A 71,475-nucleotide genomic window follows, 5' to 3' on the forward strand; every position below is an offset into this window, starting at 1 on the left:
AGACAATTCATCTCACATGTGCTTCACTTATATATTTTGAGCTAGATACTTTTGCTCTATGTGCTTCACTTATATCTTTTAGAGCACAGCGGTGCGTGGCTTGGTATGCTTTGAAAGTAGTCTCAAAAGGGGTAGTTATCCAAAGGGATACGAAAACTTCCACCTTCATGTGCATTGAATAGTTAGAGAAGTTTGATTCATCTCAATTAGTTTTGAGTTGTGGTTATGGTAATATTGAAGTCATACTAGTAAGGTTTTATGGATCTAGAAATAATTGTGTTGAAGTTAGTGATTCCCGTAACATGCACGTATGGTGAACCGCTATGTGATGAAATCTGAGCATGATTAGTCTATTGATTGTCATCCTTTGCGTGGCGGTCGGGATCGCGCGATGGTTTATACCTACCAACCCTTCCCCTAGGAGTATGCGTTGAATGCTTTGTTTCGATTACTAATAAAACTTCTGCAACAAGTATATGAGTTCTTCATGACTAATGTTGAGTCCATGGTTTAGATACACTTTCACCTTCCACCATCACTATCTTCTTAGTGCCGCGCAACTTTCACCTGTGCACTAAACCCACCATTAGCCTCCCTCAAAACAGCCACCATACCTACCTACTATGGCTTTTTCAAAGTCATTCCAAGATATATTCCATGCAACTACCACCATGACATGTGCCACCACGTCTACATTGCCTTTGCATGATCGTAAGATAGCTAGCATGATGATGTCTATGCCATGCTAGATCATTGGCACGGTACACTACCGAAGGCATTCCATATAGAGTCATAGTTGCTCTAAGTTTTGAGTTGAAAGTGTGGTGATCATCATTATTGGAGCATTGTCCCATGTGAGGAAATAAAAGAGGCCAAAGAAGCCCATAAAAAAAAGAGGCCAAAGAGCCCACAAAAAAAGAGAAAAAGAGAGAAGGGCAATGCTACCACTTTTTCCACACTTATGCATATTAAGCACCATGATCTTCATGATTGAGAGTCTCTCGTTTTGTCACCACCATATAGCTAGTGGGAAATTTTCATTATATAACTTGGCTTGTATATTCCAATGATAGGCTTCCTCAAAATTGCCTTAGGTCTTTGTGAGCAAGCAAGTTGGATGCACACCCACTAGTTTTCTTTAAGAGCTTTCACATACTTGTAGCTCTAGTGCATCATTTGTATGGCAATCCCTACTCATTCACATTGATATCTATTGATGAGCATCTCCACAGCTCATTGATATGCCTAGGTAATGTGACTATCTTCTCCTTTTTTGTCTTGCAACCTCCACTACATTCCACACCATCTATAGTGCTATAACCATGGCTCACGCTCATGTATTGCGTGAGAGTTGAAAATGTTTGAGAAAGTAAAGGTGTGAAACAATTACTTAGCCAATACCGGGGTTGTGCATGATTTAAATTCGTTGTGCAATGATGATAGAGCATAGCCAGACTATATGCTTTTGTAGGGATAACTTTCTTTTGGCCTTGTTATTTTGAAAGTTCATGATTACTTTGCTAGTTTGCTTGAATTATTATTGTTTCCACATCAATAGCAAACTATTGTTTTGAATCTAATGGATCTGAACATTCACGTCACATAAGAGGAATTACAAAGGACACCTATGCTAAGTAGCATGAAAGCATCAAAAATTCATTCTTATCACTTCCCTACTCGAGGACGAGCAGGAGTTAAGCTTGGGGATGCTTGATACGTCTCAAACGTATCTATAATTTTTGATGGTTTCACGCTGTTATCTTGCCTTCTTTGTATGTTTTATGTACCTTTTTATATCTTTTTGGGACTAACTTATTAATTCAGTGCCAAGTGTCAGTTCCTGTTTTTTCCGTGTTTTTGACTCTTTTCAGATCTGGTTTTGGAACGGAGTCCAAACAGAAGAAAAACCCCGAAATGATTTTTTTCCCGAACAGAAAAAGTCCAGGGGGCTTTTGGGCCAAGACAGGTGGGCTCCAGGGAGCCCACAAGCCCCCACTCCGCCACCAGGGGGAGGCGGCGGTGGGCAGGCTTGTGGCCTCCCTGGCCGCCCCCTGACCTAGGTCTTTGGCCTATCAATTCCCAAATATTCCGCAAAAAATTGGGGGAGCCTCGAAAATACTTTTCCGCCACCGCAAGCTTCCGTTTCCGTGAGATCTCATCTGGGGACCCTTCCTGGCACCCTGCCGGAGGGGACTTTGGAGTTGGAGGGCTTCTTCATCATCATCATCGCCCCTCCAATGACTCGTGAGTAGTTCACTTCAGACCTACGGGTCCGTAGTTAGTAGCTAGATGGCTTCTTCTCTCTCTTGGATCTTCAATACAAAGTTCTCCATGATCTTCATGGAGATCTATCCGATGTAATCTTCTTTGGCGGTGTGTTTGTCGATATCCGGTGAATTGTGGACTTTTGATCAGATTATCTATGATATATATTTGAGTGTTTGCTGATTTCTTATATGCATTATTTGATATCCTTTTAGGTCTCTCCGAGTCTTGGGTTTTGTTTGGCCAACTAGATTTATGATTCTTTCAATGGGAGAAGTGCTTGATTTTGGGTTCTGCCATGTGGTGACCTTTCCCAGTGACAGTAGGGGCAGCAAGGCACACATCAAGCAGTTGCCATCAAGGGTAAAAAGATGGGGTTTTCATCATTGGTTTGAGATTATCCCTCTACATCATGTCATCTTGCTTAAGGTGTTACTCTGTTCTTACGGACTTAATACACTAGATGCATGCTGGATAGCGGTCGAGTGTGGAGTAATAGTAGTAGATGGAGAAAGTATCGGTCTACTTGTTTCGGACGTGATGCCTATAGGAATAATCATTGCATAGATATCGTCACGACTCTGCACAGTTCTATCAATTGCTCGACAGTAATTTGTTCACCCACCGTCTACTTGCTTTCATGAGAGAAGCCATTAGTAAACACTACGGCCCCCGGGTCTATTCACATCCATCGTTTACAACTCCGCTTTTACTTTGCTTTGTTACTTTGTTGCTTTCAGTTCTCACTTGGCAAACAATCTATAAGGGATTGACAACCCCTTCATAGTGTTGGGTGCAAGCTTTTGTGTTTTGCAGGATCTTGAGATACTCCTCCGCCGGATTGATACCTTGGTTCTCAAACTGAGGGAAATACTTACCTCCGTTGTGCCACATCATCCTCTCCGCTTCGAGGAAACACCAACGCAGAAGGATTCCTGGTGTCGTCAACGTGCCCATTTCTGGCGCCACTCGAATGTGTTTTGTGCAGCAGCATAACGGACATCAGAAGCATTCCTGTGCCATTGCCAGGGATCCCTTTTGAAACATCATTCGCCAACACATGCAAAAGCAGAGTGTGTTTTGCTCTCTGAATATATGCTAAATCTCCTGCTTATCAACGATAACTATGAAAGCAGTGGAACGGGAAGCAGTACCACATCCACATGCACAAATCAAGATTGAAATTAAAGAAATCCAAGTCTCAATATATAAATCTATGTAGCATTCAAGCATGAATGAACTATAAAAAAACCAGAAAACCCTATCTAAAAAACCCACCTCATCGTCGGCAGCACCGCTCGAGGTCATGTCCTCCTGCTTCGGCACCTCCTTAAGATTTGCAGCGGCGACGGCGGTTGCGGTCGTGTCCTCCTGTTTCGGCACAGGCACCTCCTCAAGTTCTGCAGCGGCGGCGACAGCGGTTGCGGTCGTGTCCTCCTGCTGCTTCGGCACCTCAAGCAGATCCGCAATGGCGACGGCGCGACGAGCGCCCTCAATTGGGAGACGAGGCGATGAGGGAGACGGTGCGACGAGGGAGACGAAGTGGGAGACGAGGCGAGGAAGTGGGAGACGAGGGAGACGAGGCGACGAGGGAGACAAGGGAGACAAAGTGGCAGTTCCCTCTTTATACGATGTGACAGTTCCTACAACGTCCCGTCCGCCACGTGTCGTCCGGGACATCTTACAAAAAAAAATGGCATAGAGACCTTCAAAAAAAACAAATGGCCCGCTCGAACCTGGTCGGCACGAACCGGTTCGGTCGGTCTTTGTGTCTCGCTCGAAGCTGGTCGACCGAGCCAGTCTACTCTGCTCGCGCTCTGCCCCCCTCGTCGCCGAAGCTCGTCGGCCGCCACCACCTCCGCCGCGCCATGGTTTACGAGGATGAGAGTAGCAACGACCTATCGAGCCTGGACATCATCTCTTCCTCGGACGACATGATGTACCGGGTAATTTGTAGAGCTAGGGCTAGGTTTATGGTTTCGGTTTCTTCACATTGGGGATTTATCTCTGTTTCTTGGTTTTTCTTTAGATCCCTGCTAGCATCGACGACAAAGACTACATGGGCATCAAGAATTCTGTGCTGGATGTTTGCTTGGAGCATGGGCTGCCGCCTGAGCGTCGCGTAGCATTCGAAGGATTTGAGACAGGGAGAAGATTTTTAGTGTGTGCTCATCCGGTTAGTTCTATCTTCTTTAGTGTTAGACATGCATGAAGTTGCTTCTGTTTTTCTATCTGGCTCAAAAGATTCAGACTGTCGGTGTTTACTACATCACTGTCATTGTTTGTTTAGCTCAAATATTCAGACCGTCAGTGTTTACTACATCACTGTCATTGTTTGTTTAGCTCAAATATTCAGACTGTCATTGTTTATTACAGCACTGTCATTGCTAGTTTAGCTAAAAGATTATGGCTTGTTACAACACTGTCATTGCTTGTTTATTATAGCACTGTCACTGCATGTTTATTACAGAATTCTGGCTTGATATTTTTTGGTTATTTTGTATTGCTAAAGTACTAGTTATTTTGTATTGCAGGCACCTCAAAACTGTGGTTTTCTTGGTTGGGTAGACCAAGAGTGGCCTCCCACAATGCAAAATGCATTGTTAAAACTGTGGGGAATGTTGGAAGACAGCAAGAGTGCTAGGAGGGATGATAATTTGGAGAATTCACTGAAAATTCACCACCTCACAGAGGAGAAAAGAAATCTTGATGCAAACTATGAAAAACTAGTAGAAGATGTGAATCAACTGGTCAACCTTGCAGAAGCTCAAGGCGGGGTCATTAGGACCTAGAAGGAAAATCATTTGAAGGAGAAGGACAAACTTAATGATGAAATTTTGGTGCTCAACCTTCACATTGATGGTCTGAAGAAAAGAATTGAGAATCTGATTAAATGCAGGGATGAGCTGAAGATCCAGATTGCTAATCAGTTGAAGGCATTGGAGAAGAACCAAGAGAAGTTGAAGATGATCAGGGACATTTTGGATGGATGAGCTGATCAGATGAAGATGAAGTCCACTATGCTATGGTTGATGTGTTGTTGTGTTGCTGTGTTGCTCTTTTGTAGCAATGTTGTAATGCAAGATGATCAGAATCTCTATATTATGTATGATTAAGTGACTCCACTATGCTATGTTTGTAACTGTACTATGCTATTGTTGATGTGTTGCTCTTTTGTAGCAATGTTGTAATGCAAGATGAGAAGAATCTCTTAATTATGTATGATTGAGTGACTTTATCTTTGTTCAACCCAAGTATGTTGATAGATTGGTTGATCTTACTTGTTGTATCTTATTTGTTCATAGATTGGTTTAAGTGACTTCTTATTTGCTGCAAATGTCTTTCAAGCCACACAAATGAGCTATCATGTGTGAAGATTCATGGCTTTCAAGCCACATGATCAATCTCATGGCCATATTCATGGCATAGTTTGTTGAAATGGTCTCATGCATATTTTGCATAATGGTGCATGTTGGAATGACAAACAATGTTGATTAAGGAAGTTTTCATCTTCCTTGTATGAAAAATTCATTTTTCATTTTTCAAGTGTCCGAAATGAGTTTTTTTATGAAGGACCTACCATATATTTGTTTCAAAAATGGTCCAAATCATTTTTCTAACATACTAGGCCATATTTAATGTACAGTTGACAAAAAGGTTGGGTGTCAAAAGCTTTGATCCATCTCTCGTGAAAAAGAAAATATATGTCGAATCAGCTGGAAGCGGGTCAAATTTGAACTGCGGCGGCCTTACAATTTGCTCTTTATTTTTTCCAAAAATCATTTCTAGGTACATAAGTATCTATTTAATCATAGAAACACCAAAAGGTTTCGAAGATTCAACCACTAGGTAGGAACCGTCATTGTTGGAATTATGCCCTAGAGGCAATAATAAATATAGTTATTATTATAATTCCTGTATCAAGATAATCGTTTATTATCCATGCTATAATTGTATTGAATGAAGACTCATTTACATGTGTGGATACATAGACAAAACACCGTCCCTAGCAAGCCTCTAGTTGGCTAGCCAGTTGATCAAAGATAGTCAGTGTCTTCTGATTATGAACAAAGTGTTGTTGCTTGATAACTGGATCACGTCATTAGGAGAATCACGTGATGGACTAGACCCAAACTAATACACGTAGCATGTTGATCGTGTCATTTTGTTGCTACTGTTTTCTGCGTGTCAAGTATTTATTCCTATGACCATGAGATCATATAAATCACTGACACCGGAGGAATGCTTTATGTGTATCAAACGTCGCAACGTAACTGGGTGACTATAAAGATGCTCTACAGGTATCTCCGAAGGTGTTAGTTGAGTTAGTATGGATCAAGACTGGGATTTGTCACTCCGTGTGACGGACAGGTATCTCGGGGCCCACTCGGTAATACAACATCACACACAAGCCTTGCAAGCAATGTGACTTAGTGTAAGTTGCGGGATCTTGTATTACGGAACGAGTAAAGAGACTTGCCGGTAAACGAGATTGAAATAGGTATGCGGATACTGACGATCGAATCTCGGGCAAGTAACATACCGAAGGACAAAGGGAATGACATACGGGATTATATGAATCCTTGGCACTGAGGTACGATAAGATCTTCGTAGAATATGTAGGATCCAATATGGGCATCCAGGTCCCGCTATTGGATATTGACCGAGGAGTCTCTCGGGTCATGTCTACATAGTTCTCGAACCCGCAGGGTCTGCACACTTAAGGTTCGACGTTGTTTTATGCGTATTTGAGTTATATGGTTGGTTACCGAATGTTGTTCGGAGTCCCGGATGAGATCACGGGCGTCACGAGGGTTTCCGGAATGGTCCGGAAACGAAGATTGATATATAGGATGACCTCATTTGATTACCGGAAGGTTTTCGGAGTTACCGGGAATGTACCGGGAATGACGAATGGGTTCCGGGAGTTCACCGGGGGGGCAACCCACCCTGGGGAAGCCCATAGGCCTTGAGGGTGGCACACCAGCCCTTAGTGGGCTGGTGGGACAGCCCAAGAGGGCCCTATGCGCCTAGAGAAGAAAATCACGGAGAAAAGAAAAAAAAAGAGGAGGTGGGAAGGGAAGGAAGGACTCCCTCCCACCAAACCAAGTCCAACTCGGTTTGGGGGGGGACCTTCCCCCTTGGACTCGGCCGACCCCCTTGGGGCTCCTTGAGCCCCAAGGCAAGGTCCCCTCCCTCCCACCTATATATACGGAGGTTTTAGGGCTGATTTGAGACGACTTTTCCACGGCAGCCCGACCACATACCTCCACGGTTTTTCCTCTAGATCGCGTTTGTGCGGAGCTCGGGCGGAGCCCTGCTGAGACAAGGTCATCACCAACCTCCGGAGCGCCGTCACGCTGCCGGAGAACTCTTCTACCTCTCCGTCTCTCTTGCTAGATCAAGAAGGCCGAGATCATCGTCGAGCTGTACGTGTGCTGAACGCGGAGGTGCCGTCCGTTCGGTACTAGATCGTGGGACTGATCGCGGGATTGTTCGCGGGGCGGATCGAGGGACGTGAGGACGTTCCACTACATCAACCGCGTTCACTAACGCTTCTGCTGTACAGTCTACAAGGGTACGTAGATCACTCAACCCCTCTCGTAGATGGACATCACCATGATAGGTCTTCGTGCGCGTAGGAAATTTTTTGTTTCCCATGCGACGTTCCCCAACAGTCATGCCCGTCGTTTCGACCGCATTTTGAAACGGCCATGAAAAATTCAAAAAAAATCAAAAAATGGGAAACCTTTGCATTATGTCATCATATGTGATAAAGATACCATGTAAAATAATAAACTTGTAATACGACAATTATTTTTAAAAAGTGTTCACACAAATGAGCTATCATGTGTGAAGATTCATGGCTTTCAAGCCACATGATCAATCTCATGGCCATATTCATGGCATAGTTTGTTTAAATGGTCTCATATTTTGCATAATGGTGCATGTTGGAGTGACAAACAATGTTGATGACGGAAGTTTTCATCTTCCTTGTATGAAAAATTCATTTTTCATTTTTCAAGTGCCCGAAATGAGTTTTTTTGTGAAGGACCTACCATATATTTGTTTCAAAATTAGTCCAAATCATTTTTCTAACATACTAGGCCATATTTAATGTACAATTGACAAAATGGTTGGGTGTCAAAAACTTTTATCCATCTCTCGTGAAAAAGACAAATCTATGTCGAATCAGCTAGAAGCGGGTCAAATTTGAACTTCGGTTGCCTTATAGTTTGCTCTTTATTTTTTCCAAAAATCATTTCTAGGTACACAAGTATCTATTTAATCATAGAAACACCAAAATGTTTCCAAGATTCAACCACTAGGTAGGAACGGTCATGCCCACCGACCGCATTTTGAAACGGCCATGAAAAATTCAAAAAAAAACCAAAAAAATGGGAAACCTTCGTGTCGCATCATCACATGTGACCTGCCAACTAGAAAAGATATATAAATTTGAGTACCAATGTCTTCTTGAACTATTCGGTATGATTTTAACAATTATTTCTACAATGTTTATAAAAAAGAAAAAGAAAAAGTCTGCCTCCAAACACCGAAAAACTAGTGAAAATTTTCCCTCCCACGCCACCAAAGTTTCCCTCCCACCCCACCAAAATTTCCCTCCACTCCCTCTCCCGATACCACGCGGACCCACCACTCCCTCTCCCACTACCACGTGGGACCCACCACTCCCTGTCCCACTCCCCTCTCCATTCCACTCCCCACTACCCACGCGGGATCCATTCCACTCCCCACTCCGCCGCCCCTCCCCTGCTCCGTGCCGCCCCGCCCCCCTCCCGTGCTCCGCGCCGCCCCTCCGCCCCTCTCCCCGACGACGACTACATCGACGACGTTGACAGCTACATCTACATCGACGACGACTACATCGATGACGTCGACGGCTACATCTACATCGACGACGACGGCTACATCTACATCGACGTCGACGACTACGGCTACATCGACGACGACATCGGGTACATCTACATAATCAACAGTCGACGACGATAGGTACCTCTCCCCTCGACCCATCTCCCATTGATAGATCCCCCTCATGTGTTCTTCTAGGGTTTGATAGATCCCCCTCATGTGTTCTTCTAGGGTTCATGGGGCTGGATCAATTGGGATGGTTCGGTACATTCATGGGGTTAGGGTTAGGGTTCATGGTGTTAGGGTTAGATTCATGGGGTTAGGCTTGTAGTTGTCATGGGGCTGGATCAATGGGGTTGGATCATGGGGTCCTGCATTTGTGATGGGTAACAAATGGGGGTACATCCCCCACCTGGTCGATCTAGGGTTAGGATTCAGTCAATCTAGGAGCTCCTGGAGGTTCTTGTTCATGTTCATGGGATTTATTCCTAGTGGTTCTTCTATCCCCCTCTGGTTAATTAGAGTTTCCATCAGCAATACTTGCTTGTATCAGTAGCACTTGGAGAAGAAACTACTAGGGTTGGTATCAACAGTACTTGCTTGCTTGCTCCTCTTCAATTTTCTCCCTTGCTTGCTTGTTTCTATCAGTAGCACTATGCTTGTTTCTATCAGTAGCACTTATTTTTCTTGCTTGCTTGTATTAGTAGCACTTATGCACTTTGCTTGCTTGCTTGCTTGTATTAGTAGCACTTATGCACTTTGCTTGCTTGCTTGCACACTGCTTGCTTCTTTATTCACCAAATGTTGGGAAACCAGTTGCTATGAATGCATATGTTTGCCTCCATTAGGGATACAGTTGAGTAATTACTTTGCTATAGATGATTGCAGGTACATGGATAAATTTGCAAGTTAAAACATAAAGGTAATTGCTGTAAATAGTTAATGCATTGCTTCACATATATAGTTTTCTTCAACTATCAGTTTAGTACATTACTACCTCCTGTTTCACATGTTTTAATACTGATGCATTGCTACACTTGTATGTGCATGCTAGTCCAAGTGCTTCAATTTAGTTGCTTGCTTCAACTGTTAGTTTAGTACTGATGCATTAACTGTATGTGCATTGCTACACGTGTATGTGCATGTTGGTCCAAGTGTTTTACATGTATTAGTACTGATGCATTAACTACATCACTATATTGTTGATCCAACAAGTTTGCTAGCTTCACATGTATTACATGTATGTGCATGCTCGTCTAAATGCTTTCCTTTATTGATATAAGTGCATCATTTTACTTTATCCCTGTTGTATCTGATTGTTGTTTATTCTATTTTGCAAGCACCACCTCAAGATCATCCATGTCAAGGATGACAAGGTCAAACCCGAGGCCAACCAGTGGTATGCAAGTTCCTCCTTGTGGTTATACTGTCAGATTTATAAAATGTGTCTTAATATGCTAAGTGAAATGTAATATGCTAAGTAAAATATCTTGGAGGCTGGTGATGTAAAGTACTGTCAGATTTTATTATGCAAATGTATTTCTGTAATCTGAATTAGCTGGCTTAGCTGTGCCTGTGTGTTGTTACTCTTCCTTAGTTGAATAAGTAGGATTAAATGATAATAAAATATCATAAGATATGTTTGGTTGTCTGTCCATGCATTCCAACAATTAACCTAATAATTATGTTTACTTTGCCTTGCAAAGATGAGCATCCTCTCACCGAGTACAAGAAGGTTAGGGCTAGAAATATGATGAGGAACAATCGGATATTCCAGTCCCTTGGCATTGATGAGTGTCAATGATTAGGAAAACAAATGATGTACAAGAAGGTACAACTAATGGGGTTCAAGAAGGTAGTGGAGTTATCAGTGATGACCCAGAGTACAATCCTAAGGAGGATGAAGTTGTAGTGCACAAGACTGTTAAGGTGCAAACTCTATCTTGCTTGGAGGGTTCGGGTTCTTGTATGCTCTGTGTTTCCTTGTGCTCACATATTTATCTTGTGATCTAATTTTTTCTGTGCTATTTATACAAGGCATTGAAGACAGTCAGCAAGAAGAGGAAGAGCTCAGAAGCATCTGCTGCAATGCCTCCAGGAAGGGTGATGGCCCCACCTCCAAGACAAACAAAGAGGATCCTGGAACCTGATGAACCTGATAGAGTCACAAGGCAGAAAGCAACTATGGTGGCTGCGACGGACCATCAGGAAAGTCCGCTGGGCATGGACTTTGAGAGCTCGGTGGAAATGCTTGATGAGTTTTTGTGAAGCTGTGCACCTGTGAAGTTGTCAATTATTTAAGTGATTGGTCATTCTGGTGATGAAACAATGTCTTGCTCTATTTGAACCTATGAACCTGATGAAGTATTTTGTGAAGTTGTCAATTATTTAAGTTTTGTTTGGAACATTTTGTTTGGGCACTAAAGTTAGTTTGGACAGCAAAAAGGCCGAGGCCCAAACAAGAAATAGACTAAGAAGGCTTGGGCCTAAAAAAGAGTAGGCCAAGGCCCAAATTAGAATTTGTCTAAAAAGGCTTGGGCCTAAAAAAAAGAGTAGGCCAAGGCCCAAACAAGAACTGGACTAAAAAGAGTAGGCCAAGGCCCAAAAGAAAAGTGGACTAATAAAAAACCTGCTTAGTAAAAGATTCTATCCCAGAAAATAAAAGACCAAATTATTGGGCCCGGCCCATGTAGACGACCGGAATGGACCGGGCTGAATCTTATTTACGACCTTTTCATTTGGTTATAATTCTGTCGCGTCAGCCTACCACGGTGGCTCTGACGTGGTGCGGGAAGATTGCAAGTGACCAAACCATTTGGTCGTTAAACCTACGACCTTCTGTTTGGTCATAAAATCCTACGACCAATCCAGAAAAAAGGTCGTTATAGTTCATTAAAGACCCTAACTTTAGACCTTTTGTTTTTTGTCATAAAAAGGTCACAAATGGAAATCAATGACCATTCAGTGACCAATATTGAAGGTCGTTAGTTGACATATTTCTTGTAGTGAAAAGACCTTCCAATGGCGCCAGAAATAAGCGTGTCGACGGCACCAGGAATCCTTCTGCTACGGCTACGCCTTAAGGGACTTCCTAGGCAAATATGCAAAGGATTTCCCCCGTGGCCTTGGAGCCTTGCGTTGGTGTTACCTCGAAGCGGAAAGGGTGATGTAGCGCAGCGGTGGTAAGTATTTCCCTCAATTTGAGAACCAAGGTATCAATCCAGTGAAGGAGTATCACAAGAGCCTGCACAAACACAAAAAGCTTGCTCCCAATGCTATGAACGGGTTGTCAATCCCTTATAGATTGTTCGCCAAGTGAGAACTGAAAGCAACAAAGTAACAAAGCAAAGTAAAAGCGAAAGTGGAAACGATAGGTGTGAATAGACGGTGGGTGAAAGCAAGTAGGCGGTGGGTGAAAAAATTACTGTCAAGCAATTGATAGAACCGCGCAAAGTCGTGACGTCATCTATGGAAATGATTATATCTATAGGCATCACGTCCAAACCAAGTAGACCGATACTTTCTGCATCTACTACTATTACTCCACACGTCGACCGCTATCCAGCATGCATCTAGTGTATTAAGTCCAAAAGAACAGAGTAACGCCTTAAGCAAGATGACATGATGTAGATGGACAATCTCATATCTACGACAGAGCCCACCTTATTACCCTTGATGGCAACTACACGATGTGTGCCTTGCTGCCCCTACTGTCACTGGGGAAGATCACCACACGGTAAGAACCCAAAACCAAGCACTTCTCCCATTGCAAGAATCATAGATCTAGTTGGCCAAACAAAACCCAAGACTCGGAGAGACTTACAAGGATATCAAATCATGCATATAAGAAATCAACAAAGACTCAAATATATATCATAGATAATCTGATCACAAATCCACAATTCATCGGATCTCGACAAACACACCGCCAAAGAAGATTACATCGGATAGATCTCCATGAAGATCATGGAGAACTTTGTATTGAAGATCCAAGAGAGAGAAGAAGCCATCTAGCTACTAACTACGGACCCGTAGGTCTGAAGTGAACTACTCACGAGTCATTGGAGGGGTGATGATGTTGATGTAGAAGCCCTCCAACTCCAAAGTCCCCTCCGGCAGGGCACCGGGAAGGGTCTCCAGATGAGATCTCGCGGAAACGGAAGCTTGCGGCGGCGGAAAAGTATTTTCGTGGATCCCTTGATTTTTTTTTCTGATTTTTGGGGAATATATAGGCGCAAGATCTAGGTCAGGGGAGCGCCAGGGAGGCCACAAGCCTGCCCACCGCCGCCTCCCCTCTCGTGGCGGAGTGGGAGCTTATGGGCTCCCTGTAGCCCTCCTGGCTTGGCCCACAAGCCCCTTGATCTTCTTCCGTTCGGGAAAAAATCATTTCGGGGATTTTATTCCGTTTGGACTCCGTTCCAAAATCAGATCTGAAAAGAGCCAAAAACACAGAAAAAACAGGAACTGGCACTTGGCATTGAATTAATAAGTTAGTCCCAAAAAAGATATAAAAGGTACATAAAACATCCAAAGATGACAAGATAACAGCATGAAACCATCAAAAATTATAGATACGTTTGAGACGTATCAGTATGCTGACTACGCAAACTATATCGTAGCCAAATACATACCACCCAATTTCACCTACCAGCAAAAGAAGAAATTCTTCTTTGATTTGGGATGAACCTCACCTTTATAAGGAAGGAGTAGATGGTGTTATTAGACGTTGTGTGCCTGAACATGAACAGGGACAGATCCTGCAGAAGTGTCATTCCAAGGCCTACGGAGGACACCATGCTAGAGACAGGACTACTCATAAGGTATTGCAATCAGGTTTCTATTGGCCCACTCTTTTCAAGGATGGCCGTAAGTTTGTCTTGTCTTGTGATGAATGTCAAAGAATAGGGAACATTAGCAAACGTCAGGAAATGCCTATGAACTATTCACTGGTCATTGAACCATTTGATGTCTGAGGCTCTGATTATATGGGACCTTTCCCGAGTTCCAATGGGTACACTCATATCTTAGTTGCTGTGGATTATGTCAGTAAGTGGGTAGAGGCTATCCCCACTAAAAATGTTGATCACCACACCTCTATTAAGATGCTTAAAGAAGTCATTTTCCCAAGATTTGGAGCCCCTAGATATCTGATGACTGATGGCGGTTCACACTTCATTCATGGTGTTTTCCGCAAGATGCTCGCTAAGTACGATGTCAACCATAGAGTTGCATCTCCTTATCATCCTCAGTCTAGTGGTCAAGTGGAGTTGAGTAATAGGGAGATCAAATTGATCTTACAAAACACCGTCAATAGATCTCGAAAGAATTGGTCTAGCAAACTTGACGATGCACTATGGGCTTATAGGACTGCTTATAAGAATCCCATGGGCATGTCGCCGTATAAAATGGTTTACGGTAAGGCCTATCATTTACCTCTTGAGCTAGAACACAAAGCTTATTGGGCAATCAAAGAGCTCAACTTTTATTTCAAACTTGCCGGTGAGAAGTGGTTGTTTGATATCAGCTCATTAGATGAATGGAGGGCCCAGGCATATGAGAATGCCAAGTTGTTAAAGGAAAAGGTTAAGAGATGGCACGACAAAAGAATACAAAAACAAGAGTTCAATGTAGGTGATTATGTCCTACTATACAATTCTCGTTTAAGATTCTTCGCAGGCAAGCTTCTCTCTAAATGGGAAGGTCCCTACGTTGTCGAGGAAGTATATCGTTCTGGTGCCATCAAAATCAATAACACGGAAGGCAATTTTCCTAGAGTGGTAAACGGGCAAAGAATCAAGCATTACATCTCTGGTACTCCCATAAATGTTGAGACCAATATCATCAATATCATAACTCGAGAGGAGTACATAAGGGATGTTAATCAGCCTGTTTCAGACCCTGAAAACCAAGAGGTATCTGTTTCGGTAAGTAATTGGACTCCGAAACTTTTCCAATAGGAAATTTTCTCCGTTTTGGAATTTATGGAAAATTAGAAAAATAAAAAGCAACCCGGAGAGCGCACGAGGCAGCCACAAGCTTGGTTGTCGCGGCCTCCCCCTGGCCGCGGCAACAGGGCTTGTGGGCAGCTCGTGTGCCTCCCGGACTCCGTTTTCTTGCGGAGCACTCCTTCTGGTCCAGAAAAAATCATTATATTTACGCCCGAGGGTTTTGATCTCCGTATCGCGCAGTTTTCCTCTGTTTTCATTTCGAGCCTGTTTCTGCTGCAGATCTAGATCGTCATGACTTCCCCAAAAGTTCCTAAGGACAAGATCTTCGAGAAGGTCATCAATCCTTACCTCACGGAAGTGTTGCAGCACCCCCAATCTATCAAGATGAGTGAGGGGATGTTGCACATCCGTGATGTTGAGGGGCCTAAGAAGACCGGAAGCGTGGAGACGAGGCTCGAAGCAATGGAGCAACAAGTCTTCAAGTGCCAAGGGATGGTGGAGCGTGGACTCAACGCCAACCACATGATGATCACAGAGTTCACCAGTAATCACAAGATGGATGCCATTGATATTGGAAAGCACCACTCCATGCTCTATGATAGGGTTGATCAACTCCAGGGCCAGATCTATGACCTGCAGAACCAAAACTGTGAGTATGAGTACAGATTTAAATCAATGCGGTTGGCTGCAGACTTGAGGATTCCGACGACTCGTTCATCCTGCCATGATGGAGCACCTATGCCTTGGAAGACGGAGGATCAGACTACTCCAACAACACCACAACCATCACCACCAAAGGAAGACAACTAAGCATTGGTATGGGCAATCCCCTTGGCTTTTTCCAAGCTTGGGGGGAGTTGCCCTGGTATCGTATCACCTTTATATCTTTTGCTTTTACCTTTGTTTTAGTTCTTTCCTTTTCAGTTTTTATTTCTTCTCTTAGTGGAATAAGTCTTTAGTGTTTTAGTTTGAGTCTTTTGCCTTGTGTCTCTCCTGATGTATTCGAGCTTGCGAGCTATATAATAAATAGTATGTTAGTCAAGGGCTTTGCTTTGTGCCATGATCAAACGTATGAAAAGAACGATAGCATGAAAGATCATGAGATGATCTTATGAAAAGTGATAGCTTCACATATAACAAGTATGATGATTGAAACTTGTTGAGAATAGACCAACTTGGCCCCCAGTCATTGTTGCAATTAATAAGAAGTAATAAGGAAAGAGAGGTTCACATATAAATATATCATCTTAGACACTTTCTATAATTGTGAGCACTCACCAAACTATTACATGCTTAGAAGTAGATGTTGGACAAGGAAGACAACATAATGAATTGTGTTTGCTTGGTTCCAAACAATGTTATATGATTAGAGATCCCTTAGCATGTGACGATTGCTTCCACCTCATATTAGCCAAAACTCCCCACACCAAGTAGAGATACTACTTGTGCATCCATAAACCTTCAACCCAGTTTTGCCATGAGTGTCCACCATACCTACCTATGGATTGAATAAGATCCCTCAAGTAAGTTGTCATCGGTGCAAGCAATAAAAATTGCTCTCTAATATGTATGATCTATTAGTGTGTGGAAAATAAGCTTTGTACGAACCTGTGATGAGGAAGACATAAAAGCGACAGACTGCATAATAAAGTTCTTTATCACAGGAGGCAATATAAAGTTACGTTCCTCCGCACTAAGAGGACACGCATCCAAACCTCAAAAGCGCATGACAACCTCTGCTTCCCTCTGCGAAGGGCCTATCTTGTACCTTTACTTTTTGCCCTTGTAAGAGTCATGGTGATCTTCACCAATTCCTTATCTAGCCTTTTTCTTGGTGAACGTCATATGCTTGGGAAAGATCTATGTTCATATATCAACTTGGAGCTGAGTACTTATGCTTTATTATTGTTGACTTTACCCTTAAGGTAAATGGTTGGGAGGCAAACTATAAGCCCCTATCTTTCTCTATGTCCAACTGAAACTTCGACACCATGAGTACCACGTGAGTTGTAACAATTGTGGAAAACAAAAGAGATGATTGAGTATGTGGGTTTGCCTTACAAGATCTTATTTGACTCTTTCTGATGTTGTGATAAATTGCAATTGCCTCAATGACTTTGGACTGTTGTTGGCCACTTCTCGGTAAGGTTTTTGTTTCATACTTTGCTTTGTGAAAGAATTTTTGCCTTCCCATAAGAATCTCTATGATGTATTGTTGTTCTATGTGTGATCATGATTCCTTCATTCCGTATTTTGTTTTATCGACACCTTCATCCCTAAACATGTGGACATATTTTGGGTCTTGGTTTTCGCTTGAGGACAAGCGAGGTCTAAGCTTGGGGGAGTTGATACGTCCATTTTGCATCATGCTTTCATGTTGATATTTATCGCTTTATGGACTGTTATTATACTTTGTGGAACCATACTTATGCCTTTTCTCTCTTATTTTGCAAGGTTTATTTGAAGAGGGAGAATACCGACAACTGGAATTCTGGATTGGAAAAGGAGCAAGTCTGAGTGCTCTATTATGCGCAAATCCAAATGCCCTGAAAATCAACGTGGATTTTTTTTGGATTTTATAAAAAATACTGGGCGAAAGAAGTGCCAGAGAGGAGCAACCATGGTCCCACAAGCCTGGTTGCCGTGGCCTACCCCTCTGGCCGCGGCAACAGGGCTTATGGGCACCCTGGCGGCCCACTGGCCCCCCTCTTTTGCTATATGAAGGGTTTCGTCTGGAAAAAAAAACTCAAGGTGGAGCTTTTTCGTGTATTCTCCGCCGCCACGAGGCGGAACTTGAGCAGATCCAATCTAGAGCTCCAACAGGAAGATCCTGCCGGGGAAACTTCCCTCCCGGAGGGGGAAATCATCGCCATCGTCATCACCAACACTCCTCTCGTCGGAGGGGAGGCATCTCCATCAACATCTTCATCAGCATCATCTCCTCTCCAAACCCTAGTTCATCTCTTGTAACCAATCTCCGTCTCGCGACTCCGATTGGTACTTGTAAGGTTGCTAGTAGTGTTGATTACTCTTTGTAGTCGATGCTAGTTGGATTACTTGGTGGAAGAGTTTATGTTCAGGTCCTTGATGCTATTCATTACACCTCTGATCATGATTATGATTATGCTTTGTGAGTAGTTACTTTTGTTCCTGAGGACATGGGATAAGTCATGCTGATAATAGTCATGTGAATTTGGTATTCGTTCGGTATTTTGATATGGTGTATGTTGTTTTTCCTCTAGTGGTGTTATGTGAACGTCGACTACATAACACTTCACCATATTTGGGCCTAGAGGAAGGCATTGGGAGTAGTAAGTAGATGATGGGTTGCTGAAGTGACAGAAGCTTAAACCCCAGTCTATGCGTTGCTTCGTAAGGGGCTGATTTGGATCCACTAGTTTAATGCTATGGTTAGACGTTGTCTTAATTCTTCTTTCGTAGTTGCGGATGCTTGCGAGAGGGGTTAATCATAAGTGGGATGCTTGTCCAAGTAAGGGCAGTACCCAAGCGCCGGTCCACCCACATATCAAACTATAAAAGTAACGAACGCGAATCATATGAACATGATGAAACTAGCATGACAGAAATCCCCGTGTGTCTTTGGAAGCGTTTTTCCTCTTATAAGACTTTGTTCAGGCTTGTCCCTTGCTACAAAAGGGATTGGGCCACTTGCTGCACCGTTGCTACCACTTGTTACTTGTTACTTTTCGCTTGCTACGTTTCACCTCACTACACCATCACTTGTTACCGCTACTTTCAGTGCTTGAAGTTATTACCTTGTTGAAAACCGTTTACCAGAGCCTTCTCCTCCTCGTTGGGTTCGACACTCTTACTTATCGAAAGGACTACGATTGATCCCCTATACTTGTGGGTCATCACCCACCACGAGCCCCCCTCCCCCATAGGAGGGAAGAGGGCCCTGCCACCGCCTTCCGCCGTGCAGGCCTAGCCTGGCGGCATCTTCCTCTAACGGGGGTGAGAGTTTATGAAACTCTAGCACTGATTCTTAAACCATTCATATCCGTCCCGACACAGTTGTCTGAATCCTGCAAACGGTCCAACGCCGATATTCATCAGTCCAAGCAGCAGTTGGGACCATAATTTTTTCACAAAGTCAAAACAAAACTGGCAGGAGTCCGGACATGAGCCACACATAGGACTTCGACACCCCCGACCCATCAAAAGTTGAGTTGTAGCCCGCGCTTTTGTAGCTGGCCGTACTATTTCAATGGAAAATCACTCACTCTCTTCTTCCATCCTGCCCCTCTTCATTAAATTCCCGCCCTTTTTCCCACTCTCTTCATCTCTCCACCTTATGATTTTTTGCTACAACCGTAGTTACATTTTGCTACTACCGGCGAACTTTTTTGCTACATCCATCAAGGCGGTGTTGTGACCTCGCGACGACAACGACGATGATTTTGCAACCATGGTTTCGCTGCATCTGTGGTCAAAATTTGCTACATCGCTGTTTGTTTTTGCTACAACCGACGATTTTTGCTGCATGACTCGATCTGACGGTCAAACAAGTTTGATCCGACGGCTCACCGTGACCGGCCAAAAGTTTCGGCCAGCGCGTCGGCGTAGATCAGTGCCCATCTATTTAAGATGGGTTTGTACTTAATTTTTGAGGGAGATGGCAGTTCTTATTCGCATGTCCTTATGATTTTCCGTTTGTAATTTCTCCATCCCCCAAATACCATGCCGACGCGGCGCGCCCTCGACCTCACCCGCGCCGCCATGCCGGCGGCGCCGCCTCCCGCCCGCGCCTTCTCCGCGGCGGCGCCGTCCGCCAAAACCACCGTGCAGCTCGCCCACCTCGCGCACCTCCCGTCCTCCCTCCCGCCGCCGTCCCACTGCACCGTCACCCCGCCCGTGCAGCCCTGGCCGCGCCGCCTCACGCCGCGGAGCTTCTCCCGCCTCCTCCTCCGCCTGCCGACCCCTCAGCTCGCCGTGCTCGCCTTCCGCCACGCGCTCTTCCGCGCCACGCCCCCCCTGCCCCCAACCATCCCCGTCTTCGCCGCGGTGCTCTCCCGCCTCGCCGGCGCGCCCCCGGACCTGCTGCCGCCCGTCCTCTCCGCCCTCCGCGCCGCCCGCCTCCCGGCCTTCTCCGACCGCGCCTTCCTGCCCCTCCTCCGCGCGCTCCCGCCGCTCCCCTCCCTCCGCCTCTTCCTCTCCCTCCCGTCCTTCAACTCCCACCCCTCCGTGCGCTCCTTCAACGCCCTCCTCCACTCCCTAGTCGCCGCGCGCCGCCTCCGCCTCGCCGCCGCCCTCTTCCGCGCCGCGCCCACCAAGCTCTACATCACGCCCGACCTCGTCTCCTGCAACATCCTGCTCAAGGGGCTCGTCGGCGTCCGCGACCTCGATGCTGCCCTCAAGGTACTCGACGAAATGCCCGGGTGGGGGATCGTCCCTGATGTCGTCACCTACACGACCGTTCTTTCCGCATACTGTGCCAAGGAGGATCTCAAGGGCGCACAGAAGCTATTCGATGATATAATTGCAGGTGGGCGTGTGCCAGATGTTACGATGTACACCGTGCTCATCGATGGGTACTGTCGGACTGGGAAGATACAGGATGCAGCTAGGATTATGGACGAGATGGAGGCAGCCGGGGTGCAGCCTAATGAGGTTACCTATTCAGTCGTGATTGAGGCATGCTGTAAGGAGGGGAAATCTGCCGAGGCATGCAATCTAATGCGCGAGATGCTTGGGGCAGGGCACACACCAGACACACCGCTGGCTGCTAAGGTGGTTGATGTGATGTGCCAGGATGGAAAGGCAGAGGAAGCGCACCAAATGTGGAGATGGATGGTGAAGAAGAACGTCCCACCAGATAACACGATCACAAACACATTGATCTACTGGTTATGCAAGAGTGGAATGGTTCGGGAGGCAAGGAAGCTGTTTGAGGAGCTCGAGAAGGGGTACAAGCCAAGCTTACTGACTTATAACTCGCTTATTTCCGGCTTATGTGAAAATGGGGAGTTACAAGAGGCTGGGAAGGTGTGGGATGACATGGTTGAACGGAGATATGAGCCAAATGCCATGACTTACGAGGCCTTGATCAAGGGATTCTGCAAAATTGGGAAGCCAGATGAAGGGGCTGCAGTATTTACGGAGATGGTGACCAAAGGGTGCGCCCCAAGCAAAGTTCTTTACCAAGTTTTGGTTGATAGCCTTTCTGAGCCAATACACGACGATATTGTTGATAACATTGTTCAAACTGCTGCCTTAAGTGGTCGTGATTTCTTGGATGGTGATTCCTGGGAAATCTTTATCAGGAGAGTGCTAAATACTACAAGTGATACTTGGAATAAGCATCTCAGTTTAGTTCTAAATACATAACCATGAGGTGTGGTGTGCAGACTACGGTTGAAAGCCCAAAACCGATCATTTTATTCTGAATAATTTCTCAAGGAAGTTGATACCTTGATAGAACATGTCTTCTACTGTAACAACTCTGAAAACGTCTTCCACTGTAACTAACACGGTGAGTAGCACATTGATCTATTGGTTGTGCAAGAATAGAATGGTTGTGAAGGTGACGAGGCTGTTTGGTGTGTTCATGGAGGCGTCCATGCCAAGCTTGTTGATTTGTAGCTCACTTAGTTTCAGATAGTGTGAAAATAGGGAGTTACAAGAGGCTTGGGTCATGTGAAAACTGTTCAGATAACCATTGCAACAACAAGATTGGAGAGTATTTGAGGCACTGGAGCTGCTAATTGTTAGCAACAAAACTTTCTGGATGAATAGTGTAGAGTTAAATGGTGTTCTTGGTTGCTCAGCTGAAACCCCATTGTTACTCTGTATTCAGTTCTCATTTACCTTGTCATTGCCTCTGCAACTCAGATCTTCCTGGGACATTGTATTTCTGCAGTGTAGAAGAGATGTGGACACGTGGTCCATGGTTGCCCTACATATTGAAGTACTTTGTGAGAGAGCTTCGATGCTCCAAGTCAATTTGTAACTCAGTATGTGCTCGTCCCCATGGTCAATGGTGGAGACTGCTGGGCTGTGGTAAGGGAAGGGAAAGACAACGGAGAGGAAGATGGAGATGATTATGATGACCATTTAGAGTTATCTCTGACGGTATTGTTGTTGATGATGATAGGAGCATATTCCTCTTAGTTTTGTGAAATATATGTGATAAAAAGGACCCTGGTAATCAGAAGCACGTATATGATTCTGCTCCCTGTCAGCAGCTCAGGTCTTGCTCCAACCTGATGAGTTGCTCTTGTAAACACAATGTCATAGAAGCTTCCCGCAGATTCTTCTGAACTACAGGACGTACTGGTAAAACATCTTTGTTCCCTATTTGTATGCTGATCAACATAGTCTACAATCTTTCAGACTGAAACTGTCAACAGCTAGAGTTCTGCTCACTAAACCACCTGCATTCACAGCTGTAGGACAATTTAATACCTGTTATCTAAAAGGATGCCCTTAACATGGAACCAGGCCACATCCAAATCCCTAGTAAAATCATAAGAAGTAAACCGTATGCTGTTGAGGGACTAAAGAGTAGGACGTTTCGTTCAAATTAAGCGAATTTTGATATGTTGTTTAGTCATTTATCAAGCTTCCTGAGAACTAGTGTAATTTTTTGTTGGTAAGTAAGTACAGATATGATTCTGCTTCACATCCTGGGTACAAGTCCGTCAGGACTGTCCCAACTGAATTATTTTTAACTGAGCTTTGTCGGCAGAGCGAGTCATCTCCATCACCTTTGGCTCCAATAGTCTGATGCCTTCTCAAGTGCGCATGGACTGTCCAGCGGCGGAAGTTCATGTCCAGGAGGAACCACTTGAAAGCCGACCATGACGAGCCACCATCGCTCCAGGCCACGACGGCGCCTTTCTAGTGAACAAACACTCACTCCCAGAGTTCCCTGCCTGTCTCGAACTCCATCACAAGCCTAACCTTAGCCTCCACCTCGTCGGCCCAGACCAGCCCCAGCTGCCACCCGACCACCTCCACGGTGATCCTCATATATATTCTCCACCATGAGCACCTTGTTCATCCTGTGCTCCGCGTACAGCGGTCTGCCCAGCATCGGCACGTCGGCCTCCTCCAGCACCGAGTTCCACCTACAGTGCGTCATAAACGCGCCGTCGCCCTGTGGTGGAGCACGTCCAGCTGCAGTGCTCACCGTTTGATGACAAGCCCGCGGCTGTTGGTCCGCTCCACGAACCTCTCCGGCAGGAGCACGTGGAGGCCTGGGTTGTACAGTATTTGTTGACACTCTTGGGGTCTCGCACCACCAACAGGAACCGATGGCCGGATCTCTCCACCCCGACGGCGATCTCCCTGATCTGCTCCTCTGAGTGGCTCACCTCGGCTATGCACCCGAAGCAGATGAACATGATGCTGCGGTCCGGTTGCCCGTCGAGCCACTCGAGGCAGCCATGCACTGACGCCTCCCTGCGCTCTCCGGCCTTCTGGACAAGAGACCCGCCCGATGTAGTACAGCGGAGGCAGCACCATGCCGGGCGGAAGATGTCGCAGGTGCTTGAGCGCGCTCACCGCCCTGGTGTCCAACGACTTGAACGTGTTCACAATGAGACCGGAGCGGTACCACTTGCGCCCCAGGTTCAACATGGCCTTGTACCTCTCACTCTCCGGGTCCTGGAGCACGATCGTCTTCTTTTCCATGGCTAGCTTGGTTTCAGAAGCCAAGATTTGGCTATTGCTCATCTGCAAGTAAGTTCTGGCCTCCTCTTCTGGTTCTCCCTTGAACTATGTGGGTGTGACTTTTATGGATTGATGCGTACTTCATTGCATTGCAGACACAGCCCACTACACATGATGCCAAATCACAGTACCGGCCAGGCGGTCACTTACCATTTCCCGTCATAGTTCACTAGAGTCTAATGTAGTGGTCTTGGATTTCAGTTTCTAAGATATTTCAGGCACATTGCTGGGCTTCTTCCTGTCTCATCCTGGTCCCAGGCAGGAGCTTGGCGACCGTGGAGTGCGGGACAGGCGCAGTGGCTATACAAGGAATCCAATCATGTGTGGTCAATTGAGTGATGTGTAGTCAGATGGATGCATTTATGAAACTTTTTGGCATGATTTCAGCACTTGGCGCAATTCTGACATGCACCCAAGTGGTCACGACCCTTGACATGCCCGCCCAAGTGCTTGAAGAGTTTGTTCGCTCTTGACGCAATTCCGACATGCACCGTGTGACGGTGCGCCTCCATGGTACCCTCATTAACCAGATCTCGGTCTCGGGTCTCAGCTACACGCGGATTCACACAGCTGTGTCCGGTGCTATCTGATCGAAATCCCCTCGCCAAACACATCGTCAGGCTTCTCTGAAAAAAAAGCATGTTGTATGTTGCGACCAGGTGTGAGGTGTCCTAGCTAGCTAGCTCCTCCTTCTTATGTGCATATATTTATTTTTCTTTCTTATATTTGGAGAACGTAACCTGCTTCTGTATTGGTAATGCCCTTGTTAATCTACTCATTTGGTATGAAAGGGTGATCATAAAGTTAGTTGTTGTGCTGCATAGCATGGAAGAAATCGCTGTTATGAAGTTGCGACTTGCAAGTCATGTACGGCCTGCTTTTACTAGATTCCAAATAAACAAGGAATGACTTGTTTACAAGCTGGAATAATTACTTGGTTTGGCAACAAAAAAATCCATTGCCATCTTTTTTCCTTTTTATGCAATTACTAGATGTCTTGAATGTTTCTGAAACTTTGAACAGTACAAATTAAAATCCACCTTAACGAATAGGCAGTGCTCCTGACATGTTTTCTGGAAAAAAAATATAGGAAATAACACCAATTTCTCATCTGTTGATTTGAATATAAACATTTATTATGTACATTGATCCCTGCATGCTCGTTGGCACTTTCCAATTTCTGCAAACAGGGAGTACCAGACATGAGGAAATGGTCATGTATACACTGGGCAACCCTCAACAAATATACCTTTAGCAGTGGGGCAAGAAGCCAGGGGGCATCCATCCAAGTCATTGCCCCACCAGTTCAAACTGATGTTCTCCAAGCCTAGGCACAGGTAAATTAACACGGCCATGAATGCCAAACCAGCATCTAGTGCACCCGAGAGCAGGTAATTGTGTCGCTCCCACCAGTCACGCCGATATCTATAAACCACATAGCCTGACAAAAACCCAACAAATATCCATGTGATGTAGTTGACTGCAGTGGCGGGTGGCATCTGGCCGGTGGAACCGATCAACACGGGCATGTTGATAAGCAAGATCCAGTTCTGGTCTGGGAATGCCTTGTGTGCAAACCAGACGAGGAGTGGGGCGATGGCTCCCCCCAGGAAGAACCAGTTCACCGCCGAGTAAGTTCCTAAGTCTCCAAATATTCTGCGTGGGCTAATAAGACCCCATATGACTGATGCGTCGTAGAACACATGATCTCCAGGGCAGGTCCAAGGGCTGCCTGGTGGGAGGAGCTCGGTGTTGCAGATGTTGGGGATTGAGTCCATCAGCCACCATGCCGTTCCAAGGTACACAAATGCTGCTATCAGAGTTCCCACCACCTGCCATGTTTCAAGAAGTTGCTTAGTGACACAATACAACAGGAGTACTCGTGCAGTAGAAATGGCATAGCAACTGTATATGACTAAAAGCTTACCTGAGCCATGAACATGGTCCTTGGGGGAATCTTCATGTAGTGGCCCAACTTAAAATCCTGCAGAAACGTCAGAGCTTGGCTCATGCTGATGTAGCCATATACCTTGAAGCACATATTCGCGACGGGCCGTCCAGGGTACAGGTACCCCATGATGTACTCTGTGATGATGTTCAATCCCGGAGTCTGCATATAATCGGAAGAATAAAAGACAGTGAATTCATGGTCTAGAATTATACCGTCATAACATGCTGGTTGTCAAAATCCTTACCTGGTTTGTAGTTGCTGTGATAATTCCGATTGGGAGGGTAAAGAAAAAGGCAATGGCACATGCGAGCAGTACACCCCACCAGGGCAGCTGGAGTTGCTCGATGTAGTATTCACAAGCAAATACGGTGACGGCAATGTTAACAATAAGGATGCAGATGAACCACCACTCAGGGACCTGCTTATATCTCCTCATAAGCTTTGTGTGTACATCCACCCTCTTCTCTTGGAAAGCTGATTTACTTAACTGCCAAATTTCACTGCACACAAGCACTGTGATTCTTAGCGGCTACAGTTGTGTAATTCTGTGAAACTGGCTGACAATTATTTTTGCAGAATTTTACCTTCCGTGGAAGAGGAGGACATGGACGATCGTCGCGGTAAGGGATGCGAAACCAACGCCATATGTGATGGCGAAGAAGGTGCTGAGGTACAGTGGACCATTCTTCTCGTAGGCCTTCGTATCGAAATGGAACTGGGAGTCCACGATGCTCGTGATGTTGTACTTGTGCCCGGACTCGGTGAAGAGCCCGTCAGAGAAGATGGGAAAGTTCCGCGCCTTGTAGAAGTTGAACCAGTATGCGATGGGCGTGATCACGTACATGATGATGAAGAATCCTGCAGCGACGTTGGCAGTGGCGAACCAGGGGCTGGCGAGGGGGCTCCCGAGGTAGGAGGAGACGGAAGCCCAGTCTAGGCCGATGGAGCCGATGCCAAGGCCGTAGAGGCCTGAGCCGAGCTGCTGGGCAAACACGGAGTTGGGGAAGACCCAGCAGATCCAGGAGAGGGAGGTGAGCATCTGGAACAGGTAGCCTGGGAAGATGTAGTAGACGAAGCTGCAGACGAAGGCCACCAGGAAGAACTGGCTGCGCGTGAAGCCGCCTTTGCTCCGCACCTCCTTCTCATGGAGCGCCCTGCTCGGAATTTCCAGGAGTCGTTTCAGAGAATGATTTGAATTTCAATGTGCAGGTTTGTTGTGTTTTATATAATTCAGAAGGTATTTCACACCCTCTGAATCTTCGATATTTTCTCTGCATGCTTGAAGTAATCTTCATTTTAATCTTGTTTAACCTGTTAATTAGCCCCTGTCTTTCCTTGAAATTGCTTAAAGGGAGGGGATTTGTCTCCAGTTTCTTACATGCTATTTCTCTCCTACCAAATTGTTGATCTGCTCAGTCTTTATTTTCCCTGAGAGTGGCACAGGAGATGAAATTACTCTGGTATTGTGTTTGTTCAGCTTCATGTTGTTGATGAAAGGAAGACACCAATGTTATACGACCGTTAGTCGTCTCACCCCCCAGCAAAATTTTCGAGGGTTCAAGATGTGCAAGTTGGTGGCCACTCTGGAGGGCTGTTATTCTACGGCCATGTTAGAGAGATTAAAACTGGTTGGATATAAATATAACCTGAAGCCAGCTGCTGGAACGCTGCATATCCGGCCTGGTCAAACGATATGCTTTCTTTTCGTCGATTTTGTTTTCGCCATTTCTTTGGGTTCTGCTCGAGGGTCCTGTCATTATCATATCGGTGCTCCACATTTCTTTTCATTGATTTTATTTTGTTAATGCGAGGCAGATGAGCCAGCAATTTAGCATTGATTTTCATGATATGGTTTGATCCAAGCCAGGGCCAGATCTGACGTGCCATGGCCCATGACAGGTAGCTAGCCAGCTACTGCTGTTGCTCAAACAATAAAGAAAAATGAAGGTGGACTAGGACAAAAAATTATTCTCTTTTTAATTATTATTAGTAGGCAAAGCTGGAAAAAATCAACCACTTGGTCAAACGAAGTTGATCTCACTATCTCAGTTAATTGATATTTTCGTATTGGCTGCTGGCTGGTCCTGTCATTGTCAGTGCTCCTCATTTCTTTTTTTCAAGAATTTCATTTTCTTAAATAGAGGCAGACCAGATAATTATTTTTTGTGTGAATTGATTTCATGATGATCTGGTTTGATGCAGCCAATGCCAGTTTTTTTTTTCTGGCAAAGAAAGCCAATGCCAGATCTGACGTGTCATGATCCATGACAGGTAGCTACCCAGGTACTGGCCTTTCTCACAAAAAAAAAAACAAAGAAATTCCTATTTTTTTTTCTTTTTTTGCGGGTGTAGTTTTTTATTTTTATTTTTTAGAGGAAGAAACTCCTAGTTGCAAGTTGCAACCAACTAAGCATTCATGGTTAACACGCATTACTTACAAGAGCAGCCAGCACGTCATGGTTTCGTATAAAGAATAAATTGTATACAATGCTGGCTTGTGATTAAGTTGAAGCAACAACCAGTCAACCCTCTGACAAGCCCAAGATGAGACTTTTAGTCAGGTGATTAATAAGATGTGTAATGCAATTACTAGTAGTAATAGGTAATTAGTGGTTGCAATTAGCACGAATCATGTTGCTCGCCGGAGGGAGGGAGGGAGATGGGGAAGAAGCGTGTGTGTGTGTGTGTGTACCTGAAGAGGGAGACCTGCACGAGGTTGGACGGCCACCACATGGCCGCCGGCTCGACGAGGTACCGCCGGAATATCCCCGCCCACCCGAACCCGAGCACCTGCGTGGTGAGCACCACGAGCAGGGAGACGAAGAAGGTGAGGTTCTTGCCGTAGAAGACGCGGACGGCGGTGACCACGTGGATGGCGTAGACGGTGCCGGCGCCGGCGTTGGCGAAGATGGTGATCAGCACGTGCTCCTTCACGTTGAACGGCCCCGGGTTGAGGGTGAACTCGTACGGCCTGCCGGGGAAGAAGGCGCGCTCGGGGAGCGCCGCGGCCATGAGCCGGCCGAGCGGCACGACGGCGATCTGCGCGGAGATGGCGGTGATGGTGAGCGGCTCCTTGCGGTACCAGAAGAACTGGTTGAGGAAGGAGAGCACGGCGCAGGACGCCATGCCCAGCACCCACATCCGGAAGGTGAGCACCGGCGTGTCCGGGTCGTCGCCCACGGGGACCGTCAGCGCCACCTGCTCGATCGGCGAGTTCTCCTCCTCCTCATCATCATCCCGCGCCGGCGAGCTCCGCGACGTCGACGGCACTGGATGGGGAGGAGAGACCGGTTAAATGGCCAGCTGCAGAAGCAGAGAAGAAGCGGTCCATGGTGTGGCAACGGTCGGTGGAGCTTACGGAGCGGGGAGGTGATGCCGTCGCCATGGCCGCGGCGCCGGAGCTCCTCCTCGTCTGCTTCTCGGTGGGGCTGGGAGGAGGACGCCATGGCCGGACAGCTCTAGCTCAGCTAGCGTATGACGGAGTACCTGCCTTGTTGGGTGAGGGTCCTCTACCTCCTCCTCTCCTCCTTGGGCTGTCCCGGCATCGGATTAATTGTTCCGCGTTTCAGTGCGAAAGGGACGTAATATGTGCTACAAATATCGATTCATGCCGGTGTCGTGGGCATTTACGTAGGTGGAACGAGGAGGAGGACGAGATCTGAAACGTGATGCACGCATCGACATGATCCACCCATGGTCAACTGCTGGAGGGCAAGTATTTAGTGATTAGCAGCAACCATGCATGGGGGAATCATGTGGTTGAATCTGTTTGTGTGCTGACAGGAGGGAGCCATCATATCATATCACTGGCCACGTTCCCGGCCAGATTCATCACTGAACCCATCATGTGGCGTAGCCTCAGTCGAGTTGTATATCTGCCTCTTTTTTTTTTTACCTTCAATTACTATTGGTATATATATAAATTGCCCGAGAACGATTTCACTTGATATCACACAACGTCGAGCCAGGGGCGGGGCCGCGGCGTCGGGGGGGGGGGGGGACCAACATCTCTCCCGCCACCCACGGTTGGTGTTGGTTGTTGCCGGCTCTGGAAGGCGGGACGACAACAACAACAACCGTGGGTGTCGGGAGAGATGATGGTCTGAATGGTGGCGGCGGTGGGTCGATGGTAAGGCGGCGCTACCGGCAATCGGGGGAAACAAATTGACTAGCACCAAAATAATCATGATAACCTAGTGTGTTTCATAATTGTGAATGTTTATTTACATTGTGTTTTTCTTGGCACTGGGATAGACAATGATAAACTCGTTTCTCTAACTGAAAATTGTCTTTACTTAACTATTTTCCGAATGTATACAAATTAAGCTTGGCATAACAGAGTTTATGCATGGCCTTTTCTCATGAAACTTGGTACTTTTGTGTCTGTAACGTGTCAAGGGTTGTAGGGTCTGGTTCTACTCCACGTGTTCTTTGCTTCCACGAAATGCTAATCATTTTCCATTTTTGGCGAGGGCACGAAATGATAATCCGTTTTCTTTTTGACGTGGACATGAAATGATGATCTAAAGATAGAAGAAACAAAAATTCAAACGCTGGGTCGGACAGAAAGATACTTTCCCAGCTATATACACTTGAACCGTGCACACGGAGACATCACACACCTAAAATTGACATTCTAACATCACGTAGAATCTCTAAGAGCAACATAGCAAATATGACCCCCTAAACGTCCATGGACGCGCCCGGTCAACGATTGAGTGTGTCCCTTATTTATTCGTCCGTGCAGCCACACTCTTTATTTTCTTTTTCATATGCCTGGTCACTTGGATGTGATTGATGGAGAAGAAAAAGAAAGAAAGAAATGAACGAATAAAGAAAATGAAAATGTACTTCGGGATGGGGTCGCGTCCTACGTGGCGGACTGACCAGGCCCGTCCAGACGCGTTCGCGAGCCCTCATATCCTCCTTATATTTGAAATGAATATAAGGGTTCGAAGACAGTCTGGATGTATATGTATGATATAAGGAGTTCGATTGAATCATTTTTCCCTTCCTCTTGTCCGGTCACTGACAAGACGTGTCTGCAGATGTATATAATATATTGTTTAAGGCGTCCGGCTGTAAATGCTCTAACGTCACCAGTTGTGAGTCACAGGATTAGTTTGTCCATGCCCAGGCTTGGGCACAACAGAGTATACGCATGGGTTTTTCTCGTGAAACCCGATGGTGCGCAGCTCACTTTTGTGTGTACGTGTCAAGGATGGTAACTTCTTTTGTTTCTTCGCTTCGGGTTCTTTGCTTCCACGGAATGCCAATCTTTCTTTCATTTTTTTGACGAGGACACGAAATGATAATCATTTTCCTTTTTAGGCGACGACACGAAATGATGGTCCACATATAGAAAGAAACAAAATCCCAAAGGCTGTGTCGGGGCAGAAAGATCGATGCTTTCCGAGCTACGTTTCCAACCGGAGCGCCGGCTGGAACGTCCCTCCGAACTCGTTAGGTCCGTTCGATCTATAGCGAAACATGCCCACAGTGCCACATGGATTGTTTTTTTTTCAACTGCCATCGATTTGCTTCAACCGATCATTTGTATCTCATCCACACCATTTTCGAACGACTGGGAGGGCGACAGGGCCGGCGGCTGCTCCGGCGACAGGACCAACGGATCCGGCGACAGGGCCCGAGGCGGCGGCGGCGGGCACGTTCTTCAGCGACCTATTCTTCCTCTCGTCTCTGTCAGATCTATTTCTTCGTTCCCGTCAGATCCATGACGGACGGAAAAGTTACATCCGGCTACACGGGAGCTTCAACCGGCAGACGGAAGGAGCTGCAACCAGAATGGCGACGGCGGGCGGGTGATCCCATGGCCGGCAGGTGAGGTTGCTGCACGAGGATCTGCAGGGATGATGTCGCGAATGCTACAACCTGTATCACAAAAGCTGCAAGCATCCAAAAAAAAGCTACAACCGTTGATAAAAAAAAGTTACAACCACGTCCGTGAGAGTTGTAACCAAACTTCGCCGGAGTTTTGTAGCCGGAGTTGCAACCATGATGAAAAAATGCTGCAACCATTATATAAATTTTCTACATCAGTCATTCTGTTTTATTGCAACCATATTGTTTTTTTGCTACAACCGTTGGCATGGCAAGCTGCAACCGTGATGGGAAAATGCTACAACCATTATATATTTTGTTAGATCCTCGTTCTGTTTTGTTGCAATCGTATTGTTTTGTTGCTTCCACCGACATTTTTTTCTTCATGTGAGGCAAAATGCTACAACCATTATACAAATTTGCTACATCCGTCATTCTGTTTTGTTGCAACCATATTATTTTGTTGCAACCGTATTCTGGCAACGAAGCTCATCTCAGAGCTTGAGCCCAAATCCATGGCAACAAGTAGTTGATTCTGGATGTAAACATGGTTGAAGCAAACCCTAGATCCCGTGATAGATGGGGAAGACCCTCCTCGAGCTAATCTTGCCTGCCGCCGTCGCGGATCCGGCCGCCGCAGCCGCGGGTCAGGGACGGGCCGAGGTGGGGACAGAAGGCTCTGCGGTTGAAGCTTTTTGTAAAAAACGACGGGGAGCGACCATAACAGGAGCTGCAAGGACGGCAACCAACGGCGAGGACGGGACGACTTTGCGGCGCTGCGGCGTGCGGTTTGCAGCGCTACGGTTGGGACAAGACGGCTTGCATCAGTTCGGGGCGGGGTGGGGCTGCGCTAAAAAAAAAGTCAACGCAGATCGAACGGTAAGGTTGGCTGCATCGAACGGCTAGGGCACGACCGACGCAACTACTTGGACCGACGCGCCAGCGCTTAGCAATGCCCTATAATGTATGCACTCCAAGCGTGCGCGCGGAGACGGCCACGATAGACGTAAAATTCACGTGTGAACATCAGGTGGAGCCTCTGATTCTTTTCAGAGTAAAAAGACACTGATTTTTGATTTAACGATTCCAGTCGATGAAATCATAGTTGAGGTAGAGAGTTCCGTATCTAGCTTCTTCCAGCCACATCCATCCATCATCAGTTTCTAGCCAGTAATTAGAGCCACACATTTTACATCAGAAAGAAGAAATTTCGGTACTAAGAATAAATAGATGGATGGAGCTGTCGGTTTGCTGGAGCGCGGGCAAGAATCGCCGTGAATATGCGGTTTTGGACGGTTCCTCCTTGGCCAGAGGGAATCGCGACGGAGCAGCATACGTACGTACATTGACGTTGCAACTTGCAACCTGTACTGTCGGGCAGTCCTATTCTAGTAGCAGATATGACATGCTAGATCCAAACCAACGAAGGCCACACGATGCACGGTGAGGTGGCTGGTTCGTTGGATCGTAGGGTGCAGGGATGTCTAAGATGAAAAACTGGTTGACGAAGGAGAGCACGGCGCAGGACTTTAACATACGCACATTTTAACTCATGACCACATGCATAATTTGATGATGTGGCATGGTTATATGAGGAAAAATAAATACTTGTGACTAAATGCATACCTTGATGATGCGGCATGGTTGCATGAAAGGGAAAATAGGTAGTGGGTTGCATTATTTAAGAATAGAAGATGTGTAAGTGATGGAGCAATCACTTTATGAAATAAAATACGATGTCATTGTAATGGAACTAAACATCTAGATGATGTTTTGGGAAATAATTGGATGCCAAAATAATCGACACATCAGTCTACATAGAATTATGCAAACATGGAGAACTCCAAACAAATTTCCTATAGTGAAACCATACTCTGAAAACATCATCGAATATCAAAAGAAATATGAATTAAACAAATTACCAAATATTAAGAGGAAACTCATAACAAAATGAAAATGTCAAAGTTCAGCACTATGTTACTCCACCTAAAGCTGGCGTAGTACATAGTTATTATTCTTTGGAGATCACGGTAAAGCTGGCTATCACCATACTTGTTGATAATTAGCCCATGACTAATAGACGCATCAGAAGATCACCTTCTTAATGCATGGCCTCAGCCAAAGACTCCACAATGTAGTAACACACCACCGGCTACATTTTCCATGGGCTTGATCACAAAACAATGAGGCCTTATTTGATACTAGTGTATTTTAGATAATTAGTGAGGATTATTTCGGTCAAACCCCTGAATCCCTACATATTCCATAACACTGTTTGGTTCTAGTGTATTTGACATGTTTCATCCCCACATTTTCCTATAAAACCCCAAACTCTAGTGCATTTTTCTCAATACACAATACACTACCCCTACCTACACTAGTGGGGACGGGGCTTTTAGCCCCGGCCCGTAAGGGGCTTTAGTCCCGGTTCACCAACCGGGACTAAAGGGGCGGGACTAAAGGCCTAACCTTTAGTCCCGGCCCTGTTACAAGCCGGGACTAAAGGTGCTCCACGTGGGCGTCTCGTAGCGCCCCAGGGGCAGGCCCTTTAGTCCCGATTCGTTACACGGACCGGGACTAAAGAGTTTCAGGGTTTAGGTTTTTTTTTGAATGAAATTATTTTAGGGTTTTAGGGTTTCAGATGCCTCGTTTGGTGTTCGGAAATTAGTTTTCATATAATTTAAATAGAAATAATTATGCATATATATATAAGATTAACTTATCTTACAAGCGAGCATATATACATACAATTATATGGAGATCTGAATTATCGGGACTAGAGCCCGTCTATTCGATTACATGGACGAACATCAGTAATGGCCCCTAGCTACACTAAATCGTCCTTTGTCATCTATAGCTTCCGTCCTCAGAAAGGTCGCAAGCTCCTCTGCAACAGCAATCGCGCGTTGCTCTGGTAGTACCTTCGTCCTCATGGCCGTGTACTATATAAGAAGAGGAGATGAATATGAATATCAATCATGATAACAAAGAATGACGGGTAAAAATAGAGGTGTGAATGTTCATTGCTTACGTCGAATCTGTGATCCTTGTGCTCAGAGGTAAACGTGCGAATGGTCTCGCAAACATATTACAAGTGATTGTCGAACTTCATATGTAATACCTCGCCGGACTTTATTATTTCTTCACCGGCTTCTCCACCGGCTTCTCCATCAGTGGAGCTATCACCTTATCCAAAACAACTTTAGTCCCGGGTCGTGGCTCCACCCGGGACTCATAGATTTCTGCATAGTATTCAAAGTAGGAGTACTTTTCCAATTTGAGCATTCAATAAGCAAAACCAAATCGTAAAATAAAGTAGTATTCAAATTAGCATGCATTCAATTATAAGCAAATACATCATCTCTTTTGTCCGTACATCGTCGAATATTATCACTAATACTCCTCGAATACTATCATACATATAGCATCTAGAACCGTAGCGCCCGACGGGCATCGGCGCGGGCGATGGACACCCAAAGAGAAGGAACCATCACAGGATCATAGCTCCAGTGAGATCCCCGAAGAACCTGCCAGGTATGCTCGAACCTGCCCTCCAACGCAACCATGTAGCGACGGACGTGCTCATCCTCCTCGCTGACACGGTGACGTACCACCTCCGCGGTATCCGGAAGCCTCGGCACCCTCACTGGCCCACGCGACCGCCACCAAACAAGGATCGGGTCAACGACGGGCTGGCTCCTCACCAACCTACGCCCCCCGGAAGGTAGCACCTCTCAATACCAGCCAGGCGGAGCCCAGTCCCGGACAGAGCCCCTCTGATCAAGCAGGTGTCCTCCGCCGAGTAGACGACGAGGATGCGGGATAGGCATCGTAAAATGAACTAAAAAAAATAAACTAGTTCTATTAATTTTCTTGCTAAAAATAAACTATTAACACTTAAGCATATACAATAGCAAAATTGAACTATTAACACTTAAGCATATACAATAGCAAAATTAAGCAATAATCTAAGAAACACTGTACACTTAAGCATATACACTATACAATAGCAAAATTAAATGACAAAAAATATATTTCTTCTTCTTGTAACCCTAAACTAATTTTTCCTCTTCTTCTATTTCTCCTCTTCTTCTACTTCTTCTACTTCTACTTCTCCTCTTCTTCTACTACTTCTCCTCTTCTCTTCTTCTACTTCTCCTCTCCTAATTTTTTCTCTTCTTCTACTTCTCCTCTTCTTCTATTTTTCCTCTTCTTCTCCTCTCCTCCTCTTCTTATTCTCCTTTTTCTTCTTTTCTTCTCCTCCTCTTCTTATTTTCCTTTTTTCTAATTCTACATATTACTAACCCTAATAATCTAGCACAAACCTAATAACAATAGGAATTAAATGACAAAAAAATATTTTTCTTATTTTCTTCTCTTTTTCTTCCTTTCTTCTCCTTTTTCTTCCTTTCTTCCCTTTTTCTTCTTTTCTTCTCCTTTTTCTTCTTTTCTTCTCCTTCCCTTTTTCTTCCTTTCTTCTCCTTTTTCTTCCTTTCTTCTCCTTTTTCTTCCTTTCTCTTCTTTTCTTCTCCTTTTTCTTCCTTTCTTCTCCTTTTTCTTCTTTTCTTCTACTGGCCGGAGTGTTGGGGAGGAGGGGGCGGGGGGCTTACCGGCCGGAGGTGTCGACGGCGCGCGGCGAGGAGGACGGCGGCGCGCGGCGAGGAATGCTGCGGCGCGCGGCGAGGAGGACGACGGCGGCGGCGAGGAGGACGGCAGGCGGCGGCGAGCAGGACGGCGGGCAGCCTGGCGGCGTCGAGTTCGTCCGTGCCGCGCCGGGCAGGAGAGTCCGAGGAAGAAGAACGAAATGGCGATTTGGGTTGGAAATTTCCAACTCCCGCTTATATATTAGGATCTTTGGTCCCGGTTCGGGGTTCGAACCGGGACTAAAGACACCCTTTAGTCCCAGGTGGAGCCACGACCCGGGACTAAAGGCCCTTTTTCTGCAGACCAGAAGACGGGAAGCAGGGGCCTTTAGTCCCGGTTTGTGGCAAGAACCGGGACTAAAGGTTAGGCTATTAGTCCCGATTTTAGACAAAAGCGGGGACTAAAGTGTTGCCTATATAAACCCTCGCCCCTGCCCACCATCTCCTCTGTTTTTTGGTTGTTGAAGTGTGACCATGCCATGCTCTTGCCACTCTAGTTCATGCACATGACGTGTTCGATGAAATGCCCGAGCCACTCTACTTAAGCTTTCTCCTCTCCAAGCTCGACCTCCAAGCTCCATTTTCCTTAATATTTGTCTAGGTTTGGCGGTGCACCAATTGCACAAGTGTTTTAAAAGGTTAGCTACTTCATCCTTTCATTTGTCACTGCTAGTGTAGCTCATTTGAAATGCTCAAATTAACTTCTTAGAGTCTGCACATGCGTAGGGTGTCATCCCGTGCCCGTCCTCACCATTGTCGATCGCCCCGCACCGATCTCGTCGCGAGCACTACCGTGGTGAGCCTCTTGTTCTTATCTTCTTTTTAAAAGAAAAAAAATCTTACTTGTTTGATTTAGATACATACTTGTATAAATTACTCACTTTCATTATTTTTTGTTATTATATAGTGCGATGGTTTTGGTATCCGCCTCCGTCGGCCCTCGTCGCGTCTATGATTCGGATGTGGTATATATTATCTTTAATAACTATTTGTTTTATTTAGTGTTTATGACAATTATGACGACCAACGTGACATATATTTTTTAATCTAGGAGGTATGTGAACCGGAAATTCCAACCCACATAGAAATTCTTGTCGAGAAGTTAAATTTGGTTGAAAAAGAAAACAAATACTTGAAGAAAAAATTGAAAATAATTGAGGATAAGAATATGGAACTGGAGTTGCATGTCGCCGATGTCATCGATGATCGCAAGATGAAGATTGATGCGATGCGGTTGAAGATGGATGCAATGCGCTTGAAGATGGATGAAATGCGCTTGAAGATTAGGAATATTAGAAAATTGGCCATTGATAAAGACGCTTGGTATCATTATGCTGTTGGGTCAACTGTTACCTTAGTTGCGATTTTGATCGCATTTTTTGTTTTATTTAAATGTTTTACATAGTTGTATGTTGTTTTATGAGAGAACTTTATGTATTTATTTTTTGCAATAATAACATTTGATCACTACTGTTCTTTGGCTTTAATATGATGATGAACTTGTATTAATTTGGTCATATGTTCTGCAATGGTTTTTTGACATATTTAATTTCATAATAGAGATGAATCGCCAATGATAATATTTAATTTCATAATATGGTTTTTTGAACTTATTTGAACTCCATACTTTTTGTGTGTTCAAAATGCACCATTCAAAGGCACATCACAAGATTTCAACAATTTCTGACTTCATTTGGTATATTTCGTGCATTTACTTTTTTTAAAAAAAGTTGAGAGGGCTACGACAAAAACTGGATGCACTTTGTGTACAAAACGGACAATCTCTCTCGAAGTATCAGGGTTTCGAACGAGAACTCATCTCTTACAAAGGTTTATTAAAATTCTTTTTGCGTATTTGAGAATTTGACAAAACTATGAAAATGAAAAGTGTTTGAAATTTAGTACATTCCATACATGCATTACATAAAAGGTTTAATACATTATTACATTATTGCACCAATATTCCTATCTATTATTTCTGTTTTCTTCTGGGTCGTAGCCATGGAGAATCTTCATCATTCAGTAGGATGCTTGGGTCAGTTTTCACTTTGAAGGGTGGAATTTCATGAAACTTATTATAATCTTCTGACATGTCTGTCTTGTCATCTACTCCCACGATGTTTCTTTTCCCTAAAAGAACTATGTGGCATTTTGGCTCATCGGACGATATCTTCTTTTGCTGATTTCTTTTTCTCGTTTTTGTAGACATGTCCTTCACATAGAAAACCTGAGCGACATCATTGGCTAGGACAAATGGTTCGTCCATGTACGCAAGATTGTTGAGATCCACTGTTGTCATGCCGTACTTTTGGTCTACAACTACCCCGCCTCCTGTCAGCTTCACCCATTTGCACCGAAACAAAGGGATCTTAAAAGTAGGTCCATAGTCAAGTTCCCATATCTCCTCTATGTACCCGTAATATGTTTCCAAACAGTGCCCATTCTCGTGTGTTGCATCAAAGCGGACACCACTATTTTGGTTGGTGCTCTTTTTATCTTGGGCAACCGTGTAAAATGTATTCCCATTTATCTCATACCCTTGGAAAGTACATATAGTCGAAGATGGTGGCCTGGCCAAACAGTATAGCTCATCTCCAACGGTGTCGTCATGTTGGGGAACGTCGCATGGGAAACAAAATTTTCCTACGCGCACGAAGACCTATCATGGTGATGTCCATCTACGAGAGGGGATGTGTGATCTACGTACCCTTGTAGACCGTACAGCAGAAGCGTTACTGAACGCGGTTGATGTAGTGGAACGTCCTCACGTCCCTCGATCCGCCCCGCGAACCGTCCCACGATCAGTCCCTCGATCTAGTGCCGAACGGATGGCACCTCCGCGTTCAGCACACGTACAGCTCGACGATGATCTCGGCCTTCTTGATCCAGCAAGAGAGACGGAGAGGTAGAAGAGTTCTCCGGCAGCGTGACGGCGCTCCGGAGGTTGGTGGTGATCTTATCTCAGCAGGGCTCCGCCCGAGCTCCGTAGAAACGCAATCTAGAGGAAAAACCGGGGAGGTATGTGGTCGGGCTGCCGTGGAAAAGTCGTCTCAAACCAGCCCTAAAACCTCTGTATATATAGGGGGAAGAGGGGGAGCCTTGCCTTGGGGTCCAAGGACCCCTAAGGGCTTCGGCCGAGCCAAGGGGGGCAGCCCTCCCCTTCCAAACCGAGTCCAACTAGGTTTGGAAGGAGGAGTCCTTCCCCCTTTTCCCACCTCCTCTTTTTTTCTTTTTCTTTTCTCTTTGATTTTCTTCCTATGGCGCATAGGGCCTTCTTGGGCTGTCCCACCAGCCCACTAAGGGCTGGTTGTTGGAAATATGCCCTAGAGGCAATAATAAATTAGTTATTATTATATTTCTTTGTTCATGATAATCGTTTATTATCCATGCTATAATTGTATTGATTGGAAACACAATACTTGTGTGGATACATAGACAAAACACTGTCCCTAGTAAGCCTCTAGTTGACTGGCTCGTTGATCAAAGATGGTCAAGGTTTCCTGGCCATAGGCAAGTGTTGTCACTTGATAACGGGATCACATCATTAGGAGAATCATGTGATGGACTAGACCCAAACTAATAGACGTAGCATGTTGATCGTGTCATTTTGTTGCTACTGTTTTCTGCGTGTCAAGTATTTGTTCCTATGACCATGAGATCATATAACTCACGGACACCGGAGGAATGCTTTGTGTGTATCAAACGTCGCAACGTAACTGGGTGACTATAAAGATGCTCTACAGGTATCTCCGAAGGTGTTCGTTGAGTTAGTATGGATCGAGACTGGGTTTTGTCACTCCGTGTGACGGAGAGGTATCTCGGGGCCCACTCGGTAATACAACATCACACACAAGCCTTGCAAGCAATGTAACTTAGTGTAAGTTGCAGGATCTTGTATTACGGAACGTGTAAAGAGACTTGCCGGTAAACGAGATTGAAATAGGTATGCGGATACTGACGATCGAATCTCGGGCAAGTAACATACCGAAGGACAAAGGGAATGACATACGGGATTATATGAATCCTTGGCACTGAGGTTCAAACGATAAGATCTTCGTAGAATATGTAGGATCCAATATGGGCATCCAGGTCCCGCTATTGGATATTGACCGAGGAGTCTCTCGGGTCATGTCTACATAGTTCTTGAACCCGCAGGGTCTGCACACTTAAGGTTCGACGTTGTTTTATGCGTATTTGAGTTATATGGTTGGTTACCGAATGTTGTTCGGAGTCCCGGATGAGATCACGGACGTCACGAGGGTTTCCGGAATAGTCCGGAAACGAAGATTTATATATAGGATGACCTCATTTGATTACCGGAAGGTTTTCGGAGTTACCGGGAATGTACGGGGAATGACGAATGGGTTCCGGGAGTTCACCGGGGGGGGCAACCCACCCCGGGGAAGCCCATAGGCCATAAGGGTGGCGCACCAGCCCTTAGTGGGCTGGTGGGACAGCCCAAAAGGGCCCTATGCGCCATACAAAGGAAAATCAAAGAGAAAGAAAAAAAAGGGAGGTGGGAAGGAAGGGAAGGACTCCCACCCACCAAACAAAGTCCAACTCGGTTTGGGGGGGGGAGCCTTCCCCCCTTGGACTCGGCCGACCCCCTTGGGGCTCCTTGAGCCCCAAGGCAAGGTCCCCCCCTCCCACCTATATATACGGAGGTATTGGGGCTGATTTGAGACGACTTTTCCATGGCAGCCCGACCACATACCTCCACGGTTTTTCCTCTAGATCACGTTTCTGCGGAGCTCGGGCGGAGCCCTGCTGAGACAAGGTCATCACCAACCTCCGGAGCGTCGTCACGCTGCAGGAGAACTTTTCTACCTCTCTCTCTCTCTTACTGGATCAAGAAGGCCGAGATCATCGTCGAGCTGTACGTGTGCTGAACGCGGAGGTGCCGTCCGTTCGGTACTAGATCGTGGGACTGATCGCGGGATTGTTCGCGGGGCGGATCGAGGGACGTGAGGATGTTCCACTACATCAACCGCGTTCACTAACGCTTCTGCTGCACGATCTACAAGGGTACGTAGATCACTCATCCCCTCTCGTAGATGGACATCACCATGATAGGTCTTCGTGCACGTAGGAAATTTTTTGTTTCCCATGCGACGTTCCCCAACACTGGTGTGCCACCCCCAAGGCCTATGGGCTTCCCTGGGGTGGGTTGCCCCCCCGGTGAACTCCCGGAACCCATTCGTCATTCCCGGTACATTCCCGGTAACTCCAAAAACCTTCCGGTAATCAAATGAGGTCATCCTATATATCAATCTTCGTTTCCGGACCATTCCGGAAACCCTCGTGACGTCCGTGATCTTATCCGGGACTCCGAACAACATTCGGTAACCAACCATATAACTCAAATACGCATAAAACAACGTCGAACCTTAAGTGTGCAGACCCTGCGGGTTCGAGAACTATGTAGACATGACCCGAGAGACTCCTCGGTCAATATCCAATAGCGGGACCTGGATGCCCATATTGGATCCTACATATTCTACGAAGATCTTATCGTTTGAACCTCAGTGCCAAGGATTCATATAATCCCGTATGTCATTCCCTTTGTCCTTCGGTATGTTACTTGCCCGAGATTCGATCGTCAGTATCCGTATACCTATTTCAATCTCGTTTACCGGCAAGTCTCTTTACTCGTTCCGTAATACAAGATCCCGCAACTTACATTAAGTCACATTGCTTGCAAGGCTTGTGTGTGATGTTGTATTACCGAGTGGGCCCCCGAGATACCTCTCCGTCACACGAAGTGACAAATCCCAGTCTCGATCCATACTAACTCAACGAACACGTTCGGAGATACCTGTAGAGCATCTTTATGGTCACCCAGTTACGTTGCGACGTTTGATACACACAAAGTATTCCTCCGGTGTCAGTGAGTTATATGATCTCATGGTCATAGGAATAAATACTTGACACGCAGAAAACAGTAGCAACAAAATGACACGATCAACATGTTGCGTCTATTAGTTTGGGTCTAGTCCATCACGTGATTCTCCTAATGACGTGATCCAGTTATCAAGCAACAACACCTTGTTCATAATCAGAAGACACTGACTATCTTTGATCAACTGGCTAGCCAACTAGAGGCTTGCTAGGAACAATGTTTTGTCTATGTATCCACACATGTATTTAAGTCTTCATTCAATACAATTATAGCATGGATAATAAACGATTATCTTGATACAGGAATTATAATAATAACTATATTTATTATTGCCTCTAGGGCATAATTCCAACACGTCATTCATGAGATGTGTCTGCAACCAACTGCCGAAAGTCTTCTCGTGTTCCCCTTTAATCCAAGAGTCAGCCTTCCCCGGGTTTTCGGAGCGTAGAATATTTTTGTGTCTCACGATATACGGAGCCACCACGGTGGAATTGTGTGGAACTGTGTAGTGTGCTTCAGAGAAAGAATGCCCGTCCATACATACTTTTGCTTTCCTTCCTAGTGTGCCTTTTCCTGTCAGCCTACCCTCATACCGAGATTCAGGAACACCAATCAGCTTAAGGTCAGGAAGAAAGTCCACACAAAACTCAATGACCTCCTCTATTCCATAGCCCTTGGAGATGCTTCCTTCTGGCCTAGCACGGTTAAGAACATATTTCTTTAAGACTCCCATGAATCTCTCGAAGGGGAACATATTGTGTAGAAACACAGGACCGAGAATTCTAATCTCTTCGACTAGGTGAACTAGGTGGTGTGTCATTATATTGAAGAAGGATGGCGGGAACAACAACTCAAAGCTGACCAGACATTGGACCACATCAATCTGTAACCCTGATAGACTTTCTCGATCGATTACCTTCTGAGAAATTGCATTGAGGAATGCACATACCTTCACAATTGCCAAGCGAACATTTTCCGGTAGAATTCTCCTCAATGCAACCGGAAGCAATTGCATCATAAGCACGTGGCAGTCATGAGACTTTAGGTTTTGGAATTTTTTGTCTTTCATATTTACGATTCCCTTTATATTCGACGAGAAGCCAGTCGGGACCTTGATACTAAAAAGGACTTCAAAGAAGATTTCCTTCTCTTCCTTAGTAAGACCGTAGCTGGCACGCCCTTGAAACTGCCCTGGATGCATGCCATCTCTTCCTTTATGACGTTCCTGGTCCTCCTGTGCTTCCGGTGTATCTTTTGACTTCCCATACAAGCCCAGGAAGCCTAGAATATTCACGCAGAGATTCTTTGTCAGGTGCATCACGTCGATTGCCGAGCGGACCTCATGGACTTCCTAGTAGGGTAGCTCCCAAAATATAGATTTGTTCTTCCACATGGGCACGCGCTTATGAGGGCCGTTAGGAACAGGTTGGCTGCCAGGACCCTTTCCAAAGATTACTTTTAAATCTTTGACCATATCAAATACTTCAGCACCAGTACGGATGACAGGCTTCCCCCGGGGTTCTGCCTTGCCATTGAAATGCTTGCCTTTTTTCTTTAAGGGATGCTTGGGCGGAAGAAAACGACGATTGTACGGGTACACATTCTTCCTACATTTGTCCAGATATATACTTTATGTCTGATCCAAACAGTGTGTGCATGCATTGTATCCCTTGTTTGACTGTCCTGAAATGTTACTAAGAGCAGGCCAATCATTGATGGTTACGAAAAGCAACGCTCGAAGGTCAAATTCCTCTTGTTTGTGCTCGTTCCACACACGTACACCTGGTTCGGCCCACAGCTGTAAAAGTTCATCAACTAATGGCCTTAGGTACACATCAATATCGTTGCCGGGTTGCTTTGGACCTTGGATAAGCACTGGCATCATAATGAACTTTCGCGTCATGCACAACCAAGGAGGAAGGTTGTAGATACATAGAGTAACGGGCCAGGTGCTGTGACTGCAACTCTGCTCCCCAAAAGGATTCATGCCATCTGTACTCAGATCTAACCATAAGTTCCTTGCGTCAGCTGCAAATCTCGGGAACTCTCTCTTGATTTTTCTCCACTGCCGACCATCAGCGGTGTGCCTCAACTTATCGTCTTTCATACGATCTTCCATGTGCCATCGCAACAACTTCGCATGATCTTTATTTCTGAACAGACGTTTCAATCGTGGTATTATAGGAGCATACCACATCACCTTGGCAGGAACCCTCTTCCTGGGTGGCTCGCCCTCAATATCACCAGGGTCATCTTTTCTGATCTTATACCGCAATGCAGTGCATACCGGGCATTTATCCATATTCTCGTACTTCTCACCGCGGTAGAGGATGCAGTCATTAGGGCATGCATGTATCTTCTGCACGTCTAATCCTAGAGGGCAGACAAGCTTCTTTGCTTCGTACGTGCTGGCGGGCAATTCGTTCTTTCTTTCTTGGAAGCATCTTCTTCATCAATACCAGCAACTTTTCGAATGACGAGTCAGTCACACCGGTCTCTGCCTTCCACTTCAGCAATTCCAGTGTGCTACCCAGCTTCTTCTGGCCATCTTCACAAGTTGGGTACAACAATTTGTTGTGGTCCTGTAACATCTGCTCGAACTGCAACCTCTCATTTTCTGTGTCGCAACCTCGCCGTGCATCAGAAATGACCCGGCCAAGATCATCAGCGGGCTCATCTGGTTCCCGTTCTTCATCCTGATCTTCTTCTTCATTGTCTTCCATTGCGGTATCAGCATACTCAGGGAACATAGATCGGTAGTTGTCATCATCGTTCTCTTCTTCTTCATCGTCGTCTTCCATCATAACCCCTCTTTCTCCGTGCTTGGTCCAAACATTATAGCCCGACATAAAACCAGACTGAAGCAGGTGGCTCTGAATGACTCTTGAGGAAGTGTAATTCTTCTCATTCCGACATTCAACACATGGACAAAACATAAAGCCACCACCATGCTTGTTCGCATCGGCTGCATCTCGAAAAGAATGCACGCCTTCTCTGTAAGCGGCTGTGCGTCGATCACCGTACATCCATGGATGGCTCATCTGTGTTATACAACAGTATATCATTTGTCTTCTCTGTATCTTGCTAGCGAATTAAAGAGCCATGCATCTGTGTTATTACATCCCTCCTTTGGTCCCAGTCTAAGCCCCCTCTCGCTCTACCGTGGCCATGGGTTTGCGAGGGCCAGCTTGCTAGTTTAGAAACAAGTACATACTTGTTTGTAGCCATGGTGCAGTCCATCCCATCTTTTCTCGTCTCTTTGCAGATACTAAAATCCGCCAAGATTCCCATCTTCATCATCTGCACCACTGAGCCAACGCTCACAAAGAACCCTTACGCCTGCAAGAACATCTTCCACCAACAATGAATAAATTTAGCATCACCCTCAAGGCATCAGTTGATCAAAGATAGAAAAAATGTGAGAAAGAATAGTACCTCCTTGTCCATGCAGACGTTGCTGTTGAAAAAATAACGCAAATATATCGCCGATGGAGTAGTGGGCGTGGGCGTCGCCGAAAAGGAACACTGACACTCCGGAGTCATCCGGCACGCCCATCTTCCGGATGTTGTAGTCATTCCTATGCTCACTCACCTGCTTCGTGCCCTTCTCCAGCACCACATCGGCGATCGCCCAACAGCCCGAAAGAAGTCCCCCCTGTCAGGCTCCCTCCCCCTCAAAACGATGAGTTCCCGGGTTCAAATGTCCATTTCTACGAACGATAGAGGGAGAAAGAGAAGGGGGTGTACTTGAACGCGGAGATGCAAACGAATGGGTTGTTGGCGAAGCGGTTGGCGATCTGAAGCGGCTAGATGGTCACGGGCTTGATGTGGAGGCGAGAGTAGTGTTGATGAGGGTTTGGATGGATTTGGGGAGCTTGGGCGGCTGGGGCCTGAGTCGGAGTTGGACACCTGGACGACCTCGATATAGTCCTTGACCGCGTCGTGGACGACAGACTTGTCGGTGCAGCCCGGGCGCGCCATGGCCCTCAGGGGCGTGAAGGTGCCGTAGCCAGTGGAGGCAGCGAGCACGAGAGGGGGGGGGGGGGGGGTACAGAGGGGTATCGAGGACAGCTTGGTTGCCATCCTCGTCCAGAGACAGAAGGAGGTCCAGGTCATCATCCGCGTCCGCCATGGCTATGTGGATTAGATCAGTGAGGGGACCTGTGGGCGCAGAGAGAGAGAGAGAGAGAGAGGGAGGGAGAGAGAGAGAGAGGGGAGAGAGAGAGGGGGGGAGAGAGAGAGAGAGAGAGAGAGAGAGAGAAGCACGATATACCGGCGACGAAGGAGACGGGAAACCTAAGAATTTGGGGAAGTGTTGGAGGAAAAAGCAAATGGGTACGCTTGTTAGCATTATAAGAGCATCTACAACCACAACACAAAAATATCACGTCTAATAAAAAATTTAACGCGTCACTGTAGCATTTTTAAAGCGCGGGGACCGGAACATCTTCAACAGACACGCGCTAGTGCGACGCCCAATCAAACGGCCCCACCTGCAGCAGCCCAGAGTTTGCTGTGCCCGCAAGCTGACGCACCAAATATAATGTGGGGATAGTGTTTTTCAGCGCGTGTCCAAATTTTTTTGGCGCGCGCACAATTTTACAATTTCTGTTGGAGCTGTCAGGCGTCCAAAAAATAAATTTTTTAACGCGCAGACTACGTTTGAGCGGATGTTGGAGATGTTCTAAGGCTTGTTCTGCCTAAGTTTCCAGCCATCAGTGTTTAGTCTAGTGGTATGATTCTCGCTTTGGGTGCGAGAGGTCGCTAGTTCATTTCTCACATCGCCCCCCTTTTTGTATGCAATTTTAATCTTTTTTGTCCATTGGACATTGCAACTTGGAGCTATATATACAAATTTAAACAACGAATCCGTCCATGGGAAATCAAACAAAAACACGTTGAACTAAGTTTAAAAATATTTCAAAAGAAACTATAGCTTTGTCTCTTTCTCAGGAATCAATGCTACAAAATTGCTCACCTAAACTATTGCTTCAAAAGAAGCTAGAGTTTCAACTCCCATTTGGAACAGCCACATGGGCTTTTTTAGTTGCGTTTATTTATTTTACATCAAGTAGTGGAAGTTCGTTCGAACAGGAAGACTTACACATGAAAGTTATATAATCTATGTGTACATTCTCAATGGAAAATTTTGAATGCTCAATCAATTGGAAACATATTCGGTGAACGTTCATGGAGAAAACACTGAAAACTGGAAAACAAAATCAAGAAGTTCCAACATTTAATAAAAGCATAAATATGTTGAGAAGTCGACTTCTATAAATGCCAATCAATTACATTCGGGGGAAACAAAAAAAAAGCTAACGGATAAAGAAAACCCAATATCCATGTTGAATTATTATTTTTCATAACTCCCAAATAATCAAGTGTGAACTTGAAATTTAATTTGAGTATAGAATGTATACGTGTTTGCATTGCAAAAAATGTCCATGTGGTCCAAAAGACGTGGGCGACCATGATCGTTGTGATAATGAAACAAGATATCCATTACAAATTTTTAACAAATATACAATACTTACATACAGCTGTATCCAAAATTTGACAATATAAACTTTTGTCATTTACCTCGTTTCTTGTCAGGATGAGATGTACAAGACAAGCAGCAGAAGGCTTGAGGATGCCCCACAAACATGACAGAGCATTTACAGGACATATCCGTCGAATTATTCTATCCACTCGGTCAGCACAATAGTTCTTTTGCACCAAATGTGGAGTTCGCTAAACTATCCCTCATGGTTATTCAACACCTATTGTGATGGTTAACATGAAACAACACAGAATAACAACAAAAGAAGAAAGAGGGGAGGAAAGGAAAATACATCTTCGAGCCAATCATCACTCAGCAGTTTCGTTCACATTTACGTATCGATTCCCCAGGATCCGGATCAAGCACACATGCCTCAGCGAAGCTATAATCGTAACAGGTGACGCACAATGCATCGATGCGTGTTCCAAACCAAACGGGGTGAAGAGGTAGTGAGTGCAGGAGCCCAGAGAAGGTGTAGTCATCTATTTATTCTGGCTCGCCATTCTTTGGGTGGCACCTCACTTGCACCGCCAGTGTGGCTGTCGTCGTGGGGCAGTTGATGTCTGCACCGTACACCGTGTGCAGCACTGGCAGCACACACGACTTCTTGCCAAGGCATTCCTGTCCATAGGCAGGAACAAACAAAATGTTTTTTAGAGAAGGAGGTTAAAGGAACAAACAAAATGTGATCCAGGATAAGCAACAATATTGTATTGCATATGATGTGAATTGTTAATAAGGGGGCAATGTGTGTACCTTGGCGACTATATCCTTGGCATTGGGAGTGTGGCAGGTGCCTGCAGTGAAGTTGGCGCACGACCCCTCCGGGTTGCCGAAGCTGGCAAAGACTACCTCCTGGATGGTCTTCTTCGGGGGGCACTTCAAGATTCCCCGAGTGCTGTGGTCTTCGGCTATGAGCTTGATCTGGCCTCCATCCTTGTCCCACGTCTTTATCTGTGCAGGGTTGTGCTCCGAGATGAACACGCATATGTCATCTCTCCTCACCGTCTGGATGAGTATGCCTTCCGGCTTGCCAAGCTCCTCCTCAAATATGACCAGTAGGTTGTTCTTAGGTTTCAAGAATGGCCGTGGAATATGGTACCTGAAAGGAAAAATAATAAGTCCAAGACCAAGAGTGAAAATACATTGTACTTAGGACAATAAAGGAATGGGTTGTTTAGGAGCGCAGCGCAGCACTTCCATACATTGCTTGGGAAGGGACTCCACCAACAGTTCTGTATGACGGCCAGTAGCGACCCATGCCTTCGCCGTTCACAAATATCATACCCTTGCCCATAGAAGTCATGTCAAGGACAACAGGATCCTCCCCGTCTGGCTCGTCAAAGTATCTCTGACATGACATGAAACATACAGTGTTGGAAACAAAGATTGAAGAGAATGAATGTATCATGATCCTTTTTGTGGCCCAGCTTTTACCTTGTACCAGGTGACAGCCCGTCCAGTCGTGGCAGGTACCCACTTAACAGCACCCATGCCTTTCTCCGTGTAAATCTCCTTCACCTCACCCTCCAATTTGACCTGGTTAAAACAAGCATGGAGGTGATCATTTCTCAGTACGTATATCAGTTCATTATGCCTTGAGGAGCGAAAGTGCATGTATCCTTTTCGCAAATACCAAGCGCAATAGCATGTACCTTATGGCCCCAACCATTAACTTGTAAATCTAAGGTACCCGTGTTGAGACCCTGTATTGTGCAATCCTGAATGCCACCCTTTACTTCAACGAGTTCACCACCACTGTCCTGCAAACAACAGCAAAATGTGCAAATAGAACTATATATGATTAGTCAAGATTCCATCATAAATTGTGTGCAACCATCACGTAACGAGCTAGGCCCCGAAACACTTAGATATTACCTTCATTCCCATGGATGATGATAGTAGTGCGAGATGGTTGATACCTATTCTTAGATTAATGGGTGTTTCAAACATGAAACCCTTTTCTTTCTTGCTTCCACGACCATTCCCTGGATGGATGGCGGTTATGAGATCTCTTTTTAGTACAAATGTTAGTGCTTGCAATTGGTATCTGCTTTTGGATAAACAAGATTGTTACAGAGTTGGATATGTTACCTGCAAAGGCATCATTGACAAATCCCATCAAAGCATGTGAAGTGCTTTTGACCTGAACCACAGGCCGGATGTCACCCCTGAATGGCAAATCATCTGCCTCCAAGCGAAAGCTGCATGGTTGTTGTAAACAAACACAAATAATGAATTCACCATTTTGCTACCTGTGGGAAAATTAAAGTATAAATGCTCATAATACTGAGCTGAAATGAAGGTGTGATGAAAGAAACAACACCTTGTGGTGTACCACAAATAGTCACTATCGTCCTTGGTCAGGTTATACTGCTCCATGGGTTCCTTGTTCCGGATACTAGTTAGTTTATACCTCGGAATCGGCTCTGAGTACATCTCCCAAGCATTGCTCTTGGCTAGCTTTTGGGCAGTATGGAATGACCTTTCACTGTGTTGAACAAACACCTAGCATAACATATGCATAACACAAGTCAGGAATATGTTCTTTATCACCGCTGAAGGAATGTCCTTACTAATTAAACGCAAGTGCATATGGTGCACATACTCTCTTTGTGTTGTACACCACATGCTTGCAGTCTGCAAGGATGGAAACAGAGCGGCTCGGAATGTAGTACTTGTCCCCTCGGAAATTCACGGTTCCATCCTCCCCTGTATTGTTGTTGGAGATGAAAGCCAAGCATAGCTTTTCCTCAGGAATCTCGAAGTTGTGTGCCTACACGTGCAGGAAACTAATCAGACCAGAAAAAAATTGACTATTCAATAACACAACTGTCACACAAAACATGCCATGTTTTTTTGTGCAGAAATGATGGAAGCAATTGTTCCCAACCTCATACCCATGAGCCAATAGCTCGAATGATTGTTTCCCCTCAAGGAAAGCTCTACTGTATGACTTGATTAAATTGTGCAAGTCCCTGAGATGCCCATACTTGGGAGCCTTCGGCATACCTAGATGAGTACATGGACCGAACTTCACTCAAAAAAGTACATTGACCGAATAACTAATTGTTGGACACAATCGACGCAACAGATGTAACCAGGAAAACAGGAAATGTGCAATTGAGCCAATCTAACCGTATTCATCGACGGGGCCTTCATCATAATATCCGGTCAACACATAGGAAGCACCCGTCCTTCCAAAATTTGTTCCACCATAATACTGTTCAAAACAAGTTACCACGCAGTTCCATGAAAAGTTATAGTATTATCTTTGTGGCGATTTTAATGCATAGAGTTGCCAAAATACAAAGGGATAGGCATACCATGTAGTAGTTTACCAATGTCCCACCCTTGGCAAAAAAACGTAACACGGAATATGCAATGTCCTCTGCTGAACGCAAAGCTAATTGATCACCAAATGCTCTGAACCTGTGTATTCCAAGAAATTACTGTAAGTATTAATGTCAAAAAATTACTTGATGATAGATAACATGTCTCTTCTGATTTCCACTATCAGAATGTTCATCATAGTAGTATCCCTGCAAGGATAATATGTTGTATATATTCGGTTAATGACAGATAAGATATCATGGTATGTCAGTATCCTCTTTAGAACAAGTTGAAAAATATTTCGCGTGATCCACTCGCAACATTATAATGGTGATTTCACCTACGGGTGCAACATCTTCCTTTCCATAAGCATCAATGACATACCAATTTTGGAAAACAAGCAGAATGTTGAGTATGAAAAACTTGAACTTACTGTGCAGTCCAATTCTCGGTCCAAAGGCGGGGTTTATTTTTGTCTTTCAGAGTCCATGTGTCCCCACAGTGCCTTCCGTTGCAAGTAGGAATCTAGTGAGATGGAGGCACATATTAAGAGATGGAGACAAGGGAGTACAATCTGGATCAAACATTCTCATTTAAAGTAATTGTTCAAATTTACAGCTTGTTTGGGGGCGCAGGGTTTCCAGAAAAGCGGTTCAACTTTTACAGGATTTCAGTTCCTTTATCAAATGGGGCCTTAGTTATAAAAAAAAACTGATGTGTTTTTTATTATCATTTAATATCATGCATGTCTTAACATGTTCACCACATGCATGTTTCGTAAAAGAGTTACCACTTCACCAGGGGCCGTAGATTGCTTGCACATTATCCATGGGACTCCAGTGTTGGTGCTGATGGCCATTTGGGCAGCCCATTCAAGGTACTTGTCACCTTCAACTATATGGTCCTTTTTAATATTCCCATACTCATTCTCGATCTGTGAAATGTGCACGTACGGCGCATGAATCACCGGCATGCCATAAACAGATATATATATATATATATATATATATATATATATATATATATATATATATATAATTACTTAACATCATCATATATATATACAGGTTCTCTAGAATTGAACTGACCTGGGCTAGAATAACGGGCCCTCCTTGAGATGCGAACATTTCGGCATCCTTCAACTTTTGCACTATGAATCTCACAAACTTCTCCATTTCTTTCTGCATTATATATAGTTGACAAAACAAACACACCGGCGGTCATCGATCTGTCTGAAACTCTTGCCACATCGAGCTGCTACTACCAGACTTGCAATTAACCGTGTGAGTGAGTGATTGATCTATTGGTTGATTACCTTGTAAGGCTCGTTGTTGGCGCGGAATATTATGTGTGGAATCTCCCTGAGCCAATACGGCAATCCACTGAAGGGAAGACAAACAGAAACAGACACACATGAATGAGGATTAGAATTAGAGTGAAGAGAGAAGATGTTTTAATTTGGCAGGGCGGGGGGGGGGGGGGGGGGGGGGGCAGATTAAGAGGAATACCCGTGATTCCATTCTGCCTGGATGAATGGGCCGATGCGCACGAGGGCGTACATGTCGTGGCTCTGGATGAGCTTGAGGAACTTGATCAAGTCGTTCCTGCCTTCGAAATTGTACTGCATGCATGCAATGCAATGCAACGGGTGAGCTGACCTGATCGACTGCCTCTGCTGGATGTATTTTACGGAGGCAACTCTGGCTCGATCGGGCTCGTACCTTGCCGGGCTCGGGCTCGTGGGCGTTCCAGAAGACGTAGGTCTCGATGGTGTTGAGGCCGCCATCCTTGGCGGTCTTGAGCAGCTTGTGCCACATATCGGGGGGGCTGCGCGGGTAGTGGATGGCGCCCGAGAAGAAGAGGTCCCGCTTGCCGTCGATGAGGAGGGAGCGCTCGTCGTAGGAGACGACGGTGCCCTTCTTGGTCAAGGTCCACTTGGACGCCTCCGCCGCGCCCGCGAGGAGCGCGGCCAGAATCAGCGCCGCGGCGACGGTCCCCTTCATCTTCATGCGCGCCAGGGGATGTGAGGTCGACACTAGCGAGGGGCCTGGGGAGGAGGTCCCCGATTTGAAGGGCGGGGCCTCTTGAGCGGGAGCGGACGCCCTGCATCTCCGGCATACCCAAGCCCGGGCAACCCGCCAAGGCCGCGCGCTCATATCGTTGCCGTCCATCTGCATCTGCATGTGGTCAAATCAACCAGCCCCACATCTGTCCGTGCCATGCAGCGCATTCTCCCGGGAATGAGTTTTTCTCATGTATGTCTGCCTACTCGTGCTAGTAAGATATACTCCTACAAAGGAGATGCGATAGTACCAATGTTGACTATATTTAAAACTGAAGATTTTTTTCATTTGAGTTTACCATAAATACATTCTATAATATAGCGTGTGGCTCAAAAAAGTTCCGTAAATTTTTCATCAGAGTTCTGGCAAGCTATTTATAAAGTTCTTCAGTTTTAAATACAGTTTTTTACAAAATTCTTTCGTATTTCTAACAAATTGCAGACCCGTTATTCAGAAAGTTCTTCACTGTTTCAACAAAAAAAATCTTTCAAATGTATCCAAGACTGGTCTTGCTCTAAAGGGCTTGACGTTACGAGTTCAAATATCTAAAAAGTTTGAAAAACGTGTTTTTGGTTTAAAAGATATGAGCCATCAAAATTGTCAAATTTTTTTAAAAAAGAGATGGAGTTAGAGGGGAAAGGAAAGATAAAGAAGGCATGCATGTGTCAGTGTTGCACAGCAAGAGAGAGAATCATGCACATGCAAAGGATGGGTCCAAGTGGGACAGCCTCGTGCTGATCCACAAGGCAAAACGACGCCGCCGATTCCGGTTGCGCGCGGAACCGGTTAGAGAAAGCCATATTCGCTAGAGTTGCGCCTCGCTAGGTAAACCATGGTTGTGGTTGTTATTTTCTAATGGATGGATGGATCTCCTCGACCGTGCGTGCGTGCGTGCAACTCTCTAACAAACTCAGTCCATCACCTCTAGAGTACGTTGCTTTTCAAAAACACAACGAAATCACATCTCCGATCCTTAATGCTCGGTCGGCGCCTCCATATCAAATTATCGATCCCATGCATCTCCCACGCCCTTCTCCTACGCCTATCCAACCCACCCACCCCACCCCTTCGGTCCCCGGTAGCCTCGACCCCAGCGCATACGATGCAGCGTCGACCCCGGCGCGCCTGGAACCTGCCTCGACTCGACCCAGCTGCGTGTCTCTGTTGCCAGTGGCGGAGCCAGGATTTGGATATAGCCGCTGATAAGGGGGTCAAATACATACAAACTTACGCATATCAGTGAAATATACACTAGATACTTCAGGTTTCGTCGATCGTTGGGGAGGGGGAGGCTCCTGCTCGTCCCTCCTACCTCCGCCCCTGTCTGCTGCATCCGGAATCTTGCCGTTCACCTTGATCCCAGCATGCATGCCAACGCCGACGTCGGCGGGCGCACTCGAGCTGCAACCCGCACACCGCCAACACCCATGTAACTTGAGCCCTTTGTTGCCCAAAAGTGTGTGATTGGATATGACTGTGAAGGTCTTGATCACTGCCGCGTCATGGTGGTGAGCTGAGCTGAATCTCTTATATATATGCCGCATAGAATATTTCTACTCCTACAATCTTTTGGTTCATCGTGTTATTTCTGATCCATCACTAACTGTATGACAAACTGTATAATTCAACATTGCTGCTATTTTGACGCATATCCAGATTTTATGTGATATTATACTTGGTGCCAAGTTATTTACTCTACATGGACTGATTTTATAAATTATTGAGCATCTCGTAGAGCTAATGGTCTACCATAATATATATAAGCATGAGAAGGCATTGTAATCGCCAACGAGGAAACATATCCATTCAAACAACGATGGCGTCGCGACTGAAGATTAATAAACAACGACGGTTACCCTTGACTGAAGATTACTGATAGCATAGTTGGCTTTGGTGGTGGAATTATAGCAAGTGATTTGCGAGGACCAACATTAAGTAAGCGTATTGGTTTCTAAACTTTAAGCTTTTCAGCAAGCGAAACAAGTACTCCAAGAAAAGGTCAATGGCATGGTGCAATATGTGTCAGAAATGATTTCTAAGTGATAGTTTTCATGAAAGCCAACATTATCAAGTTAGTTCTTCTCATACATTGATTCTATATGTTATATACTAGCATAACGGCCCGTCCATCGTAACGGGAGAAAAAAATTCACAATCTTCAATGGCCATGACCGTATTTTTGTACATCACCGAGATACACTACCACTTCCATTTTCGTGAAATCGTGAACAATTTTCGAAAATCATGGAAAACAAAACTCGCAAACATATTTGAAATCGTGAACATTTTTCAACTTCACGACTATTTTTTATAATCAGAAACATTTTTGGAATTCGTTAATATTTTAAAGTAATTTTCTATTATTTTTTAAAATCACAAACGTTTTTCAATCATTTTTCTTGAATCGGCAAACATTTCAAGAATCAACGAACATTTTTATTGAAATTCGTGGAACAATTTTCGAAATTGATGAACATTTTTTGAAATGATGACCTTTTCTGAATCAGCGAACATTTTATGAAGCAATAAACTATTTTTTAACTTACGAACATTTTTTAATTTTTTAGGATATTTTCAATTCATGAACTTTTTTTGAATTGGTGAAACTTTGTTCAATTTCATTAATTTTTTTAATAAACACTTTTACAACAATCATGAATGGTTTTATTTCCTGAACATTTGTTTTAAAATTTGCAAACATTTTTTGCATAAGCGATCATTTTCTCAAAATCATAAATATTTTTTGAATCCACAAACATTTATGAATTATTACACATTTTATTTCAAAATTCTGATTTTTTTAATTTTAGATTTTTTTGTTTTTCCAAATTATTTAAAGTAGATATATAAAAATGACAGAAAATAAAAAAAAAACAAATCTAAAAACAGGTCACATGTACATTGGCTGGCCTAAACAGGTGCACTATGTCTTCTCCTAGCGCATAGAATTCAGTATAGGATGTTTCTACTGCATGGGCCGGCCCAAGACGAGATTACTCTCTGTGAAACGTTTTTTTATGACTTGTGACATTGGGTAATATTTTGCAACTAAGTCCACAAAAGCGGAACGACGGATAATTCCTCTCGCTTCCGGTGCCCGCACCGAAATTTACCTCGTATCCACGTGGATCTCTCCGGTTATCCTCCCTCATACTCGGGCTGATCAAGGGGGATCCTCGTGATCCTACCCGGCCTTGGTTGCGAGGGGGGTCGAGGGCTTTGCGAGGGGAGAAGCTTTAGGGTTTGATCGTAACGTCCTGATCGGAGATGATGGTGGGCGAAGACCTTAGATCGCAGAGGAGGGGGCCAAGGGAGAGGGCGGAAGATCTCTTCGCTCGCTTGAGACTGCAGGAAGAAGAAGACGACGACTTCGTATGGGAAGAGGAACTCCCTGACCTGATGTCAGCAGCCAAGTGGCTAGCTATTCCTAGGGTTCATACCCCAAGAACCTTCAGTGTGAGTGCGCTCTATGGGGACATGCATGCGAGCAGCATGGAACCCAGCTAGGCCCGTGGTTTGGAGGAAGGTCAATGAGAATCTCTTCACTTCGCAATTCAGTTGTTTAGCAGATTGGAACAAGGCAATGTTCGAAGGTCCATGGCTCTATAGGGACAGGCAGTGATAATGAAGGAGTATGATATTTTTTAAAAACCCGAAGCCATCGAGTTGGACATAATTGCAGTTTGGGCGCACATTCGTCGCCTCGTAGACAATTTCTTGATAGAACATGCAGTTCGAGGGATGGCTTCACGCATTGGTGAGCTAGAGGAGATTCAGTTAAGGCTACCGGTTGGGTTCTTCGGAGAATTTGTCCGGATCAAAATCCATATTGACATCAATGCCAAGATAAAGCGGTTTGTGACAGGGAAGAAGGGAGATGAACGAGTCCGTTAGTTAAGTATGAAAAACTGCCTACCTTCTGTTTCAATTGTGGGGAGTTTGACCATTCGTATGAAGAATGCATGGGATGGAGAACATGACGAATCATCGTTTAGATGGGGGAATTTGTGTTAGCTGATGCTTTCAGAGCTGGTCATGCTTGTCATAGTATGGCCGGACCCTAGAGAGGACGAGCTTTTAAAGGAGGTTTAGGAGGAAGAGAAAGAGGGAGAGGCACGTATAACCCTAACCAAAGTTGGCGCTTCAATGCACAGAATCTGAACCCGATCAATGGGGGGGTGGAAATTGGAAGGGGGGAGGATGATGATATTTATGCTTATCCGGAGAGCAACGTCCTCGCGATGTGAAGGATAGCTCGCAGTCGGAAAAAAAGTGCCCCTCTATTGAAAATGCATCGAGCTCTAGCTCATCAAGGAAAATTCTGAACATTGATGGAGCATGGAATGGTGGGATGAATCCACTAGCTGTGGTAGTGGTTGATGCCCTGCCGCCTGTACCTCCGCTGCCTCTAGTCTATGTCTCCCAACGCAAACAAAATAAGAGGCACAAGCAAGGGGAGGAAGGGACTGGATAGTTGGAAGAAAATGGTGATACCAGAGATAGAAGCTTGGGAGTGGAAATAACCCAAATCAATGTCAGATCGGCGACCTCCCTGCGGGAGGATCACCGGGAGCAATGAAAAACCCTAGCATGGAATTGTCGTGGCTTAATGTCGCCCGCGACAATTTGAGAGCTCTTGGACCTCCAAGGGCGACTGAGAGCAGATGTGATCTTTCTGTCGGAATCGCATCTGAAATGACAAGGCAGAAGCTTAAAAGTTAAGCTAGAACTTGTTTCTTTTCATTTAGTGGCGAGTGATGGCCAGGATCGTGGACTTGTACTTTACTATAATTCTTCAAATGAAGTGGTTTTGAATTATGCTTCGGACAATTTTATTGATGGGTTAGTTATGGAAGGGAATTCCCTAGCTTGGCGAATTATAGGGTTCTATGGAGAACCGAGTTGGGACAGGAAGCATCTCTCATTGACGTACCTTTGGGATATTCACGCAAATAACTCTGGTCCGTGGATTGTTCTTGGTGACTTGAATGAAATTACTAACATGAGTGAAAAGGAAGGTGGCAATCTCCGACGTGATCACTACATGCGGGACTTCAGAGATTGCATCGAGGATTGTGGGCTTCAGGAAGTCATGGTGATAGGGGATAATTTCACACGGAGTCGAGGGCCCATCAGAGAGAGGCTCGACAAAGCTCCATGTAACGAGATGTGGGTAGAAAAATTCCCTCATGCGGCCTTGAGACACGAACATCATACCCATTCCGACCACATGCCTATTCTACTTGATACTGAGTATTTCAAACCTTTCATGAGGCAGCATACGAACCAGAAAGGTATGTCTGAAGCTCGCTGGTTGGATGAAGTGACAGTGAATGATATCATCACCTCAGCGTAGGAGCGTGCCAAGTTAGCTGGATTAGGTCTATCCCTGGCGGACCGGACCAAGGCAGCGCTGAATGATCTGCATGAATGGGATCGTGAGACCCTCGAGAGCCCTAAAAAGAGAATAAATAAGTTAAAGAAAGATTTGGAGAAATTAAGGAGGGCACCAAACACTCTCGAGGGCCGACAGAAAATGGAAGATATCCAGGTTTTGATTAAAAACCTTCTTGATCAAGAAGAGCTTATATTGGTCCAACGGGGTCGAGCAAATTGGCTATTAGAGTGGATGTGAAAATTGAAATGTTAAAGTGGATGTGAAAATTGAAATGTTAAATGCCACGTAAAGTGATCGTTGAACAGAAAGTTATACTAAATCTAAGTGGTTCTGAAGGATATGGAAGTGTCAAGAGAGTGGTCGCAATGATACTTTGATCAACATGATAACATTGTTAACGACGATAAGTGGTCATTAATACTATAATTATGGTTGTTATTGCCTTGAAATTGACCACGACATTGTCCCATCTTTACAAGAATAACGACCACAAAAGATATGTGGTAAAAAAGGCATATAACCTCTGTTTGGCCCCGAACCGGGGCTAATAGGGTTCCACGTGAAGTTGTTTGGGCGAGTGTGGAGGGAGGACCTTTAGTCCCGGTTCGTGTTACCAACCGCGACTAAAGGCTCCACCTGTTTATTTTGTTTGACCCAAAAAGGTAGAATTTTTCTTCAAATCTTTCAATTATTTGACAATTTAATCTCTAATCATCCATCCTCACTGCTTCACTATGAAGCACTTATTCTAAATCGTCTAACTTCTTGATCGGTCACCCATCCTCTCACGCCCCTAGTGGTCAAGCCTGCACTTGTTGTTTTCCTCACAATAGTAAGCTATCAATCCTAAACAACCTTAGGTTTTGATGTCATGTCACATGATTTAATTTTTTAAATTCCAAAAAAATATTAAAATAAGCAAAATAAGTAATAATAATAGTGAATTTCAATGAAAACAACCTAATATTTTCAAATAAAATTATTTTTTCTTATTTTTGTGGGAAAAAACTTCTTTTTGAAATAAATTTTTTTACATTTGGAATTTTGAGCATCTGAGAAAACTTCAGCGGGCAAGCCCCGATGAAATCGAGTCCCATTTTTTCTCTAGTTTTTTTGATATATTAAACTTTTTTTGGACGTCGTATGTAAAAGTTATGGCCGTTTTACATTTTTTTCCTTTTTTTTTTCCAAAAACGGTCAAAATTCATATCTCAAAATTTCGGTACCAATTGGACACTAAAACCTAACTACATCTCAAACGATTTTATTTTTTTAAGATTTTATCATTGTTGTTTATTTTCTACAAATTTAAAAAATACGGTCCGGGGGGGGTAGAGTTTGAAAATTTAAGAATCCTCATTTAGCCAAGAGTCCAATCATACCCGTCGACCACATCTTCTAGCACCGTCCCCGCTAGAGTCATAACTAAGGTTAACCAAGCCAGAGTTAACCCTTTCTAACTTCATTTGCTATTTTTCTTGCATGTAATGATTTTTTTTAGCTAAATGACCCTGAAATTGAAAAGCACTATAATGAACTGTGAAAATGTTGAAACTAGGCATGGTATCATTATTTTACTCACATAACTTGTGCTAAAAAGGTGTGAGGGTTACGGCAAAAATTGGATGCACTTCGTGTACAAACTGGACCATCTCCTTCGAAGTATCAAGGTTTCAGACGAAAACCCATCTGCTACAAAGGCATTTCAGTTTTTTAATTATTTCAACTCCAGACATTTTGTGCATTTTGTGCATTTAATATGCACCATTCAAAACTACATCCTAAAATTTCAACTCTTTATAACTTCATTTGCTATTTGTCATGCATTTAATGATTTTTTTGACCTAAATGACCCTGAAATTAAAAAGCCCGATAAATGAACTCTGAAAAGGTTGAAACTTGGCATGGTATCATCATTTCACCCACATAGCATGTGCTAAAAAGTTGAGAGGGTCACAACAAAAACTGGATGCACTTCGTGTACAAAACGGATATTCTGTTTCGAAATATCGGAGTTTCGAACGAAAACTCATCTCTTAGAAATGGATTTCATTTTTTTGAAATTTTTTGAACTCCATATTTTTGTGTGTTCAAAATGAACCATTCAAAGACACATCATAAATGTTCAACAAATTCTGACTTCATTTGGTATTTTTCATGCATTTACTTATTTTTTGAGCTAATTGACCCTGAAATTGAAAAGCACTACAAATGAACTCTGAAAAGGTTGAAAGTTGGCATGGTATCATCATTTCACCCACATGACATGTGCTAAAAAGTTGAAAGAGTTACGACAAAAACTGGATGCACTTCTTGTACAAAACGGAGAATCTCTTTCGAAGTATCAAGGTTTCGAACGAGAACTCATCTCTTACAAAGGATTTCATTTTTTTTGAACTTATTTAAACTCCATACTTTTTATGTGTTCAATATGCATCATTCAAAGCCACCTCGTAAATTTTTAACCCTTTCTCACCTCATTTTCTATTTTCATGCATTTAATGATTTTTTTGAGCTAAATGACCCTGAAATTGAAAAGTGCTACAAATGAACTCTGAAAAGGCTGAAACTTGTCATGGTATCATCATTTCACCCACATGGCATGTGCTACAAAGTTGAGAGGGGTTACGACAAATACTGGATGCACTTCGTATATAAACTGGATCATCTCCTTCGAAGTATCAATGTTTCACACGAAAACCCATCTACTACAAAGGCATTTTTTTAAATTATTTCAACTCCGAACTTTTTGTGCATTCAATGTGCACCATACTACAACATGTTAAAATCTACAGAAAGAACTAACTAATAATAATAATAATAAAACAATAATTAAATGACTAAAACAACTATATAAGAAAAACAATATTGTTTTAATTAAAATCCTATTTTAAATTATTCTAAAAATAACCAAATAAATCTTACTATGACAACAATCTAACACATCACTAGGAGCAAAAAGAATTAAATAAAAAACTATTTATAAACTCAAATATATCACAATCTGGGTTTGAAGTATATTTGAACAAATTCAAATTTAAACCATTTAAATTTGAAAACTAATGACACAGACAGAAACTAGATAAAATTTTGAATCTAATGCAAAAAAGAATCATCCAAAAACATCAAATATCCTAAAAGATACAAGCAATTTAAAACAGAAACTACAAACAGAAAACAAAAAAAAAGAAAGAAAAAAAATTCAGAACCCCTTTAGTGTCTCGAACCGGGACTAAAGGGTCCCGGTTTAAGACACGCACCGGTACTAAAGTCTCCAAACCCTTTAATCCCGGTTCGAGACACGAACCGAGACTAAAGGTCCCATTTAAACCGTGACTAATGCCCGACCGACGCCCTTGCCACTCGAACCGGGTAGTCCGGGTTCGTAATGAAACCGGAACTAATGTGTAAATCGAGCTGGGACGAAAGCCGTGTTTTCTATTAGTGCTACTACGACCAACAGATCATGGTCGTTAATGACCTTTAACGACCTCACGCCTGCCTTTAGACCACATATACGGTCGTTAAACCGTTTTCCTAGTAGGGTCTAATGTCCCCCGATGCAATACAATACAGTGGTCATTTTGCAAAAAGGAAAAAAAACCTTGTACTTTGAAAGCCCTTGTACAGTACAGACCGCTTCTGCCGCCCTGCTGGTCCGCTTCGGCCCCCCGACTGGTACTGCTGGTGGTGGTGGGCAACGCCCTCATCTCTGCTGCAGACGGCTGACCCTACCTCTGATGCTGCGAGTAGGAGTAACCTTTCGTCCAGCCAAATCATTGTATAACCTCCTCATCTATGATATTACAACAGACATTTGCAATGAAATTGGGTTGCAATACTTGTTTATAATGTTTATATATTTTCACATCATATAATTTTGTTACTGTAAATGTTTATATTGTTTTTTACAAATTTGATCAAATTTTATAAAGTTTGACTTCAGTCAAAGCTAATATGCAGAGTAAATTAAAACGGAAGGAGTATGTGAAATTCAATTAGAACGTGCCGGTTTGTACCTGCCGCAGCTTAACATTGCTGCCGAAAGGGAGGAGTATGTGAAATTCAATCAGAACGTGCCGGTTTGTACCTGTCGCAGCTTAACATTGCTGCCGAAAGGGAGGAGTATGTGAAATTCAATCAGAACGTGCCGGTTTGTACCTGCCGCAGCTTAACATTGCTGCCGAAAGGGAGGGAGGAGTAGGTGGCTCACTTTTGAAATCAGTGGGCGGCAAGGTGCTATCTGTCGTGCTGATCATCTACAACTTCCTGTCCATGTGTGGTTCTTCCAGGGAGCTCACCGTCATCCACCTCTACCTCACCTCATGAGCACCAACCAGACCACGTACGAGAACTTCAGGTACAAGTAGAATGGGGGCACGCTCGCCGATATCGTCAAGGTCTTCTTTATGCAGATGCCGCCCTCGCTCAACCATTTCCGCCCGTGGGTGTCGGAGGACTACAATTAATGCATACCACGGCGGCGAGCTGCTCTCTCCGAGTAGCATGCACTGCAACCCATGGGGCATAAGGCTGGTCACAATGATCGTATGATAGGTAGTAGATAATGAAATTCGTTCCAAGGGAAATGATTTAATGAAATTTGTTTTGCCCTTTAGGTAGAAAGGAAAAACAAAAATTTAAACAAGTCCAAAATAATGAAGTTATGTAAGAAGGAATGAATCAGTGGCTTTGTTCTTAATAGAAAATAAAATAAAATGAAAACAGGGACAAAATTTGCACATAAATTACCTTTCTTATAATATGCATGCAAGTATAATCATATAATATTGAAATTCTTGCAACAAATTAATTTCCACAGAATAAATAAATAAGTGCATTGGCATTACACGTAAGGAAGAAAGAAAATGAAATATAAACTAAATTAAGTCGAAATGATGAAATTTTGTAATAAAGAAATAATTAGTGACATTTGTGTTACGCTTGAGGAAGAAAGACAATGAAAACAAATCTAAAACAAAAATGATGAAATTTGCACAAAAATGTGTCGTTATAATAGGTAGGAATAATCACATAATAATGAATTTTTTGTTTTTGCAAAATTCAAGTTTCAGAGAAGGAATGAATTAGTGGCATTGGTATTACCCTTACTAACAAATGAAATAAAATATAAATGAAAATAAAATTAGAATAGTAAACATTCCTAAGAAAGTATGAATAAGTGGTTTATCTATTAGCCTTTAGGAAGAAATATAATGAAATGAAAACTAAAAAAATCAAAACAATAAATTTCCAAGGAAGAATTAGTTAGTAGCATTGGTATTATCTTCTAGTATTTTGTTAAAACAAATAAGGACAAAATTTGCATGCAGTATATACAAAAATTGTGCTTTAAAAATATGCATCAAGGAGCATATAATAACGTTGGTATTATCCTTAAAAGAAGAATTAAAGTAAAATATTAACTAAAACAAAATCAAAGTAATACAGTTTTATATGGAACAATTAATTAACATCTCAATCAAAGCAATAAAGTAATAAAGTTTGATATTGTCCTTTAAGAAGCAAGTAACATGAAAATAAAAATTCAGAAAACTTGCACATAATAGTGAATTGTTCGCACATATTATATAGTTTTCTTTTGTATACATTTGCACTCACTCAACATCTCAAAGGTACCCACAAATAAATAAATAAAAACAACCAATCTATATCTATACCTACTAAAAAAAAGTGTTTTTTTGATATTTTGATCCGTTCACCCATACTATTGTTTTAGATTACTAGCAAAAGGGTCCGTGCATTGCAACGGGAGAAAAAATACCACACGTTTTTTTTCTTTTTATAATCATTTTGATTTATTAAAATAATAAGCTAACTCACTAATGTAGTCAGTCCTATCCTATTTTGTTGAGAAATCAACCCGTCCATTGTTAATTCCACCATGATGAGAAATTGAGCGGGACAAGCAAAGCAAAACAAAGAGGCTACGTGAATTGATCAATGAATTGTTATCTTATTTCACTCATGGGGTAGAGAATGTGGGATCAGATGACAAACTGAAGGTGGTGTTTAATTCTCTGTCTCTACAACAATACAGTCTTACATTCAATACATTCATTCATGAGCAAACAAATCCCCATAAAACAAAATTTATTGCCGGTGCTTGGCACACGGTTGGAGGCATGGGGAGGGGATCTCATCCGATGATGAGTTTCTGCCGAAGGAGGGGATACGATGAGGGGAGCAAGGGTTAGGCCCCTCTATCTGGCCATAAGGAGTCGCCGTTGCTGCGACATAACCTCGGAGTTCCCCGTATGAGCCATGGAGACCCGCCTCCACCTGCAAGTACTTCGCTCCGTCGCGCCTTATCCGCGCGTCGCCGCTGTTCTGCATCGAGCAGACGCATCATCCCCAGTCACTGTAGCTGTCGCATTGATTTGATCCAGAAGCTGTGCTCGAGCGTCAAAACGGGGGCAGCAAGCGGGCAGAGGTACGGCCGCGGAGGCGGGTGGGTTGAGATCGACAACAGTGGTGGTTGAGGTCGGCCACAGCGGTGAGTGGTGTGGCAGTGGCCTCGGCACAGGCCAGGGTGGACCAGGGTCGACGCGATGCGCTCGAGCGCCGCAACGAGGGCAGTGAGTGGGGAGAGGTACGGTCGCGGAGGCGGGTGGGTTGAGATCGGCAGCGGTGGCGGTTGAGGTCGGCCGCAGCGGCGAGTAGTGTGGCGGCGGCCTGGGCACAGGCCAGGTGGCCCAGGGTCGATGGGAGGAGACGATTCGTACGGGTATATTTTTTGCAGCGAATCATTTTTTTCTTTTAGTTGCAGATAAATGATGGAGCGCGGGTTGAATAACAAAAATTACAGAGGCTTTTTTATAGAAATGCCGCGGTGGGTTTTCCGATGGAAGCAATAGCCGCTTTATCTATACCTAATAATAAAGCGGTTATTGCTTCCGTCGGAAAACCCACCGCGGTATTTTTATAAAAACCCCTTAATTTTTGTTATTCAACTCGTGCCCCATCATTTATCTGCAACGCAAAACAAAAAAATGATTCGCTTCAAAAATTATACCCGTACGCATCGCCTCCTCCCGTTGACCCTAGGCCACCCTGGCCTGTGCCCAGGCCGCCGCCACACCACTCGCCGCCGCGGCCGACCTCAACCGCCACCCCTGTCGATCTCAACCCACCCGCCTCCGCGGCCGTACCTCTCCCCGCTCACTGTCCCCGTTGCGGCGCTCGAGAGCATCGCGTCGATCCTGGTCCACCCTGGCCTGTGCCCATGCCGCTGCCACACCACTCGCCGCCGCGGCCGACCTCAACCATCACTGTTGTCGATCTCAACTCACCCGCCTCCACGGTCGTACCTCTGCCCGCTTGCTGCCCCCGTTTCGGCGCTCGAGCACAGCTTCTGGATCAAATCAACGCAACAGCTACAGTGACTTGGGATGATGCGTCTGCTCGATGCAGAACGGTGACAGCGCGGCGGAGCGAAGAACTTGCAGGTGGAGGCGGGCCTCCATGGCTCACACGGGGAACTCCGAGATTATGGCGCGGCAACGACGAATAATAAAGCGGTTATTGCTTCCGTCGGAAAACCCACCGCGGTATTTTTATAAAAAGCCCCTTAATTTTTGTTATTCAACTCGTGCTCCATCATTTATCTGCAACGCAAACAAAAAATGATTCGCTGCAAAAATTATACCCGTACGCATCGCCTCCTCCCGTTGACCCTGGGCCACCCTGGCCTGTGCCCAGGCCGCCGCCACACCACTCGCCGCCGCGGCCGACCTCAACCGCCACCCCTGTCGATCTCAACCCACCCGCCTCCGCGGCCGTACCTCTCCCCGCTCACTGTTCCCGTTGCGGCGCTCGAGAGCATCGCGTCGATCCTGGTCCACCCTGGCCTATGCCCATGCCGTTGCCACACCACTCGTCGCCGCGGCCAACCTCAACCATCACTGTTGTCGATCTCAACTCACCCTCCTCCACGGTCGTACCTCTGCCCGCTTGCTGCCCCCGTTTCGGCACTCGAGCACAACTTCTGGATCAAATCAACGCAACAGCTACAGTGACTTGGGATGATGCGTCTGCTCGATGCAGAACGGCGACAGCGCGGCGGAGCGAAGTACTTGCAGGTGGAGGCGGGCCTCCATGGCTCACACGGGGAACTCCGAGACTATGGCGCGGCAACGGCGACTCCTTATGGCCAGATAGAGGCGCCTAACCCTTGCTCCCCTCATCGTATCCCCTCCTCCGGCAGGAACTCATCATCTGGTGAGATCCCCTCCCCATGCCTCCAACCGTGTGCCAAGCACCGGCAAGAAATTTTATTTTGTGGGGATTTGTTTGCTGATGAATGAATGTATTGAATGTAAGATTATATTGTTGTAGAGACAGAGAATGGAACACCACCTTCAGTTTGTTATCTGATCCCACATTCTCTACCCCATGAGTGAAATAAAATAACAGTACATTGATCAATTCACGTAGCCTCTTTGTTTTGCTTTGCTTGTCCCGCTTAATTTCTCATCATGGTGGAATTAACAATGGACGGGTTGATTTCTCAACAAAATAGGATAGGACTGACTACATTAGTTAGTTAGCTTATTATTTTAATAAATCAAAATGATTTTAAAAAGATTAAAAGCGTGTGGTATTTTTTCTCCTGTTGCAACACACGGGCCCTTTTGCTAGTTATTATTAGGTATAGATGTGAGATTTATACTATCCGAGGTGGTACTAATTTTACTAAGAGATCTATATGCCTAGTAATACTAATTACTAATCTATATCAATACCTACTAAAAGAATTAAGGTGCATTTCTTCAAAAAAATTCATCTGTTCATCTATATTATTATTTCTATTTTTTTATTAAGATTTTGTACTATCCGAGGTGGTACTAATCATTAAGAAAAACTGTGCTGGGCCTATTCCCCATCAGCAACTACCCATCCCCATGTGGCCGAGCCAAGCTGGGCCTGCTCCATAGCAGAACATATATATTGATTCACATTGCGTGTGGTTGCATCGAACTCACAACCGGCCCAGCCGCCCTAAGGCTAGCTTCGCAAAGTTTGCATGTAACCTAGGAATAGATAGACATGTATGGTTAGGTAATCCTCATGATCCAAACCTTGTACCTATGATCGTGGCTTTTGATGAACAAAGACGACGAGATTTCTTAAAAAAAAACTGTCCTAGCTCATACATGTGTTACAATTTAGGGTTTATTTTTTGATCAATAGTCGGGTGTTGTGAGAATCAACGATGGAGACATTAACACATACAAGGTGAGATATGGGTCCCGTTACCCTTACCCAAGAGAAAATGTAGCACGAAGAAATTAACTATCTTTGCTTGACGTGTCAATAACAGATTTCGTGGGAAAAGCAACGGCCCAAAAATAGAATATTGGGTTGATTTGCTGGGAAAATGGCCCAGAGGAAACAGACGACCGGTCAAAAAAGATGCAGTATTAAGTCCAAACAAAAAGAAAGCACGGCAGGTCAAACACAAAATGGCCGCTTTAGGTTAAACAGCCGACCGATCAAAGAGGCGTCGCATTTAGTAATAACAAAGAAAAAGGCATGTCATGGCCAATCCAACGAAAAGGAAAATGTTTGATCGATTACTCATGCGGAAGTTGAAAATGATCCTTTAGTTACAAAATATGTGCAAAAAATACTCACATATGGGTACATACTACATCTCTATACATTTTTGGATAAAAATGCATTTTGATGTGACCTAAAAAGATGAAACAGAAAAAATGAGTAGATTATGCTTGCTGCAACTATTACTCCTCTCAATTTGTTTGTTTGCTGCTGCAATTATTTTTCTAGGTTAGTTTAATTGCTTACTACTATCACTTCGTATTTATTAATATTTCTATTTTTTCATGTTCTTTTTTTGATTTCAAGACTTAAATAATAATTTCAAGAATGAACTACAAACAAAAGTTAATGTTGTTCAGTCCGATTAATTTACTTGAAACCATACCACATGTCCTGATCAAATGACCCACTATTTTTTGCCAAATGCCACTGTCATGTGAGGACATAGTTCCTTGATTTGGTAGATTCATTGGAACCACTGTTTGCTCCAGTCGCAATGTACAGTCATTTACGCTAATAATGATAAAAAAGCAAAAATGAATAAAAATAAAAAATATAGAAAAACAAAGGGAGAGAGGGAAGGGTTGGGTCCCACATGTAATGCATATCAGCCCGTTTAGGAATTGGTTGGTCTAAAACAAAGGCCCATCAATTTTTTTCAGCCCAAAACAAGACACACCATGCAATAGAAAAAAAAAAGGAACAATCAACGGTCAAAAAAAAAAAATACTGACCAAAGTTCAATTCTCAGGCAACTTATATATTAGCTAAAATGTATTTCTATTGAACGTTGCTGGCTGATGCAGGTTAAAAAGGTAAAATAGGAACCAAGATGGCATTTGCAGTCTCTAGCTCGTTAGATGGTTCAGGCCGGCAACATGTTTCGCACTTGTTAATAATCTCATGCTGAATATTTCCTTCTTCTAAAAATACTTATCGGAAAAATAGATGTATCTAGATTATTTAGCCGGAGAATACAGTGACAATACCGAATCCAGGCAGACAAAGAATTGCCCGCCAGGCCCCAACAAAATCTTATCCACGAAAGGCTCATTCAAGGAGCCCCGACCCCCTAGTCGCCTCTCCTCTGGCGACCTGGGGGAACCCCCACCGGCATCACCACCCCTCGCCCCCTCCCACTACCCCCGCCTCGCCGCTTCCTGAGGAGCCCGCTGGCGAAACCCGGCCAGGCTCCAGGGAGGGTGGCGGCGGGGCATCTTGCGGGGTGGCCCGACGCGTGGATCTCACCCGCTCGGCTGGGGTTCCGGCGATGGCTGGCATCGCGGAGGCTGCTTCTAGTGCTCAATGGCGTGGGCCGGCGGTGTTGGTCCTCCCGTGCGGATGAAGGGACTTGACAGTGGGGCGATGAGAGGTGCGTCCCGGCCGGATCTGGCTAGCCTTGACTGGATCCGGTGTGGCTGTGACTGGGCACGTCGCGGGAAGATCAGGGGTGCACGCGTTGGTGGGCTCCGTTGGCGGGTGCTCACAGCATTTGTTGTCCTGGCGGCTCGGGCCAGGTGTTGTTCATGATGGATCCAGTGGTGGCGGGCGCTGGCGGCGCGGCTGCACCTCGCCGGAGCAGGCTAGCTGGGGTGGCGGCCCCGATCATGGTGGCGGCACCTTTCTCTCTCCCACTTTTGGGGTTTGGGGTTGATAGGTGCTCTGGCCGACCGCCACGGATCCGGCTCCCAGATCCGTTGGTGGTGGCGCTCGAGGATGCCTCTGTGGCAGTGGCAGGGCGCCCTTGGGTCTCGAGGAGTTCCTCTCTACAATAGAGCTGAATCAGTTGGCTATAAAGAATAAAGTAATATTATTTTGTTTAGTTAGAGGAAAGAGAAGAGGAGAGAGAAGGTAAGCGGGCTCTTAGCTAAGAGCTAGTTCTAGCACGTGCTCCTAGGCATTTTGTTAGTATGAATGGTGGACCATATAATAAAGAAGTAGTACACTTTTGCAATGAACTATTGTACATGTTGACTATAAGACGGGCTATAGATGACATGCCAATGACTTATAGCCAGCAGCTAGCTATACTATTGTACTTGCTCTAATGGAGCTGCGATGGTGGCGGCGAGCCGCAATTCTAGATGGCGGCGTGGTGGCGCCGCATAGGTGGTTGTGCTCCGGTGGTCGTTTTGATTGGCCTCCGGCCTTCGGGGCAGTCGTGGTTTGCTGGTCGACAACGATGCTCCCTACTCATCTCACTGCACAATGATGCTCCAACTTCCCTTGTGTCATTGTGTGGCTCAGCGCTGAAGTAGGTGCTCCGGACGAATGTCTAGCAGTTGCTTCTTGAAGGCCTCATCGTGGAGCTACCTCTATCGTTGCGTGTGTCATGCGTCCGAGTGAAAATTCAAGGTTTGTTGGAGCGAGCGGCGGCGGCACCTGTGTCGCTACCTTTTTGGAGGCACCGCCTTGGATCCCTTGACACTTGTGGGTCCGTGGGTTTTTTGAAATTGTGCAGGGCTGCCTTGCGGCTAGGGCGGTGGATGCCGGAGCACGATTCCGGACGGTGCATGTATGTCGAGGCGGCGGCCTCGGGCGGCCATGCAACAACGGCTCTATAAGGTAGACATATGGCTCTGCATGACATGGGTGGTGGCTTTGTGCCGCGAGGGTGACGAGTTCACCGGTCCGGTCATGGGGTGTTTGTGCGATTGTCTCTTAATCAATCTCGTGGTCGTCTTCTTTATGGTCGTCCCTTAATCAATCATGTGTGCGGCACAGTTGTCCCTTTTAAATCGTGCGGTGTGTAGGTGTGTGTGGTTTTTCGCTTGTTTTCCTTAATTAACCATGCATTGCATCAGGTTTTCGCCCGGTTATCCCTCACTACAAGAAATCGGTTAATCCGTGACGGATTTCTGATGACATTTTTAAAAACCGTCGTGGATGGCCTGGTACAGTCCCACAAGCCCGCTGAAGCCCACTTTGCCGTTCCCGTATAAAATGCTAACCCTAGGGCTGCTCCTCAATCCCCTCCTATCTCCCTTCCCCGCAGCCCAACTCCTCTCTCGCTAGCCACCTCTCTCCCCCACGCAACTCCTTGCCCCCGCCGCCGCCGCTCGATTCCAGCAACTTCCGGTCGCTATTGCCGGTGTGCAGCACACCCTAAACTTCTACTCGGTCCGCTCCATCCTCCCGTCCGTCTAGATTAACCGCTCCCGGTCGCCAACGCTCGCCCGCAATCCCTCGTCGTGGTTAGGGTTTCGGTGACGGCGCTGCTCCGACGGATCCTCTCCGTCGCCTACCGCCCTGCTGGATGGCGCTCATGGTACAGGAAGTCGCGAAGGCCCTCCTCCTCCCGCAAGATGTGCTGGCACAGCGCACCTACATCGGCATGCTCGACACGAGCGCGGGCGCGACGACCTCGTCCCACTCGAAGATGGTGGCGGCGAACGTCGGTGCAGTTCTCTACGCGCGCCGATGCAGCTCACACACCC

The 71,475-nt window shown here is 45.0% G+C and overlaps 4 protein-coding genes, 1 long non-coding RNA gene and 1 pseudogene across 7 annotated transcripts in view; 3 read left to right on the forward strand and 3 right to left on the reverse strand.

Moving 5' to 3' along the window:
* Positions 1–19,787: 19,787 nt before the first annotated feature.
* Positions 19,788–22,287, forward strand: LOC123407550 (pentatricopeptide repeat-containing protein At5g16420, mitochondrial-like). The gene has a single exon (XM_045100714.1). The coding sequence runs from the start codon at positions 19,788–19,790 to the stop codon at positions 21,432–21,434; it is 1,647 nt and encodes a 548-aa protein (XP_044956649.1). The 3' UTR covers positions 21,435–22,287.
* A 2,580-nt stretch (positions 22,288–24,867) lies between these two features.
* LOC123407549 (oligopeptide transporter 7-like) lies at positions 24,868–29,462 on the reverse strand. Its single transcript, XM_045100713.1, has 6 exons — positions 29,090–29,462; positions 28,424–29,000; positions 26,316–26,885; positions 25,976–26,231; positions 25,708–25,890; positions 24,868–25,612 (listed from the first exon to the last, which is right to left on the reverse strand). Exons 1-6 carry the CDS (start codon positions 29,175–29,177, stop codon positions 24,995–24,997), a joined length of 2,292 nt encoding a protein of 763 aa, XP_044956648.1. The 5' UTR covers positions 29,178–29,462; the 3' UTR covers positions 24,868–24,994.
* LOC123407552 lies at positions 26,825–27,798 on the forward strand. The gene is made up of 2 exons (XR_006612633.1): positions 26,825–26,968; positions 27,209–27,798. It is a non-coding gene; the product is annotated as an uncharacterized LOC123407552 (long non-coding RNA).
* A 2,029-nt stretch (positions 29,463–31,491) lies between the features above and the next one.
* LOC123408039 lies at positions 31,492–46,249 on the reverse strand (annotated as a pseudogene).
* Positions 46,250–47,630: 1,381 nt separating this feature from the next.
* On the reverse strand, positions 47,631–53,029 carry LOC123410628 (beta-galactosidase 12-like). Its single transcript, XM_045103570.1, has 18 exons — positions 52,717–53,029; positions 52,504–52,616; positions 52,311–52,377; positions 52,084–52,176; positions 51,786–51,929; positions 51,429–51,520; positions 50,989–51,094; positions 50,801–50,885; positions 50,556–50,674; positions 50,271–50,438; positions 49,989–50,170; positions 49,757–49,866; positions 49,541–49,650; positions 49,318–49,425; positions 49,100–49,201; positions 48,868–49,013; positions 48,419–48,764; positions 47,631–48,283 (listed from the first exon to the last, which is right to left on the reverse strand). The coding sequence occupies exons 1-18, from the start codon at positions 53,002–53,004 to the stop codon at positions 48,149–48,151; spliced, it is 2,514 nt and encodes an 837-aa protein (XP_044959505.1). The 5' UTR covers positions 53,005–53,029; the 3' UTR covers positions 47,631–48,148.
* A 17,993-nt stretch (positions 53,030–71,022) lies between these two features.
* The window catches only part of LOC123411484, a 3,361-nt gene continuing 2,908 nt past the window's right edge, over positions 71,023–71,475 (forward strand). Inside the window, exon 1 of one of the 3 annotated variants that reach the window (XR_006613273.1) lies at positions 71,023–71,475. This exon is cut by the window's right edge and continues 38 nt beyond it. Coding sequence is in view for 2 of the 3 variants with exons in the window: in XM_045104439.1 (XP_044960374.1) it covers positions 71,295–71,475 (181 nt within the window). In the remaining variant the exon portion in view is untranslated. The other 2 variants (XM_045104439.1, XM_045104437.1) reach the window with 2 other exon arrangements.

The sequence above is a fragment of the Hordeum vulgare genome, chromosome 7H (genome assembly GCF_904849725.1).
Source record: "Hordeum vulgare subsp. vulgare chromosome 7H, MorexV3_pseudomolecules_assembly, whole genome shotgun sequence".
Lineage (NCBI taxonomy): Eukaryota > Viridiplantae > Streptophyta > Magnoliopsida > Poales > Poaceae > Hordeum > Hordeum vulgare.

Coding starts and splice junctions, on each gene's coding strand:
- LOC123410628 (XM_045103570.1), bottom strand. CDS start 53,004: ATGAAGATGAAGGGGACCGTCGCCGCGGCGCTGATTCTGGCCGCGCTC. Junction 50,675..50,800: donor AGGCCCCGTCGATGAATACG/GTTAGATTGGCT, acceptor GTACTCATCTAG/GTATGCCGAAGGCTCCCAAG. Junction 49,202..49,317: donor TTAATGGTTGGGGCCATAAG/GTACATGCTATT, acceptor TGTTTTAACCAG/GTCAAATTGGAGGGTGAGGT.
- LOC123407549 (XM_045100713.1), bottom strand. CDS start 29,177: ATGGCGTCCTCCTCCCAGCCCCACCGAGAAGCAGACGAGGAGGAGCTC. Junction 26,886..28,423: donor GTGCAGGTCTCCCTCTTCAG/GTACACACACAC, acceptor AATTCCGAGCAG/GGCGCTCCATGAGAAGGAGG. Junction 25,891..25,975: donor TCACAGCAACTACAAACCAG/GTAAGGATTTTG, acceptor GATTATATGCAG/ACTCCGGGATTGAACATCAT.
- LOC123407550 (XM_045100714.1), top strand. CDS start 19,788: ATGCCGACGCGGCGCGCCCTCGACCTCACCCGCGCCGCCATGCCGGCG.